The sequence below is a fragment of the Argopecten irradians genome, unplaced genomic scaffold (genome assembly GCF_041381155.1).
Source record: "Argopecten irradians isolate NY unplaced genomic scaffold, Ai_NY scaffold_0364, whole genome shotgun sequence".
Taxonomy (NCBI): Eukaryota; Metazoa; Mollusca; class Bivalvia; order Pectinida; family Pectinidae; genus Argopecten; species Argopecten irradians.
In genome coordinates, this window is record NW_027187831.1 from 1 (window position 1) to 60,975 (window position 60,975).

A 60,975-nucleotide genomic window follows, 5' to 3' on the forward strand; every position below is an offset into this window, starting at 1 on the left:
GATCTAAGATCCTGTTATAAGTCTTGGTCACACCTAAATGCCCTGCCATAGGTACATCATGAGACAAACTCAGAATATCTTGCCTATACCTTGGTGGTGGGACAACTATTTGATTGACGACCTTCCAGTCTTCCTCGGGAGACACATCAGGGGGACGCCACTTGCGCATCAACACACCTGACCGACGGAAGTAACAAACCGGGACTTTCTCAGCCTCTTCTTCACTCAAAGCCTGATTACACAATAAGGAGATTTCAGGATCTTTTTCCTGTTCTACTATAAGCTCCTCTCTAGACAAAGATGATTTACTCATCATGTCAACCAATGAAGTACCTTTGTTAGGAACAACTCCATCACTATCAAAGTCTACAGGATTGCTCAAAAGATCACACTTACCCCCGACATCCTCTATATCATGAGCCAAGAAAGTGTCACCTAACCCTGGACTATTATGATCCTCAACTACTGCAACATCAGAAACCTTCTTACTCATTGAACGAGTTACAGCACAAGAAGGGAAAATACCAGGAAATTCCTGTTGAATAGTCTCAGCAAAATAGCTTTCAAAATAGCTTTCTTGACTACTTGGTAATTTGAAATCTCATCTACAGACAAAGAATAAATGTCTCTAGCTTTACCAATCAAGACACTTTGAAGAAGCATTGTAAGCTTATCTTCAGGCCATTTCATACTATCAGCTATTTTCTCAAAATGCAGAAAATACTTGTCAACTTCTTTCTCTTGAAAAGGAGGAACTAACCTAATGTTTCTACTGACATCAAAACCTCTGTTTCCTTGTGAACCCCTAAAAGTTGGATTACTTTAACTGTCCTGAGAAGCTAGCTCTAATTCTTTAATTCTAAGTTCTGTTTCAGGTTTAATTTTCTGCTTCTCTAGCTCTAACATCTTATCTCTCTCAATCTCTTTTTCTCTTAACTCCTTTTCTATTTCTCTTTCTCTCATTTCTTTCTCTATTTGTTTCATTTTCATTTCATGTTCAAGTTCCATTTGTCTAATTTGGATTTCTGAAGTGACTGTTTCCTCTATGTTATCTAATGCACTAGAGTCAAATTTGCCATTGTCAACAAAATATCTTATAATTACATTCCGAATTTCAGCTTTCCTCAAATTAGTTTTGATAGCTAGGCCTAAATGTTTACTCAATAACAGTAAATCCTTCTTATTAACTTGCAAAAGAACTTCCAGGGATGGTGCTTTAACAAACTGTTCTACCTCCATAGTAGTCATGTTTATCTAGCTGTTGGTTTCAAATGTAAACTCACAGTTTGTACACAAATTTTTAAAATTTCTTAATCAATTTTTCAAAGGTAGATTTCACAAATAAAATATCGATCTCGGACACGAGCCCCCAATTCTGTTATGACCCAGAATAACAGAAATGAGAAACCAGCAGCTAAATTCAAAACACAATTTAATTATATATACAATATTATACAGAGATGGTTTACAATATCTAAAGTAACTGGTGGTGGTACAAGAGTAATACGATGACTTAAAGTGTTACTTATTTGTATGCGAAAGTCCTGGTATAATCCTTGATCCTTCCAGGTTTCAAATTAACAATAATCACAAATCCACAAGGAAATTGAATGTCCACAGATTATTTGTAAAGTTCCAGGCAATATGAATAAATCCACACAAAGTGTTGTAATAATCCACAGATAAAGTCACAATAGCTCTCCAAATAGAATCTAATATGGCACTGTACAATTCTTGATATGTCTCCTTACAGGTCTCATTACAGTTCTCATTAGCTTTGGACAGTTGGAGTATATATATATAGCTAAACCCTAATTCAAGAATATTGGAGAACCTTCTACTTCTAGAAATATCTAACTAAAAACAGTAAACAAATAAACACACAGAACTTTCTGGAAATAGATCATTCTAGATCTCTACTTATAATCAACATGTTTACAAACATATTTGTTTATACATGATAATATTCTAGAAAGTTCTATAACCTAAATCAATAATATGACCTTTATAGGATGTATTGATAATAAAGCTATAGGAGTTATCTCCGTTATCTAATAACAACATGTATTTAGTGTCATACATAACAGTATATAACAGGCAAATTGCATTGTCAGCAAAATTGTATATTTGTCCGTAGTTACGTGTGTATATGTAAAACTATTGCCCAAAACAAGGGATTATTTCCATGTCAATTACTCACCAGTATGTAGTTCGTACCCAAACCTACATACCGGTATATCCCACCATTTAGAAGTCATTTCTTGAACTAACTCCATAAGACGATACCTACAAATCGAAAAATCAACTGTAGTTGAGAACAAAGGCTATCTGCCAACCACAGTCAAAACCATTTATTTGAACAAACTGGACATGCTACAGGAAAAAATTGAATTAAAAACTCATTAAGTTACATAGGGAGCAATACTTAAGTTTGCACTTTTGTTTCGAGCGAGAAGTCGGGGCCAGACTTCATAGTGATTCACAATATGTTGTTTGCAGATTTTCGCCTGTTTGACCAATGTGACCGTGAATGAAGGTCAAGATAATTCATTTGAACAAATTTTGTAGTCCTTTATACCAGCATGCCACATGCCAAATATCAGTACATTGGGCCTTTTTGTTATTGAGAAGAAGTCGTTTGAATGAAAAGTTTACGGATGGTGGACGTGCACGACGGCCAATGATGCATGATGACAAAAGGTCATCCAAAAAATGCAAGTTACCCTTCAGGTCAGAGGGTCAGATGACCTAAAAATGAAATCAGAGAGACATTAAATGAGCAACACCTTTTATTGAATACATGTAGAAATGAAATATACAATTTTATCAATAATTTTGTCATTATAATATTTCTTTCATAATTATAAGAGGCAATGTAATGAATTCTGACAAATTTATAATTCAATGAATTCTGACAAAACATTAATGTAACAAAATCTTGTGCCACAATTATGTTGCAAATTATGACAAAACAGTAATATTTACACAATCTGATTAAAACCATTAGTTCATGGCTTCAAAGCAGTCTCATTCCATTATCTTGTATCTAATGGTTCACCAAAGTCGATTAAAACTGTGCTTTTGATTGGCCTTGGTTCATTAATGCTTTATCAAATTTGCCATTGTCCATTTGGCATTCAACCCTCATAATTATATACTGAATGTTCTCGAATGCTATCTAGTGACATTAATAATTTATGACATCATAACTAGTACTAGAAGTTGGAAATTACAAAATCTTGATTGTCAGCTTATAGTTTGTTTGGATTTACACAGAAATAAAAAAATATAGATAACTTAATACTACATTTGTACATATATAACTTTAAAGTGAATAGTCGGGCAAAGAAAACCAGTCTAAATGCGTTCATTGGCCGTCCAAAAGTTCTCACATATTAATACGACGGTCAAGTTCTGCTTAGTTTCCCAGTTCTGACCATTAAAGTAAAAAAAATTTGAAAGCATTGAAAGCGAGGCTGTGTGGAAATGTAACCACAGACATAGTGAGCCGGGAGGACGTTTTAGAATTTCCATACTTTAAATTAATTTCTTCGTACGCAGACAGTTTTGGACGAGATATTTTATTTTTCCATTTCATAAGAAATTATACTGGATACATTCACACCATTTTTACCGACTTTAGCCATCCTTACCCGACTGTTCACTTTAAAGTCCCAATATCTGTATCTGTCTTATTTTTTCATGATTTAGAAGAATGTTGAAAAAATATTGTTGTAAATCATGCAGAGACATGACTAAATTGAAGTCAAGATGAGCGATAATAATTTCAGTGAGATCGGAGAAAGAAACCTGAAAACATGAAGTGGGCCAGTGGCCTTCTTGGATTACCAAAATCTTTATATAAAATATGATTGTCCTTCCCTAATGATGTTTTACGCCAAATATGGAAAAAAGCCACTCAAGGGTTAAGGAGGAGTAGGATTTTAAAGATAAATTTCATTGAAGTTCCCCCTTCTGAGCCACACCCCTCTGTCCCCAGGGGTCAGACCTAACTTGTTCATATAAAATATGACTGTCCTTCCCAAATGATGTTTCACACAAAATATAGATGAAATCCACTCAAGAGTTAAGGAGGAGAAGGATTTTAAAGCTAAAATTAGAAAATTTTCTACTTTTGGCGCCCAACTCCTCAGTCCCTAGGGGTTGGAGCAAGCTCATTTATGTAAAATATGATTGTCCTTACCCAATGATGTTTCACACCAAATATGGATGAAATCAATCCAAGGATGAAGGAGGAGTAGGATTTTACAGTGAACTGCGTTCAAGCGTCCGGATTAGACTCCTCCCCCAAATGTTTTAGCATTCTGTAACAACAGCCAATGAAAACCCTGGGAAGTTGCCGCGATTGACTAGACTCCGTGTGGTGTTGCGCAAACAATGTTGACTTCAAAAGGACCTACTGGAATGATTTGTTCACACCTTTGTATTTAAGATTTGTTAGCATACCACATGTATATTCACATAACCATCGACAGCCACGTGTACGTTTGAGAGGTGGGGAAGGGAAGCCAATCTGGAGGCGAACATCCCACACCCTGAATAAAGTACAGACCACCAGTATACCGCGTCATGAATATAACATTATATATAGATAGGTATATTGATTCACATGTAATGTATAATGTTGATTTGTCTTTTAGTCAAATTGGACATCCCGACCTCTACCATATGTAAGATGGACAAATTTCAGTAAAATGGTTAGGGGGCCTTAATTTCATAAACTGCTGTACTTTAGGTAAGTTATTTCGTATCAGAAGAGTAAATACGGTAATTTGGTAAGTACGGTAGTGGAGCAAGTTCACGTGATCTGCTGCGCGGGAAATAGAGTGCCCGGATTCAGCCATTAAAGACTGATGTGACTTAATTCTCGTCTCCTCATCTTTTAGGTAAGTAGAGTCAAGCCTTGATAATATTGTTGTAAAGTAGTAAATAAGGATTCCTATTTCCATTTGAGTGCTATTAGGATTGCGTATAGGTGATATTTTCATATATTTTGTCATTTATCGAGGCAATTGCGCCAGCCGGTCAGAAAGCACATGGTTTAGGGAAAGCATGGTCCAACTCGATATTGGATTGTAGTGTTGTAAAACCTGTACATATCTTTTCTGTATGACATGACATTATTTTTATGAATAATAATCAATATTACCATTGTTTTAAAATATATTGTGCAGTCTGATGGCTAATATTCAGAATATCGAGTAAGGGTAACATTTGTACAGTTTGTACCGACTAGTTTTCATTGCGAGTTATTTCCCTTTACATGCTGTGTACATTGTTTACACAAAATCATCTCAGTGTTTGTGTAGTTATTTACGGTTAGATTTATTATGTGATTAGTGTTGATAATTTGTGAGTATTGGATCTTTATTACATACACATGTGTGATAAGTATTGGTTACTATAAATAATAGTCATTATAAGCCAAGACTTGGGCTTTACCAATTTGCTGACTTGCAAGTATATGAGTTATGGTACTAAGTGTATAGTGAAAGGTTGAGTAAGTATAATTGTAATCATGATTTATTACATTGTCTGAATTCTTTGTGTATCATTGTAAGTATAATGGAATTCAGATTAAGCTTGGTGATAATACTGACATTATGCCACATTGTTATCTTGGTGTTGCAGTAGGAATTCCAATTATGAATGCATATGTTATAATTAGGATGTATGGTAATTCTAGAGTTTGTACATTTTCATGTTTTGTATTTTACAATTTGTTCTGCAATTGTTGCGAATGATAATTTACATAATTTGATAAATATTCTGATTGTCAATTAGAATATTTAAGTACTCGGTATGCTGTGATGCGTTGGCTAATTAGGTTGGTCACACATTGGTCACATGCCATGTGACTTGTCACCTTGTCACTTCTAGTCACTTGTATTGATTTGTCACATACTAGTTTGGTATTATACTTGAATGGAGGCAAATATGAGGTAAAGCGAGTGATATATGTTCAGTTGAGTGTTTTACTAGTCTAGTCACAGTTTGTCACATTTGTTATTTCTAGTCACATTTTAGTCACATTGTTGTCACAAATATCGGTTTAGGTTTATATAGAGTGTGAGGCATCAGGGTAAATGTAATACCTATGTGTGTGAATGTAACACCGAGTTGTCACATGTCACACTTAGTCACATTTGACCTATTTGTACTTACTATCTTGATAAGACTGTTGTTATGACTCTGCACGGTAATGTCTAATGGTCTGCTATAGTTATTAGACTGCAATTCATTATTATTATTGTGATTGAATTACAAATATGTTGTAATTTTGGCAAGAGAGTGCCCGGATTCAGCCATTAAAGACTGATGTGACTTAATTCTCGTCTCCTCATCTTTTAGATTCACCGCATGCACAGATCCCATGTAACATTTTGGGGGCTTGTCCGGGATTGCAGAGAGGTGATGGTGAGAGGATAGCATTTAGAACAAGAGGACAGATTGAAACATGGCAGAACCAGTGGTTGCACGGCGTCAAAAACTCCTAACGGCCATCAGAAGGAAGCTCTACCAAGTCGACTTGGCGTCAGTCAAACAGGTCGCAGCAAGTTTGGAACTTGATAAAGAGGAATGCCTAGATTTGGAGGGAGAAACGATGACGACTGATGTTATCATTGCTGCTGTGGAGGCGAAGATGGAGAAAAGCTTAAAGGAAGAAGATAAAGGTATCACACTTCTGACCTTTACTTTTGGATGTCTCCTGGAACAGGAAATAGACTTTGAACAAACTCCAGAAACTCGAGGTGTTGTTTCAGTTTCAACAACCAGATCCTGGCGGAAGGATTTCAAAATTCACGGCCAGATTGGTGATGCTGAAGGGAACATTGGGTATATGAGTTTCCTGCGACAGGTTATGGTGGCGGAGGAGAAGGGTCACACTGAGAGTGAAATTATCAGTGGTGTCATACAAGCCATTAGTCCTTCAGCTAGGGTTCGAGGTTACTTGGAGGGGCGTCGTGATCTAACTTTACCAATTCTCCAAACCATAATAAGAACATTCTATCAAGAGAAGACCGCTACGGAACTTTATCAAGATTTGTGTACTTTAGTACAGGGTCAGAAAGAAACTGTACAGGATTTTGTCTTCCGAGCGTTAGAACTCCAACAGAAAATTCTCTTTTCATCCAGAGAGGACGGTAGTAGCTCGTATAATGACGTGTTGGTTAGTAAACAATTCAGACAGGCTGTGTCTACAGGAATTCGGGAAGAGGCAATCAAGTTAGAAATACACCAGGCCTTAGAGAGTTCAGCCAATGATGAAGCCTTACTGAAAACTGTGAATGATATTACCAAACGCCACATGGAGAGACAAAACAAAATTGGTAAGGTAGATGTGAAGTCCGCCTCAAGTTCTACTACTGGAATCTCCGAAAATGTGTTGAAAGAACTACAAGCATTGCGTGTAGAAGTAAAACAACTTAAGAGCTTGCAGGGAAATCTTAATAAGAGCGGAGATGTTAAGACGACAGACAAACCCAGTCAGAGTTCGCAACGGACACCAGCTGGTCAACGCCCGAAACGCGCACGAGGATGTGACACTTGCCAGAGCTCTGGTCAAGGATCTAGATGCAGTCATTGTTACAAGTGCGGAGGTGACGGTCATTACAGAAGGAATTGCAGGGCTTCGGGAAACGCAGAGGGGTCGCTCCAGTGAACAAGGGGAATGTGGTGACCCATGATCAACAGAATACCCCATCTTTAGTGAACATTGACAGTATAAAAGGACAGGTGTTCATCTCGCCAAAGTCTAAAAATAGACTCATTAAATTGATCGGTGACAAATGTATAGTGAAATTGGGTATGGAAGACCAGATTCATGAAGTATTATGGGATACTGGTGCCCAAGTGAGTTTGGTGGATGAAGAATGGTTGAGAGAACACAGGATTGAGAAGAGAGTGAGAAATATCACAGAGTTGTTTGAGAGAGAGCTGGTAATAAATTCAGCTAGCGGGGAAGAGATACCCTACAAGGGTTGGATTGAAATTGATGTGACTGTGGAAAATGTGAGATTACAGGTACCATTCTTGGTAACTGGGTGTAAGGTTGATAGACCCATTGTAGGGTACAATGTAATTAGCCATTTCAAGTCGTGTGAAGGGTTTCCTACCCTCTTTCCAGATAAAAGCGTTAGTACCATTAGTGCTGTGAAGGCTGTTCTCGAACATGAAACAAACTGGTATCATATGTACTGTCAAATTAGGTCAAACATATACCATTCCTAAGCACTCCACTATTTTAGTTAAATGTGTGACTCGTGCAGGTATTGATCATGGTGGAATGACAGCAATGGTAAGTCCAAACAGTTTAGGTCAGAGCTTAGATGAAAGCCTGGAAATTGAGGACACCCTTGTGGAGGTAAAAGAAGGATCGACCTCAACAGTCAAATTCCCTGTCAAAAACATTTCCGATAGAGACATACGTCTAAATAAAGGTAAGTGTGTGGGTTCATTGATCACGATACAGTCATTGATTACCATGAGGTTACCAGAGGAAGGTGAGATTGTTAAGGAATCAGATCAAGACAGTAGAATTTTGGTGAATGATGCACATGTTTCCTTTAGCAGGGAATTCAATCCATCCAGTGATACAACCCACATTGGTGAAGAATATAAGCAGGTTGATCATAATCGCACGCCAGATACTGAATGTTTGGGAAACTCGGACGGTGATTGTACCTGGGATCCACCCATTGATATTGGTAAGGAATTTACTCCAGAACAGAGAGACCATATACGACAGATGTTACGGGAAGAATGCAATGCATTTTCCAGAGATGACCAAGATGTAGGGGAAGCCACTGATTTGAAGTTGACTATTGAGTTGAAAGATAAGGAACCAGTGCGCAGGACCTATAATTCTGTCCCACCACCTCTGTATCGGGAAGTCAAGGACTTTATCATAGACCTTATCAATAGAGGTTGGATTCAAAAGAGTACGTCTCCATACTCCAGCCCAATGGTATGTGTGAGGAAGAAAGATCAAAGCTTACGTCTTTGTATAGATTACCGTGCTGTGAACCAGAAATCCATTCAAAGTAGAAGACCGATACCCCGTATCCAAGATGCCTTAAACAGCTTGGGAGGTAATAGTTGGTTTTCAACACTTGACCAAGGCAAGGCCTACCACCAGGGATATATGAGCAAGGAGTCCATTCCCTATACAGCGTTTATTACACCATGGGGACTCTATGAGTGGCTGCGTATACCCTTCGGTTTGACAGGGGCCCCAGGAGCATTTCAAGAGTTCATGGAACGAACCCTCAGCGACCTTCGAGATGAAATATGTATCCCGTACCTTGATGATGTTTTGGTATACAGTCGTACTTTTGAACAACATATAGAAGATGTGCGTAAAGTTTTGAGAAGACTTAAGGAGACAGGGATAAAACTTAAACCGGTCAAGTGTAATTTGTTCAAGAGGGAGGTTAGGTTTCTTGGTCAATTGGTCTCAGCAGAAGGATGTAGAGTGGATCCTGAAGACATAAAGGCTGTGAGTATACTGAAGGAAAAACAACCTAGTACGATCGGTGAGGTTCGGCAACTATTAGGACTGCTTGGATATTATCGCAAGTATATTCCTGATTTCAGTAGAAGAGCCAAATTATTGTACGACTTGTTGAAGGATCCAGAAGATGTCAATCAGAAGAAGAATAAAGCTCAGAAAAAGACTTCATCACGTCAAAAGAAGTTTGGACAGAAGACATCAAGGATGGCAATACAATGGACAGAAAAACATCAAGCCGTTTTAAGTGAGCTGATTGATATCTTAACAGATACACAGGTGATGGCATTTCCAGACTTTAGCCACCCATTTTCGCTTCATACAGACGCATCACAAGAGGGCCTTGGTGCAATTCTTTATCAGAGTCAGAGCAATGGTAAGCAAGCTGTAGTGGCGTATGGGTCCAGAACATTGACACCTGCTGAGAAGAACTACCATCTACATAGTGGTAAGTTAGAGTTTCTAGCTCTTAAATGGGCCGTAACAGAACGCTTCCGAGATTTTCTGTATTACGCGCCATCTTTTGATGTGTACACGGACAATAATCCGTTAACCTACATATTGACGACAGCCAAGCTGGATGCTACCAGACAGAGATGGGTATCGGAACTGGCTGATTATAATTTCAAACTTCACTATAAGCCAGGCCGGTTAAATACAGATGCTGATGTGCTCTCCAGAATACCGTTGGATATGGATAAGATGATTTCTGAGTGCACCGAAAGTAGACGGAAAGAAGAAATGGTTGCAGTATTAACATCTGTGAAAGTTGGTGAAGGAACTGGAGGCCTGAGACAGTGCCAGGTGGCAGCAGTGGAAGAAGATGGTTGGAAAGGTCTTGGAGCAGCTATCAAGACGTTAAGCAGAGACGAGATAGCCAAGGCCCAAGAAAATGATCCTGTTCTCAAGAAAGCAATATCTTTTGTAAGGCGTGGGAAGGAACCATCCAAGAAAGATTTACGACACGAGGAACCATTCCTAAAGGCATGGCTGAGAGATTGGAGCCGGTTGAGTCTGAAGGATAATGTATTGTACCGTTCATGTTGTCTAGACACTGGTGAAACTGTCCAACAGCTGTGTATTCCTGCTGAGTACAAGAAGATAGTTTTCCAAGAGTTACACGAGAAAATGGGACATCTTGGAGCTGAACGTGTTTACAGCTTAGCGAGGGAACGTTTCCATTGGCCAAAAATGCGGAAAGATATTATGCATTATGTACGTAAGGTGTGTCATTGCCTTAAGGATAGGAAGCCACCCGTTCATCCCAGAGCAGAACTTAAACCAATCCATACTACTCATCCTTTTGAGTTGGTGGCTATTGATTATGTACATTTGGAACGCGCCAAGGGAGGTTATGAGTACCTATTAGTTGTGGTGGACCACTTTACGCGCTTCGTCCAGGCGTACCCGACAAAGAATAAATCGGCAAAGACAGCAGCGGACAAACTTTTCAATGACTACTTCCCAAGGTTTGGTTTTCCAGAGAGGCTATTACATGATCAAGGAGCTGAGTTTGAGAATAAGTTATTCCGAGAGCTACAGAAGAAGTGTGGAATCATCCATAGCAGAACCACCCCTTATCATCCAGCAGGAAACGGGTTATGTGAAAGGATGAACCGGACAATCCTGGGTATGTTAAGATCTCTAGACAAAGATGAAAAGTTGGACTGGAAGAGCCATGTACATCGAGTAACGCACGCTTACAACTGTACTAGAAATGAGAGTACTGGGTATTCACCTTTCTATCTCCTTTTCGGTAGGACTCCGAAGTTACCGGTAGATGTTCTGTTTGGTATCCATAACGGACACGACCGGAAAGCCATAGGGAAATGGCTGGAGCAGATGAAAGAAGCTCATAGATGTGCTGAAGAGAAAGTCAAAAGAGTAGCCGGTCGAGCTAAGGCGAGATATGACCAGACCTTACGAAGCTCGTTACTACGACCAGGAGACAGAGTGCTGGTAAGGAATCTTGGTGAACGAGGGGGACCAGGTAAACTCAGATCCTATTGGGAAACAAAGATTCATGTAGTGAGAAGAAGGCTATCGGAGGACTCACCAGTTTATGAAGTAGAGCCCGAGGATGGATCAGGTCGGAAGAGAATTTTACATAGAAATCTCTTGTTTCAATGTGAGTATTTACCGAGTGAGCGTGTAGATAGAATTCCTCCAGCTAACAGAGATAGGAATATCCAACCTGGACGGGTGAGTCAGAGGCGAGAACTGGCAAATACGAGACCTCGAGAGATCACTGTATCGGTAAGGCAGGAACAGTCTGATAGTAGTAGTTCAAGTGGACCAGATGGATATGTATTTAATCGTGCAATGCCTGCACGTAATACTAGAGCTGTATCTGAACAAAGCAGGGAAATCGAGGCTGACAATTCACCGCCGATGGGCAGCGATAAAGATACTGACCAAAGAGAGGAAGGGACCGAGACAGAGGAAGGAACAGCTGCGGACGATGAGGACTCCGAAGCAGAAATGTTGAACCATAGCACAAGTAGTAGTGGTAGAAGTTCGAATAGTTCGAGGAGACCTCAAAGGAGAAGGAAACCGACCCAGCTATTGACATATGATCAGTTAGGACAACCTACATACCAATCAATGGTACAGAAGGTATCTGGGTTTCTGGGATCACCTCCATGGGCTTATCCAACCGAACCTTATACAGGAGGAACATCAAAATCTACATCTTTATCAGTACATGGCAGAATTCCTTGTTATTAGAGATGTTCTGATAAGTCCTGTTTGGAACTGCTGATAATGCTTGATTATCTAATTTACTGTTAGACAAGTGGAGTCCGGAGATATATATGCGAGAACCAGATAGATGAATTCTAGGGATTTACAGAAACAAGGCAATAGCCAGGACCAATGGAGAGTGTACAGCTTCATTTAATCCTATTGTTACAAACAGACAATTGTGGCAAGTTAAACAATGTCTGGTGCTGAAGCACAGGAAATTATCCCAAATACTTGTTGGTCCTAGTTTCTTCTCAGAATGTATTATATGCTAGAAGGACTCTTAATTTTGTTGAGATGAATGTCAGCAATGTCGAGGACGACATTTTCTTTGGGGGGGAGAGTGTAAGATGGACAAATTTCAGTAAAATGGTTAGGGGGCCTTAATTTCATAAACTGCTGTACTTTAGGTAAGTTATTTCGTATCAGAAGAGTAAATACGGTAATTTGGTAAGTACGGTAGTGGAGCAAGTTCACGTGATCTGCTGCGCGGGAAATAGAGTGCCCGGATTCAGCCATTAAAGACTGATGTGACTTAATTCTCGTCTCCTCATCTTTTAGGTAAGTAGAGTCAAGCCTTGATAATATTGTTGTAAAGTAGTAAATAAGGATTCCTTTTTCCATTTGAGTGCTATTAGGATTGCGTATAGGTGATATTTTCATATATTTTGTCATTTATCGAGGCAATTGCGCCAGCCGGTCAGAAAGCACATGGTTTAGGGAAAGCATGGTCCAACTCGATATTGGATTGTAGTGTTGTAAAACCTGTACATATCTTTTCTGTATGACATGACATTATTTTTATGAATAATAATCAATATTACCATTGTTTTAAAATATATTGTGCAGTCTGATGGCTAATATTCAGAATATCGAGTAAGGGTAACATTTGTACAGTTTGTACCGACTAGTTTTCATTGCGAGTTATTTCCCTTTACATGCTGTGTACATTGTTTACACAAAATCATCTCAGTGTTTGTGTAGTTATTTACGGTTAGATTTATTATGTGATTAGTGTTGATAATTTGTGAGTATTGGATCTTTATTACATACACATGTGTGATAAGTATTGGTTACTATAAATAATAGTCATTATAAGCCAAGACTTGGGCTTTACCAATTTGCTGACTTGCAAGTATATGAGTTATGGTACTAAGTGTATAGTGAAAGGTTGAGTAAGTATAATTGTAATCATGATTTATTACATTGTCTGAATTCTTTGTGTATCATTGTAAGTATAATGGAATTCAGATTAAGCTTGGTGATAATACTGACATTATGCCACATTGTTATCTTGGTGTTGCAGTAGGAATTCCAATTATGAATGCATATGTTATAATTAGGATGTATGGTAATTCTAGAGTTTGTACATTTTCATGTTTTGTATTTTACAATTTGTTCTGCAATTGTTGCGAATGATAATTTACATAATTTGATAAATATTCTGATTGTCAATTAGAATATTTAAGTACTCGGTATGCTGTGATGCGTTGGCTAATTAGGTTGGTCACACATTGGTCACATGCCATGTGACTTGTCACCTTGTCACTTCTAGTCACTTGTATTGATTTGTCACATACTAGTTTGGTATTATACTTGAATGGAGGCAAATATGAGGTAAAGCGAGTGATATATGTTCAGTTGAGTGTTTTACTAGTCTAGTCACAGTTTGTCACATTTGTTATTTCTAGTCACATTTTAGTCACATTGTTGTCACAAATATCGGTTTAGGTTTATATAGAGTGTGAGGCATCAGGGTAAATGTAATACCTATGTGTGTGAATGTAACACCGAGTTGTCACATGTCACACTTAGTCACATTTGACCTATTTGTACTTACTATCTTGATAAGACTGTTGTTATGACTCTGCACGGTAATGTCTAATGGTCTGCTATAGTTATTAGACTGCAATTCATTATTATTATTGTGATTGAATTACAAATATGTTGTAATTTTGGCAAGAGAGTGCCCGGATTCAGCCATTAAAGACTGATGTGACTTAATTCTCGTCTCCTCATCTTTTAGATTCACCGCATGCACAGATCCCATGTAACACATACATTGTTAATTACAAGATATTATACTATTGAAGATTATACTGACGAATGTACGTCAGTGGCGTGGCGCCCTCAAGCATGCAAAAATATTCTGACTTACATTTTTATACAGTCAGAAAAAAACACAACATTTGAATACACGTAACGCTGCAGAATATAAATTACGTATAAATACATATGATATGTCCAACTATATGCCTAACATAACTTTGTGCACATTAGAAAGATTTGAAGATTGGCCATTCTGGAAATTTATTATGTATAATAGTCTATATATTTCCGGTTACCACGTGCATTTAGTTGTTAAATTTGATTGTTTGAATCTTGTCGAAGACAATATTAGACTTCTTCACAAAAATCCCTCAAGCAAATGTGGCTTTTGAATCGGGAAACACTTACGAATACCAATTCGGTGTCTACTCACGAAATGGTTGACTTTTATTTTTGTCGAATATGAACAGATTGTTGATTTAGAAAATATTTTTTGTTGTTGTAATTGTTAGAATTAGAACAGAATAGGTAGAAAAATAGGTTATAAATACTATGTTTAGTTTTTTTTTAATTGAGGTGGTCGTGGACTGGTCCCTTCTAACGCAATTTACGCAATTTTGACAGTGGTCTTTGACTGGCTGTCATAAACAAACCAACACGTAAACTAAATTTAGTTCTGCATTGTTATCAACTAAATATCGTGACCTCCATTTGACCATTGGAGTAAAATGATTACTACATTGTAACAAGTTCCCGTCAGCTTCTGGGGGGCTTCGCCCCCCATACCCCCTACCGGGGCTTCGCCCCTGGACCCTGCACCCCCAGGCATGCAGGCCTATCCAAACCTAGCTACGCCACTGTACGTTTAGGTCTAAATACATTATGTATAACAAAGTGATTTTCGGGTCTGTCACTTAAAATGAAATATCGTCTTTACATATGTAACTATTTGGCCTGTGATGCATTTTTTAACAATTTTGTTTACCTAACTTACCGTGTGTTAACATTGTAACTTGCACGTGCAGCAAATAATTTCTATTTAATGATCTATGTATTTTAAATTTGAATTAATAAGTAAAACACAAGTCTGTTGCAGAATTGACGTTTATAATTTCAATGTTGAAAACACCCGGTTAAACTGTAAATTAAGAAATTGTTTGCCTCACTTACTAGTAAGGTAAATGCATCAAATAAAGTTAAATAATCAATTAACCACAATTAAACTGATTTCAGGCACTCGATATCGTTCTGATCAACGTTCATCATCACTTTGTAGAAACAATTGTCATGTAGCTATCATGCATACATGTGTACCTTCAAAGTCTCCTTTTTTTCAATGGAACCGGTAACTCAGTTTCATTAGTACACACTGTAGATGAAGGCGCCCGATACCCAGGATTTAGATGTAATGGGAATGGTAGATTTACTATAGGCGTGCAAGTAGATGCTGTAGGGGTTGTCGGGACGGTCGGGAATCATGTATGCCATTGGTGTTGAGTAGAAGTGTTGTGGACTAACAAAATACGGATTCATGGAGACAGTAGTATTCCCGGGGGTTGGGGGTGTAGGTATGGTGGAGTTTGCTGGTGTGGCCACATGTACATCGGCGGAGGATGGAAAGTTCACTCCTCTCTGTTCCAACATATCCTTAATGGGATCACTTGGACGAGTTTTGGTAATCTTCACACTTCGATCAGTTTTCAAGATATGAGAAAACGATTTCGCCGCTCCGTCCAAATCTTTTGGAACTACCCCACGGTAATGCTTTTCCAACACTGCTATATCCGGGTGGATCACACTCATTGCCAGAGCACGTAACCCATATGCACCCACTGGATAATATTTATCAATATTTGTGTTTACAAGATGCGGTAACACTTTCGCAAAAAAAAGTATTACACGTGTCTTCATAGTTGTGTTGTTTCAATGCAAGATTTTGACGCAACTTTTCCATGTCTTTCGTTAGAGTTTTCACTGTAGTAGCAGCGTCGTTAATTTGTTTTTTCTCGATATCGTGTTTATCAATGTCATTACACATGTGCGGCCCCTCACACACTCCCCACTCGCAATTCCTCTTGGTGTGTCCTAAACGCATATGACACTGGCCACATTGAGATTTTGTTTTGTCCTGTTTGATACTGTGGTTTGAATATTTTCGTTCCAATGCATGCAACTGTTCCCTGGCACTGTCAAGTTCAACCATTTTAACACGAACTTCATCATTCAGATCACCATCATCATTTGCAGTGGCGATCTATAAACGATAGTTTTGGAAACGGGTGCGTCAGTCACCTGTACATGTACCGATTCCTGAACTTTGTCCGTTGCACTGTCGGGAAACGTAAGTGACCGAGGTTTAAGCGACTTCAGAGCAGTACATGTATCACGAGGATGAGAAACTTCTGCAGGTGTAGGGGATTTTCCATCGAAAGTTTTTAACTTTAGTCTCCGCATTGCTGTTCCCGATATAGGTCTTGCACAACGAAAAGCTTCTGTAATACACGTGTCGCTTACAGCCATGATCCATACACCTTCGTCATCTAGGTATTGTAAACCAAAGAGTTTGTTTCTCAAACTTTCGATTCGACCTTGCAAATCGCATTTCAGTTCTTCAAATGTACATACCTAGTCCGGAATGTTAAATTTTCTAACTTTGCCGACTCCATACTCGATTTGAATTTGCAGTGTTTCCATGTTGCTAGTATTTTGCGGGTAGATACATGTATGAGACCAATGCAGATGTGGTTGATTTGGCGGGTAGATATAGCTTTGGCGGGGTACATGTAACGGGTGCCTTCTGATTGGTTCGCGGAATAGAAATACTAAAGATGTTCAATGTTGATATGATTTGGGGCCAGGTAAGGGTCAATCATATTTTAAGCTTCGCGTCATAACTGTTATATTAATTATATAATTGGTAGATACATTGCAATTTAAAACATTCAAAATACACACAAGCTCCAAACATATATTGTATTTAATGTATAGTTTCATATCATTTTGGTAATTATATATAAGCTTAAAAACTCCACCCCTTATCAGTCAGGGGCCCTCTATATAATTGTACACATTTGGCGCGTTTTTATCAGTGAGGATTAATTAAGTCTACAATTCATGATGGCAACACGAAAAAACAAATACGGTAGAGAATATCATAATGGAACAGGAATTAGCCAAGATCTCCGCAGCCTTATTATTCAAGAAATAATTGAACTTGGTGGCAATAGTCAGTCTGGAAATGTTCCTCGTGGAATCTACGTGAAAGTGGCGAACACGTTCAGGGTTGACGAAAAAAGCGTTCGGACATTTTGGAAAAAAATATATATCTGAAGGAAGCATGTCTGAGACTGCTCGACATAAAGCTGGGAATCCAAAACTTAATGGAGCGGACGTTCAACTTGTAAGTTTTTTAAAACGCAATACACCTTCAGTTACAGGAAATAAGATTAAAAGGAATTTGTGTAAATATTCTCCTGTGTCGGGAAATGTTCATAACAGCACGATATACAGGGCAATGTCGCGAGAATTGGATTTAACGTACAAACGTATAAACCGCCCATCGTGTGACCGATTTACACAATATAATATGCAGTACACTCAGGCTTTATTGACTTTTGTCAAACTAAACGAGCTGATCAAATAAAATTCATGGACGAGAGTGGATTCAAACTAACAACAACAAATCCAGCGTATGGTCATTCCAAGAAAGGACAGGCGTGTGTAGAAATAGGGAAATATCGTCCGGGTACAAACCTCACTCTTAATTTACTTGTTGGATTAAATGGTGTATTGTATTTTAATTTTGTAAATGGTGCTTCAAATATGAACACATATTTGAATTTCTGGGGTGAAGCAAGCGCGTGCCAAGATAATATGGGATGTCCACTATTTAAACCAGGAGACGTCGTGATAGTTGACAATTGTAGTATACATCATAACCATGCAGAGAGAGTGTTGCGTCAATATTTTATTATGCAGGGAGTCCAATACACATTTCTCCCAGTATACTCGCCAAATTTCAATCCTGTGGAAAACTGCTTTGCTAAAATAAAAAAAAAATTTTACTCAAGAGAGGTTTCAGGACCTAGCTGGAATAAACTTAAAACTTGCTATAGTAAAAGCCATCGAAGAAGTGAGCGAGACGGACATACGGGGGTTTTACCGGCACAAAGGATGCTTTTTGAATGTGTAACCAGGTAAGTCCCGCCCCCAGTTAGATTGTCGCTGCTAATAAACTCCGCCCACAGTTTGACTGACACTATTACCGAGCCGATAAACGTGCTTACGACTGGTTGAAACTATTCACGTGATTTGTGGTTTGAACGATCGGAAAGCCCATTCCGGACGCTTGAACGCATTTCACTGTAAAGCTTAAATTTAAAAAAAAAAACATTTTGGGGCCTGCCCCTAGGGGTCGGACCTATCTCATTTATATAAAATATGATTGTCCTTCCCCAATGATGTTTCACACCAAATATGGATGTAATCCACTCAAGTGTTAAGGAAGAGTAGGCTTTTGTATAAATAGTCTTACGCATGACGCACGACGACGGACAAAACATGATGACAATCAACTTAATATTGAATATTGCTAGGTGGGTCCCATTTAGTAAAACAGACTGAAGTTAGCAGACACTGTAACGTCGTTGCCGAGGACGTCATGTGACTATCGTAACTACGTAACGTCTGTCTAAACTCTTCCGAGAACTCTGATTTCCGTTCGGCAATAATCGTAACTTCTATGGCGACCAGTTTAAAACGAAGGCATGTTTACAAGTATCGACTTTTAACAACTGCCGTACCAAAGCTATTAAGAAATCATTATAAATATTCTTTGATATATTATAATTTCAAATACATCTACAAATACTAACTTGAATTTTTGTTGATAGTTAAGTATAGTGTGGCTTTAATAGAATTTCCCCTATTGGGCACAGCCTCTTCAAGTTTGCAAGATATATACAAACTGTCATGTGCATGACAATGTCAAAATGAACTCAATATCTAGGCTTTTGTAAAGTCGAATACAGTAAAACAAATGCTCCTTGTACCTATGACATACTAATTTGGTGGCAGCAATATATTCCTAACCCTTTTTTTTTAAATGAAATGTACATTTTTTTCGCATATTTTGCCAAAATTCGCGAGCTAAAAAACCAAAATTTACAAGTCAACAGTAATACATATTAAGTGGCAAAGATGCATACACACATTTTATCTTGTTAGTTATGTTCAAGATATATAGTATGAAAGGAATACAAATATCACTAGTTTAAATAGGTGATATGACCTTAATAGAGACATTTCATTTCAGCAATTGTTACATGAAAAGACCTTTAAACTCGAAGCAATGCTAACAATTGCATACTTGCTCCACGGTCCATACCAAATATTGATACCCTACTCAACTTTATCCTTCGATAAAACCACCAGAAAGATACTTTAATCCGTAAGTAAATTAAATTGGAAAAAAGTTTATGCTTTATTGTAATAGGATGGAAAAACATACATACATGTATATGTATATACAAGTTTAGTAAAAAAAAAATCTGGTGTTGTTACCTTTTACAGTTTTTGCACTGGTTAAAACCCTGAAATATTTTTAACTATCGTTTTTAAAGGGACAATTCGCTCTAAGAGTACATTAAAACTTGCACATATTTCGGAAACAAACCAGTTCTAATGGAAATTAGATTAGTTGGTTTTACTGTGATATGTCAGAAAAGCTCACTGCAGTCAAGTGTATGTGAAATGTTCAATCGCCATTACACATAGCCTTGTATGCCGAACCCTGACCCTTGCCTGTGTAGTTAAGCATTTTTTGTCTAGAACTACTCAAATCGCTCTTACAGTTGTGTTAACATTATTAGATGCATGTTCTTGTCTAAAAATAATTTCATCAACTCCTCAGTTGTTATATATTGCATTTGTTTAACGTGCGTGACTTTGACTCGGTAAGGGAACAGCGTACATGTTGTATCTGCTTATTCGTATTGATCAACGATCTGGAATTTAAATGGTATGAATCAAAATACTCAACAATGTAGTGGAATGTGTCACTATTTCTTGTCGTATGTTTCATAAGGAATGTAGATCAATACATTAATGTCATATTTATAATATGTCAGTAACAACTATGTTGATCAAAACTCTATCAATATACATGATTATGTCTCTGTTTATCCATTTTATAATTAATACATGATGTAATCTATGATGAAGCTTAGTGCAAATTCTCTTTGTCTTTAAACAAACCATATTTAACCTCCCTTGGGACAACGAATTTGAACAATCCATACATATATATATTCAATTTTATCGATTAACTTTACTAGTATTTTACTCTGGTGCTTTGTCTATTGTTGGTTTGCTTTAAGTTAATATTTGTTATACGGAAGTACTGCCTTTCAATGAATGTAGAAAACTATGAACTCTGTTAACTCATGAAATTCTGCATTTTTTGTTATTATATCTGTAAACACAATCTGGGTCTCACGATGTACGATACTCTACTTCTTTTTCATGTAATTCAAGTGTTGTTGCATATAGCATCTCAGCAGTAGATATGTAATAATATATAATACCATATCCAGATGTCAAGAAACTTGAAACACTATCCTTAGTTCTGAAACTGTGTATATGTAAATTTGGTACATTTAAGTGTTTGTAACTGACGTACTTATAGTCGCTTTGTCCCTGTAATTTCTGCCACAATCCCAATTACCCTATCTGTACATTCTCATCTCTATCTTATCCTGCCTCGACCCATTTACCTTATAATTACTATTCCCTCCTATCCCTTTCTCTAACTCTCTTCTCTCTGCCTTTTATATACTACTATATATGATTAGTCTTGAACAATATAGATGCACGATTGGTATTTGGAGCCTCAGACTTTGCCACATATCTCTTAAAATTTCAAAATATACCACACGACAATATACAATTAAACTTAAACATGCACATGTTGTTAGCCATAATTTCATCTTCCTAATTTCCTTGTGTTACTTGCCCTTCCTTATACTTCTATGTGGTGATGTTCACGCAAATCCTGGCCCCGGTAAGTTTGATGATCTGTCTATCTGTCATATCAATGCCCGTAGTCTCCTTGCTACCACAAACGACAGTAACTATCGTCACTATAAATTAGACGAAATTGAAAGCGTATTTTGTAACCATTCAATGTTTGACGTTATTGCTATTAGTGAAACCTGGTTATGTCCGGAGATAGATAATTCTATCCTTATTCTACCTGGCTACTGTACATGTCTTTATAGAAATGATAGAAATAGGCATGGTGGAGGTGTTGCAATTTACATTCGTGAAACTATTACCTGTAAACGTCGTTTAGATCTCGAGTCCAATCATATCGAATGTATTATCCTAGAAATATCCCACCAGTCGGGTAATATCTTCCTTGGCACATTATATAGACCACCTAACCAAGATGCCCAAACTAAAAATGCTTTCCTTACCTATTTTACTGACAACCTTCAAACTATGCAGTCTGAAAATCCGTTAAATATTGTCCTTGTCGGTGACTTTAATGACAGATGTTTATCTTGGAACAGTCAACACACCAATAGTGAAATAGGACAACGTCTGTTAAACATATCTAAACAAAATAACATGCACCAAATAATAGACCAACCAACTCACATTACAAACACCTCTGCCTACATACTCGATCTAATTTTTGTTGATAAACCACATTTTGTTGTAAATCATGGAGTTAATTCCCCACTCTGCGATCTCGATCATTGTACCATATACTGTAAATTAAAATACAAAGTACCTAGACAACAGTCCTACGAAAGAACTACATGGGATTATAAAACAGCGGATATTGCAGGTCTTAATGATGCTTTTATCTCTGCACACATCGACATATTTTTTGGTTTATTTGATCAACTAGATGACATCATAACAAACGTAAACAAATTTATTATTGACACCTGTAAATCATTCATTATATGTAAAAAAGTTACGATCCGTCCTCGTGATAAACCTTGGCTTACAAACGAAGTCAGGAAAGCATTTCGATGTAGAGACAGGTTTTTAAAGCTATTTCAGCGTACCAAAAATGATTACGACAAGTTAAGATATCAAGTGGCCCGAAGAGAAGCAAATCGTCTTAAACGAGAAGCATTAAAACGATACAATGAAACAACATTAACTAAACTCACTAACAGCAACACAAACAAAAGATTCTGGTCGATCACCAAATCACTTCTCGGGAAAAACTCTGATCACTTAATTCCTCCTTTAAACGAAAACAACACTATGATTAATGACGATAGCGAAAAAGCAGAATTATTTAATAAATACTTCTCTGACCAGTGTACAATTCATGACAACGTTGAAAAACCAGTACTTCCTTCTAATGATGAAAATGTTGAAATTCCTTGTATCACCGATATCGAAACTAATCCAGAAGAAGTGTGTAATATTTTTAAATCCTTGAACACAAATAAAGCAACTGGTCCTGACGGCATAGGCAATTTTATATTGAAACATTGTTCAGAATCACTGTGTCAAATCTGGTCTCATATTTTTAATATCTCCCTTAGATCGGGTTGCTTTCCAACCATATGGAAAACAGCCCAGGTTTGTCCTATTGACAAGAAAGGCACCAAACAAGACGTGACAAATTATCGTCCTATATCACTCTTATCAAATATCTCAAAATGTCTCGAAAAAATAGTCTATAAACGCATTTATAACTTTCTCGTGGTAAACAATCTACTCATTAAGGAAAATTCTGGTTTAAAAAAAAACGATTCTACAATTAACCAATTATTAAAGATTACTCACAAAATTTACAAAAGCATTGATGACGGAAAAGATGTATGTTCCGTGTTTTTGGACGTTTCCAAGGCATTTGATAAGGTATGGCATGAAGCTCTTATATATAAACTAGAGAATATTGGTATCAAAGGAAATTTACTTAATTGGCTCAAAAGCTATCTTAAAAATAGAAATCAATTTGTTGTTTTAAACGGTCAATCATCAGAACGTAGGTATACCAACTCTGGTGTCCCACAGGGCTCTATACTTGGCCCTTTACTATTTTTGATATATGTTAATGACATTAATGTAGGGATTCTTTCGGACATCAATTTATTTGCAGACGACACTTCTCTCTCTTCAGAAATTAATAACCCACACTGTATTAATAAGTTAAATAATGATCTTTCTACTCTCTCAAATTGGGCAAAGCGTTGGTTAGTAACTTTTAATGCAACGAAAACAGAACTTGTCATATTCACCAAAAAGCGCACTCTAAATAACCCTGATCTTCAGCTCAATAATATTACTATCAATCACGTCAACACACACAAACATCTTGGCATATCATTATCTGGAAACCTAAGCTGGCATGTGCATATATCTGATATTGTAGCAAAGGCTAATAAAATATTAAACATATTACAGTCATTATCGTACATAATACCACGTGTCGGTCTTGAAAAGCTATATAAATCTATGGTAAGATCTATCCTGGAATATGGTTGTATTCTATTTGATAACTGCTATCAGCATGAATCCGACCTTATTGAAAATGTCCAGCGACGGGCTGCTCTAATCTGTACAGGGGGGTATAAGCTAACAAAATATACAAAACTTTTAACTGAGCTTGGCTGGGAGCTACTAAGTGATAGAAGGAAGTATTCTAGACTTAAAATGTCATTTAAAATTAAACATGATCTCGCTCCTCCATATTTGAATTCGCTCTGTCCACTCCTTTCACATCGCACTCCAAACTACAATTTCAGAAATTCTAATACACTACTTCCAGTTCCTTCCAAAAAAACATTCTATCACCAATCTTTCTTTCCAAAAACTATTAGAGACTGGAACAATCTTCCCGAACACATAAGGAATAAACCCACTCTTAACTCTTTTTCACAAGCACTATCAAAACTTTCGACTACAAAATCAAATCCACTAAATACGTATGGGCATGGAAAAGGTAAAATCAATCAATGTAGATTAAGAATGGGCCTTAGTGCCCTAAACAAACATAGATTTTCTTACAAATTGACACCAAATAAATATTGTGATTCATGTGTAGACTCTCATGAGGATGAAAAACACTTCTTTTTATTATGTCCTAGATTTATAATCCCACGTACAAAACTAATTCAAAATACTTGTAAAGAGCTGGCTCCAAATGTCAATCCTGACCTTATCATCAATCTCATACCTGATATCTTTGTCAAAATTTTATTACATGGCTCTGAAGATAATACCGATTCATCAAACAAAATTATTTTTGATTCCGTTTTCGAATACATCATCGACTCCAAAAGATTCTAAATAATTATTTCTTTACACTCCATTTCCCCTCCCATCTGCATCTGCATCGCTCTCTCCCCCTCCTTCGCCTGTCTCTCTCTAAGTCTCACTCTCTTCTCTCTCGATTTCTTTCTCCCTCTTCCCTTTCTCATTTTTTTTTTGTCATGGAATGTTTGTGTGAGTGAGAGTGTGTGCGTTATTCTAATGTATTGTCATGTATATATTGTATTGTCATATGTGTCGAGGAGAGCATCTAGTAGCCCTAGGGCTGTGTGCAATCCTCGTTAAAGAAATAAAGAATTAGAACAATGTCATATTTTGCTTCGTGGTTATGTAACGAATTAGCCTTACTGAATTGTCCCTTTAAGGCTTAATCAATTAATTCTATAAAATCTCATAATCATGTAATGAAAACACCATTTGTACAAAAAATGTGTACATGTTAAAAACGTTCTGTTTGCAAATCTACTGAATCCTTACACCAATTAACATTCCTTTGTTCTGTGATTTTTCATTACAGCATATTATGTCTAAATATATCGACCAATCATAATACAGAGAAGGAATCCCCGACAAAAGAAAACAGTTGTGTAGTGGATATTTAAAGGCAATTGGTCTATATTACCAACGTTGGGGGTTTGATGTGCGCCAATGATATCATTTCCAATTATTTTTTGTCATTTGAAGACTGAAATGTACAATATGTACGCTGTACTCACACCCGAGCCAAAGTCACAAATGTTAAAACAAATGCAATACATAACCACAGAAGTGTTGATGAAATTGGTTTTTGGACAGGAGCATACACCTAGTAAAGTAAACATACTACTGTAAGTAACGTGTCACTTCACACACATTTCACTACCATGGTCTTTTTTGGCATATCACAGAAAAACCATATATTTCCTATATATATGTGCAAATTTTAATGTTCTCTTAAACTGATTTGTCCCTTTAATACTAAAACGTTGGAACCTTGTACATGAATCCAGTATATCATTTTAACTATATAGCTTCATTTGACTTGGTAATGATTAATTACAGAAGGAAGGAATTTTAATTGGTTTCTGGATTCTGTAGATTTTCACTAACAACACTCTTTGACATATACAAATGTTATGTACAAATAACTCTACTACTAATATAACAATAGGATTTTGACACATAATTTCACGGTACTTATTTTGTTGTCGAAAAACGTGCTACAACTAACATAACATAATTGTATCAGTCTATTTTCTGATAATGTTATTTCCTGCATGGCACAGTTTGGTTATATGCAATAGTGACAAGTAAAAACATCACATCGGTTAAGTTACTGGATGTCAGGCCAATAATGCCAGTTTTCAAATGCTTTTTTACAGGAGCTGTGTATGTTTTCAGTATTTCCTGCAAAGTCTTGTGTCACACATGGTTCATTGCATTCTTCTGTCACACATGGTTCATTTTATGTCAAAGCGTCCTGGAAAATAAATTAATTTATATAATAAGATGAGACTCTAACAGAACTAACTTCTTTTAAAAAAATATCTGGTCTAAAAATGAATGTAGACAAAACTGAAATAATTTGGATTGGTAGTATGAAATACAGTAACGAAAGGATGCTTCCGGAATTCAATTTTAATTGGGGAAAAACTAAATTTACGCTACTTGGTATTGACTTTGATATAAATCTGGATAATATACCAAAACTAAATTTTGACAAAAAAAATTGTTAAACTGAAAAGTCTGATCAGCACCTGGAAAAAAGGAAACTGACTCCTATTGGTAAAGTCCATATCATAAAATCACTAATGGTTTCTCAATTTAACCACTTATTCATATCTCTTCCCAACCCAAGTGAAAAGGTTATAAAAGAAATAAATACAATTTTATTTGAATTTTTATGGGATAGTAAAACAGACAAAGTTAAAAGAGCCAATATCGTTCAAGAATATTTTAATGGTGGCTTGAAAATGGTAAATTTAAATGCTTTTATTAATTCCCTTAAATTAGGTTGGATCAGGAGATTATTCACCTGGGAAGGGAAATGGAAATCTATTTTAAAGGAACACATTGATTTTGATTTACTATTAAATGTTGGTGGTGAATATATTTTAAAATGTGTTAACCTTTGTACAAATGATTTTTGGAAAGATACTTTTAAAGCCTGGTATAAATTGAACAGTTCCAAAGAAGTTAAAGATTTACAAAATAAATCCTTCTGAACAGAAAGTATCTGGGATAACAAAAATATAATTGTTGATGGTAAACCTGTTTTCTACAGGGCTTGGTATAGATTAGGAGTTCACACAATTGCTGATCTTCTGAAATATCAAATAAACATAAATTTTTACTCTTTTGAAGAATTTTTACAAAAATATGATAATTTACACACCAACTTCCTTCAATTTCAAGGACTAATATCTGCTGTTCGTAAACGTCTGCCTAACCCTCAGCCGCAAAACCTATTACCACTTATACGTTCATATGTTCCCCTAAATATACGGATTTTCTTTTCAAATATGAAAAATTCAAAATTTCTATATGCTATTCTTAATTAGTCAGAAACTGAACCTACAGGTAAGCTGAAATGGCAAGAAGAATTTTTATTAGATGAAGAAGAGTGGAAGCATATTTATAACATTCCTTTTAAAGTAACAAAAACACTAAACATCAATGGCTTCAGTTTCGTATTTCTCATTATATTCTGACAACCAATTCAAATTATTTACATTGTAAGTATAGCATAGTAGCTAGCCCTATGTGTACTTTCTGTAATTCAGAGAGAGAAACAATGATTAATTTAATGTGGGAATATCGAGAAGTACAAAATCCATTGCAAAACTTTGAAACTCTTTTAGATGCTCTTTATATTCCTTTTTAAATTAACAAACAATTTTTTCTTCTTGGTCTTAAAACTAACAACATTAATGCATCAGTCGATAATTTTATACTTTTAATCATTAAGCAATACATTTACAGAACAAGGTGTTTTCATAAAACCTTAAATATATAAACACATTGGCAAAAAATATAAAAACAAATGTCTATTCATAGACATATTTTTTGTACCATAAAGATTCACACATAATTGATTCCCATTTACAAATATGTTAATTAGTCCTAATTTGATTGGCCATAGGTCACTGACCGCTGTAAGCCCCATAGTAGATTTATACGTCTTCTGATTGGTCAAGCCCCTGATTTAGCCCTTGTAAGACAAAGGGAGTCCCCACTATAGAGCCCCATCCATACAGCTTCAGACGCCATCTTTCAAAATTGGGAATATTTCTAAAAATGTCAGCATTTACATACTGTTTTAAAAGGTAGAAGAAATTTAAAACATCCCTCCAACCAACCCCGTCCTTCCAACCTTTATGTGTGAATTTATGGTTGTTTTTATTCTTATTAATATATCTTTGTATTATGCATATTGTAATCCTCATCCTTTGTTTTCGTTTAGGTTACATGTTTGTTGCGTTATTTTCGCTCACCTTCGCTAAAAATTTTCAAGAAATTTAAAATCATATTTCCTTATAATATAAATCTAATAAAATAAACGGCTTCCCCTCTTTATCAAGGGTATGCCAAGATTTAAGAGCCATCCTATGTTCAGTCTTTATTTCATGAAAATTTTGAGCAAACAAAGCTCGAGGTATGGACCAAGAAGCCTTGCTGATTTGAATGTAAACATGTATATAACTTTAATCTTTAGCAGGACAAAAAGAATATTATAATATTCACAGACACATATCAAATGGTCAAAATGATTTTTTGAAAGCAAAATTTATAAAAAGTTGGAGTAAGTGGACACCATTTATACAATTTGATATATGAACTATCTTTTACGAAAAAAAATAAGAACCAAGGATAAATTCTCTACCATTAGATAAAAAATACATCTATTCCACATCTCGACTCTATCCTCCTATACAACTTTTTCCTCTCTAACCTATCTTTCTTAACCTCTTATAAATGTCATGTATGTCTGAACGAATGTGGGTGTATGGAAACCTTTGAATGTATATAATAATTTCAGTAAACTCTTTGGTATATGTGTAAGGGTGTGTGATTGTGTGTGTAAAAGTATAAATGTGAATGTCATGTAAAATTGATACAAATGAAATACTTTTGTTTTTGTATTTATGATGTTAAATTAATTGTCTTTGTCTGTATTGTCTGTAAAAAATGAAAATGATTTCAAAAATTAAAAAATCATAAAAAAAATAATAATAAAGTATTGATTAATAACGAGAACCATTACATACAATACACCCCCCCACCCCCCCCCCCCAGAAAGGCATGTTGTTCAGCATTCCCTTAGTCCCTATGTATCAATTTTTCAACAAAATAGGAAATATCAACAATGTGAGGTCCTAAAAATTTGTGATTCTATGGTGGCCTACATCTTCCCATGACTGCCTTACAGTAACTGCAGTAATGGAAAATTATTGGTCCAAAGGAACATTATTCAATGAATAGGGAAGTTATCATTATACATTGTATGGTGGCAAGTTCCCTGAATGAAGACGAGAAAATGGTCAACACGGTATAAAATGGAGTTAAAGTTATGGGATAAATATGTTCCCCAACAGGTGACTGTTGTTTATCATGTTTATCACTCTAAACTCTCGTTAGTCAATTTTCAAATTTGTAAAAAGACACACGCTAAAGCTTCTGTCTTTTCAAAATTTTAAAATTAACTTACTCGAGTTTGATAAACAACAGTCACGTGTTGGGGAACCTCTATATTGCAATTTTTTTTTATTCTGAAATAATATAAAGCTCAAACATTTCAATGATGGTAAAAGTGTAAAGTAAGTAACTTGTGTTACTGAAAGATAATATATACTAATGAATCTGATCCTGTTTTTGGAAAATTAAAATTACCATGCGTTGGAGGGTGAAGAATCTTTAATTCTCCTTTTGTATATATTAGTAATGTTTGCTTGTTGTTTTTGTATCTTTAACAGCTTCCAGGTACTTAAGGATTATTCTCAGTTATACGTATCTTTTGGGCTTATGAAGTCATAGACAAACAAGAGGCCCAAAGTGTCTGTATCACTCACCTGGTTTAATATTCTAAGGCCAAGTAATGTTCTGAATACAGGATCATTGTTTCTTTTCTGAAGGAATTCAAAGATTTACCTCTAATTTCCCAAAGGGCCCCACTCTTTCTCCTCACATTGGTAAAGTACAATTTACCGTCGATTAATCCCAACATCAGGTGATTATTACGATATCATTTGATGTGAGTTTTTCGTGACGTCATAATCACCAGAAGATAGGACTAATCGATGGTAAATTGTACTTTACCCACCTCATTTTGGGATCTTGAAACCCCTGTATTGGAAGAACTCTAGGGACCAAGAGAATCAATATATGAAATTTCAGAGAGAAACTTTCAGTAATTTTTCCAGAAAATATTAACAACAAACTTCAAGTTTTTCAAAATCCATGATAGCTACCAGTGATTGTTGGACTCATCTTGTATAGAAAGATCAGTCCAAAACGCAATATGCACATCTAGGATACTACACATGAAATTTTGAAACTTTAGTACTTTCAGACAAATAGCGGAAACCTTCTTAAAATATTGTAATCCAAAATGACTCCTTATCAGCCATCTTGTTGACTAATCTGTGCCAAAATCTGCAATATCCCCCCCCCCCCAGAAAGGCATGTACATATGAAATTTCAGCATTCCCTTAGTCCCTATGTATCAATTTTCAAAACAAAATAGGAAATATCAACAATGTGAGGTCCTAAACATTTGTGATTCTATGGTGGCCTACATCTTCCCATGACTGCCTTACAGTAACTGCAGTAATGGAATGGGCCGTCTTCTGATTGGTCCAAAGGAACATTATTCAATGAATAGGGAAGTTTATCATTATACATTGTATGGTGGCAAGTTCCCTGAATGAAAGACGAGAAAATGGTCAACACGGTATATAAATATGGAGTTAAAGTTATGGGATAAATATGTTCCCCAACAGGTGACTGTTGTTTATCATGTTTATCTAAACTCTCGTTAGTCAATTTTCAAATTTGTAAAAGACACTCGCTAAAGCTTCTGTCTTTTCAAAATTTTAAAATTAACTTACTCGAGTTTGATAAACAACAGTCACGTGTTTGGGAACCTCTATATTGCAATTTTTTTTTTATTCTGAAATAATATAAAGCTCAAACATTTCAATGATGGTAAAAGTGTAAAGTAAGTAACTTGTGTTACTGAAAGATAATATATACTAATGAATCTGATCCTGTTTTTGAGAAATTAAAATTACCATGCGTTGGAGGTGAAGAATCTTTAATTCTCCTTTTGTATATATTTAGTATGTTTGCTTGTTGTTTTTGTATCTTTAACAGCTTCCAGGTACTTAAGGATTATTCTCAGTATACGTATCTTTTGGGCTTATGAAGTCATAGACAAACAAGAGGCCCAAAGTGTCTGTATCACTCACCTGGTTTAATTTCTAAGGTCAAGTAATGTTCTGAATACAGGATCATTGTTTCTTTTCTGAAGGAAATTCAAAGATTTACCTCTAATTTCCCAAAGGGCCCCCACTCTTTCTCCTCACATTGGTAAAGTACAATTTACCGTCGATTAATCCCAACATCAGGTGATTATTACGATATCATTTGATGTGAGTTTCGTGACGTCATAATCACCAGAAGATAGGACTAATCGATGGTAAATTGTACTTTACCCACCTCATTTTGGGATCTTGAAACCCCTGTATTGGAAGAACTCTAGGGACCAAGAGAATCAATATATGAAATTTCAGAGAGAAACTTTCAGTAATTTTTCCAGAAATATTAACAACAAACTTCAATTTTCAAAATCCATGATAGCTACTGTTGGACATCTTGTAGAAAGATCAGTCCAAAACGCAATATGCACATCTAGGATACTACACATGAAATTTGAAACTTTAGTACTTTCAGACAAATAGCGGAAACCTTCTTAAAATATTGTAATCCAAAATGACTCCTTATCAGCCATCTTGTTGACTAATCTGTGCCAAAATGCAATATACACAAGTAGGGCCCCAAAGGAAGCCTACATATGAAATTTGAGACAGATCCTTTCAATACTTTCTGAGAAGTAGCAATAACAAATTTCTAAGTTGGCTGCCTCTTGTTGACTTTCTAGTTCCAAAATGCAATATGCAGAATATGGGTGATGTGGGAAGTTACTTATCCCAAATGTGTGAGAATAATGATTAGACTTTATTACCTGATCACATAATTTCTTAAAAGCTGTTCTTCAGATCCCTCAAAGAGTCTGGTTTGTCATTTCTGGAGATCCAAGCAAAAAGTTTAGAAATATCAGCAGTGTTGACATGTGATATAATATGGGTATCTGGGAGACTTCCTCGTTGTCTTCAAAGAGGCTGACTGAAATAACAAGGAAAAAATACACATTGTGCAATAAGGTTTTTGAATTGCATTGTCAAACTCAAAATTATAAATAACCCTTTTCATATTAGTCACAAAATAAAAAGAGAACCATGGGCCTTAACATTCAAATCAGGTTTGATACAGAAAGTCACATAGATATGCTTAGACTATTTGGCTCCATGCACCAATCAGCCTCATTTGATGTCATTGAAGACTAATATGAGCGCAATAACGTTTTGTAAAATAATAAAGAGAAAAATGAAAAATTTTATTATCTAGAGAACCACTATAACTGGTTGCATTAACTTGACTTCTCACACTATGAAGAGTACTTTCCATCACATCTGTGAGTTGAGGTGATTCTTGTTATTTAAGTCATTTTGTCATTTTTAGCTCACTTGGCCCGAAGGCTGGTGAGCTTATGTCATGGCGGCGCGGCGTCCGTCGTCTGTTGGCTTCCGTCTGTCCGTCAACATTTCCTTTAAATCGCTACTTGTCCTAGAGTTCTGCATGGATTGCAACAGAACTTGTATAAATTTTGGCTCTGACCCCCGGGGGCAGGAGGGGCGGGGCCCAATAGGGGAAATAGAGGTAAATCCTATAAATCGCTACTTGTCCTAGAGTTCTGCATTGATTGTAACCAAATTTGGCCACAAACATCCATGGGGGAAGGGGAACAGAACTTGTATAAATTTTGGCTCTGGTCCCCCGGGGGCAGGAGGGGCGGGGCCCAATAGGGGAAATAGAGGTAAAATCCTTTAAATCGCTACTTGTCGCTACTTGTCCTAGAGTTTTGCATGGAATGTAACCAAATTTGGCCACAAACATCCTTGGGGGAAGGGGAACAGAACTTGTATAAATTTTGGCTCTGGTCCCCGGGGGCAGGAGGGGCGGGGCCCAATAGGGGAAATAGAGGTAAATCCTTTAAATCGCTACTTGTCCTAGAGTTCTGCATGGAATGTAACCAAATTTGGCCACAAACATCCTTGGGGGAAGGGAACAGAACTTGTATAAATTTTGGCTCTGCCCCCGGGGGCAGGAGGGGCGGGGCCCAATAGGGGGAAATAGAGGTAAATCCTTTAAATAGCTACTTGTCATAGAGTTCTGCATGGAAGATTATAACCAAATTTGGCCACAAACATCCAGGGGGTATTCATATTTGGCCTATAACATGCTGGGATGAAGGGCTACCAAAGTTGTGAAAATGAATGACCTTGACCTACTTTGAAGGTCACCCTGGGGGGGTCAAATAGGCTAAAATCTTTTGAACGACTTCTTCTAACCAACCAAAAGGTCCAGGGTACTCATATTTGGACTGTAGCATGCTGGGATGAAGGGCTACAAAAGTTGTGAAACTTAATGACCTTGAAATATTGTCAAGGTTACCGAGGGTCAAATAGGCTAAAATCTTTGAACGACTTCTTTTAACTAACCGAAAGATCCAGGGTATTCATATTTGGCCTATAACATGCTGGGATGAAGGGCTACCAAAGTTGTGAAAATGAATGACCTTGACCTACTTTGAAGGTCACAGGGGTCAAATAGGCTAAAATCTTTGAACGACTTCTTCTAACTAACCAAAAGGTCCAGGGTACTCATATTTAGCCAGTAGCATGCTGGGATGAAGGGCTACAAAATTTGTGAAAATTAATGACCTTGACGTATTGTCAAGGTCAAGGGGGGTCAAATAGGCTAAAATCTTTGAACGACTTCTTTTAACTAACCAAAAGGTCCAGGGTACTCATATTTGGACTGTAGCATGCTGGGATGAAGGGCTACAAAAGTTGTGAAACTTAATGACCTTGAAATATTGTCAAGGTTACCGAGGGTCAAATAGGCTAAAATCTTTGAACGACTTCTTTTAACTAACCGAAAGATCCAGGGTACTCATATTTGGCCTATAACATGCTGGGATGAAGGGCTACCAAAGTTGTGAAAATGAATGACCTTGACCTACTTTGAAGGTCACAGGGGTCAAATAGGCTAAAATCTTTGAACGATTTTTGTTAACTAACCCAAAAGTCCAGGGTACTCATATTTTGCTGGTGGCATGCTGGGATGAAGGGTTACCATAGTTATAAAAATGAATGACCCTGACCTTCTTTCAAGGTCACAGGGGTCAATTAAGCTAAAATCTTTTAACTACACCTTTTAATTAGCCAAAAGGTCCAGGGTATTCATATTTAGTCAATGCTGAGATAAAGGGCTATCAAAGTTGTGGAAATGAATAACCTTGACCTACTTTCAAGGTTACGAGAGTCAAATATTCCAAAATCTTGAATTTTGAACTTCTTTTCAAGTTCTAGCAGTGTGATTAAGCTGAAACCTGCATGAAATGATCCTGACATGGTCCCGACCAAGTGTTGTTATATTTTATGTTGATCCAAAATCCAAGATGGCTGCCACAGATGATCCAAGATGGCTGCCACAGATGCCATCTTGAAAACACATTTGAACTTCTTCTCAAGTTCTACCAGTGCAATTTAACTGAAACTTGAAACATGAAATGCGACTGATATGATCTTGTCAAAGTGTTGTTATATCTCTGGTTGATCCCAGATTGGAGATGGCTACCATGACACCATATCTAATTATTTTCCTATACAGCTATTGCCAAGATAGTCAGATGACCGTTAAGGCCCTTGGGCCTCTTGTTTGTAAAGGACCTTAGCTTAATTAGACCAGTCAATTTTTAAACAGTATTGAATTTCATCATATCTGTGAGTTCATAAGAAGAGTTTTGAAAATTTATTCAATTTTATCCCCTTTGGCCCATCTCACAGCTCCATGGGGGTTTGAACCAACTACAGTAATTCAAAATATTGATTGGCTTTTTCTTTATAGAAGGTTTTAGTGAAGTTTAGTGATTTTGCCTCAGTACCTTTGGAGGAGAAGTCGAAACTGTAAATTGTTTACAGACACACAACGGACAACGGATGACCACAAACAAAAGTGATTGTCGACTCAGGCCTACCAATTGCAAGGGTTGCAATATCTTTGACCACTTGACAGATCCATGTTTGATTCTTTTTCTCCCATACTAAGTAGATAAAATATGAAATTTTCATGGCTTTCTAGCTTTTTCATTACGCCATTTTAACAAGAATGTCGTTTAGGTATCAAAATATATGACATCGACAATGCACATCGCATGCTTTGATGACGTCACGTAATTGTCTAGTTATCTTCTTCCAATCAACCATGGGATATCCTTGTGATTTATGCATGGGAGAAATATTTATTCATTATAGATGCAAAATCTCTTGACATTCATACTCCCATAATAGCCAACTGAATACAGTCCGATACTCATTCAATCCTGAAAGTTCACGAACTGTTTCAGATTTTGAATTCAAAGCATTCAAATGTGTCTTCAGTGGTGAATGAGCTAAAAGTCACTTAAGCATTGAACATCTAGTGCTTCATGTTGAATTTGCCTTTGGCCAGTTTCCATTCATATTGGCTATGAACGCAAACTGAAAGACGTTAAATGCTTATATTACATTTGGTTACAATTTATGATGAAATCCCAAGGAATTTTGCATCTTTAATGAAATAATCATTGGTTATTGTCATGGATGGGAACAGCCATTTGAACTGCCGTCTTCCATGATCGCTGGCACGGCAATTGTAATGTCACAATGATAATGACGTCATGATTAGCGCTTGAAGTTCATTGTCTATATGACTGCCAACTGCGTTTGGTAAGGTTACATAGTGGGACTGCAGTGAAAATGTAAATATATGGTAATGAACTTCACTTATCTGACTAAACACTGTACTGTATATTTGTAAATGCTATACACAGTGATATGGACATATCCTAACTTTAATTTGCATTAAGAAGATCCTCCCCTTAGAGTCAGTAGCTTCAGACCAGTAACTAGCTTAGGCCTATAGAGCATAGTGTGCCTCAGCAGGAATCAAACCTGTGACCTCCGGCATGCGTACTGGTTGTTTCTCTACTGACTGAGCTAAAGGAAATTTCCTCCTAGTGAAAAGCTAAAAAGCAACTCTAACCTGTATCTCTACATGCCTATTTACAATTAAAACGTGTTACACTACTTAACAATTTCCCCTTTGAAATGTGTTCACCCTAAAACACACACCAATCCAGGTTATCTCTCTCTTCTTACATCCAATTTGAGTGTTCTACAGCACCCCATGTAACAATGCCAGTTGGGATCAAACCCTGAGCTTAACGGTGGTCTGCTACACTACTAGAACGAAATAGTACCCGGCCTAATATACGTTTTGGTCAGATACTAAATGGTGCCTATGTGCCCTAGTGGAGCACTGTCTGACAATCAATTGGGCAATTTCCTATACATTTTGTATAGATTTTCCAATTATTTTATGTGTATATATATATATATATGCACATGTATTAGTTATGTACAAAACAAGCATATTGATCATGATTTAATGATATCTACATAACTGATTACAAGATGTCATGTTCACAATTTGTAGACTTGCTGTATGATTTTCCTTTATAACATGTGAACCAAATGATGTCTGGCTGTGAACTTGATATATGTACACTATAACTAAATCTACTACTAGCCTTGGGTACTTAAGAAAGAACCTGTATTGGTATGTGTACATAGATGAACAATGAAATAACTGATGTGCCCTTCAGTCATGTTAAAATAGATTAATATAATAAAATAACATACCCTGCCTTCAGTTTAATTTGTTCATGTGACGAAGATAGGCCAGAAACTATCCATCCATCGTCCAGAACTCCATGTGCATACATTGTTGTCTAAAATATATTATTGCAGACAGTGGGTAAGTCCTGTAAGTAAAGAATTAAAAACAAATGCTCATGTTCAATCCATATATAAAGGAGAATTCGAAGAAATAGAACTGCCTCCAACACATAGATTTTAAGTTTGATTAAATAAAAATAAATGGACAATTTAGTAAGGCTAACTCTGTTATAATAATTACAAGGTTCTACAAAGCAAAATTCAGTAAATCACGGATATAAGGAACTTCTATGGACCAATTAAATATTTCTGTTGTAATTATAAGCATAGTTCGCTATTCTATTACAGACAACAATGAATTTGCTATAAGTGTGTTCATTACATGTTTTACTGTGTGACCAAACCTAATGTTGTACATTTTTTATTGACCTAATTTTAATTAATACTGTGAATATTCCAAAATGTATATCTATAGGTTTATTAATTAACCACTTTCATATTGGTAACAATACAAATATGCACAGCGAGGGCCCTAGGGGAACCTGCATGTGAAATTTGAGACAGATCCCTTCAGTGCTTTTAAGAAATAGCGGTCACATACTTCAATTATCAAAATTCAAGATGACGGCCTATCGGCCATCTTGTTCATTGATCAGTCCCAAAATGCAATATGCACAACTAGGGCCTTAGGGGAACCTGCACATGAAATTTTAGACAGTTAGATCCCTTCAGTGCTTTCTGAGAAATAGTGGTAGCAAACTTCAACTACCGAAATTCAAGATGGCGGTCTGTCGGACATCTTGTTCACATATAGGTCCAAAAATGCAATATTCACAATGCAACTATGGCCCTTGGAGAACCAACATATGAAATTTGAGACAGATTCCTTCAGTACTTTCTGAGAAATAGCAGTAACAAAACTTTAACTACCAAAATCCAAGATGGCGGCCAGTTGGCCATCTTGGTAACTGATCGTTCCCAAAATGTAATATGCACATCTAGGGTCATAGGGGAACCTACATGTAAATTTAGAGACATATCCCTTCAGTACTTTCTGAGAAATAGCGGTAACAAACTTTCACAATCAAAATCCAAGATGGTTGCCTGGCAGCCATCATGTTGACCGATCATTTCCAAAATGCATTATGCACAACGAGGGCCCTAGAGAAACATACATATGAAATTTGAGACAGATCCCTTCAGTCCTTTCTGAGAAATAGCAGTAACAAGAATTGTTAACGGACGGACGAAAGGACGACGGACCACGGATCCCCGGACGAAAGGCAATTTGAATGATGATGGTGGGCTAAAAATGTAACAAATGGGACGCTAGGTTTAAAAGGAAACCAAAATGTAAGTTGTGGACGAAATTAATCTCGCAAAAGGTCATCCATACATTTATTCTTTCTGTACTCATGGCACATGAATCTGTCACTGTAAACTTGCAAATGCTTTTCATTCTTTGAGATGCATTGGTGAATATGACAAATACCCTGATACAGATGCAGTGATCTTTTAGCATTTATTCTTTCAGCAAGTGTTTATTTATATACTGTGTGTGTATGTGTATATATCCAGAGGCTTACACAATTAATAGTTGGGTGGCCATCGCATTACTTGTCGCAGAGGAATTGCCAGGAAAAGTACTAAGCATCCTGTGACAGAGTTACTTTGCCTGTGCACTGTAATAATGCTCCAGCGTACTCCACACTGTGCCAGCTTCTTCCTCGTTCCTTCACGCTTAGTTTCTATGACGGCGGCAATTCTGTCACCACAAGTGAAATGTGGACCTTTGACACTGAAAATATAAATATGAAACAGTTACCTATGTAATATAAGCTTTTGTTCTTGCTCTTCGATCAATTCCATTGGCTTTAACTGGAAATAAGAGAAAACTAGCAACTACAGGCCTAAGCCTTTATGTAATAAACATAACCCTAAATAATCCAGTCTTATATATATGGATGATACAGACTTGATGTGAAATGTATAAGATACGCATAATTTGATATGCATAATTACATGATAAGAATTATTGGTGTAATCTAATCGATCATATTAAAGCCTTGAAATGACTGAGATTTATGCACATGTAAACTATACACACATAATATAGATTACAATATGATATATATGAAATGAAGAGATAGAACGAAAACTCTGTTATAACAGAGTTTTCGTTCTAGAACGAAATGTTAACACGGCTAAATAAACCTATCAACCCGCTTATTTTCGCGATTTGGGTAATAAGGAAACTAACCGATATATTTTGCTGAAATTTTGAATGTAATTTAATCTCAGCGTGATATATCTATTGAATTAATCGTGTCAGCTACGAAAATTCATTAAAGGTGATATTTTTAGGTCAAACAGGCAAAAATCGGCATTTTGACCACTGGTTTCTGTTTAATTCGTCCTAGTGAAATAATTAATAAACTTAACAATCTGAGACTCTACATAGAAATAGTCCTTGTAATTCTGAACAAAACGGTATTCCTGATTTTTGGAAATGTTACATACAACGACCACAATACAGCCTTGAATAATGGTGGTATTTCGCAGCTTCTCGGTAAATTTCCACAACAGACGCAATATTTCGGGGTCCCATTCGCCTTCCTTCGGAGCTATTCTGAACGATTGGACCGGCAAATGTACCATTTAAAAATGAGTGATATTTATGAAATGTTCTGTAGAACTAACTAAAAATCATAAAATGCGTAAATAATTTATGCACTGATCATCACATTTTTTTTACAAAATGCGTCCAAAATGTGCAACAGTGAAATGGATCTGGCTGCAGTGTCTCGATCACACAAAATCATACCGCACCCTTTATAGTGCGCCCCCTATGAGGAATGTGTAATGTTTGTATCCGGTTGAGTAAAAACGTTGAAGCCGCCTTGGTGTTCAAGTTATAACCGGCAATATCAGGTAAGTAGATGCGTATTACTTGTTATAGACACCAATATCATTATCGGTGGATATTCATATTATCCGATATTTTTTTTATTGTTTTCGTAGGCCTAAATCTACTTAGTCTGGCTTTTCATTATCATCATCGCGAGTGCCTGACAACAGAACCATGCATGCGTTCTAAATCATGGATTAACAACACATAAACTGACAATTATGCTGCCTTTGAGTCAGATGCCGTTTGAATATATGTATCTCGTAATATATCTGTATTGTTTGATAAATATGATTAAATTGCTAGTAGTTAAACCATAAATTAATCGTTTCGGTACTTTGTACAATGTAACGTACCGTAACGTTGTTTACATGTCGTTTCGCTACAAAGTCGTTTCGGTACTTGCTGAAGTCGTTTCGGTACCCTAAAGTGCAAATGCCGAAACGACTTTCAGAAGGTACCGACTTTATTTTGAAGTAGCGAAACTACTCGGTGCCGAAACCTCTGCACATGGATGCTATATATATCATGATACGATGACACCTGTTTGGTCATTACCAGTTTACGTCTGCTGTCTGAAAATAGCACCAAGCATGGTGTTTAGGCCTAAACCATGATTAGATCAGAAGGAAAGTGACACAATGTGACAGTGGCAAGGGATAGCACTAAACAGTAAACCGAATATTTTACAACTAAAGAAAACAAGCCAGACAAATCTTGAAAAAATGTACCAGTTAGTTTGACAATGGATATATGATCAACATCAACATTATCAGAAGCATTTGTATGCACCGCAGTTTTACATGACACATAATAATTGCTTAAGTTATTGTACAGACTGGTGGGGGGAGGGGGGTCAATAATGTTAACAATGAAGATTAATTTTACAATTTTGCTGTGTTGTGTATAGTCAACAACTGCGCAGTAATTATATATATATAATTAGGATGCCGGCAGGAATCATCAGCTTGACCAGCGTTATGAAAATTTGCATTCATGTAAATATCACACTGATCGTCAACCTCTTCAGCCATGTTATATGTTTTGTACATCGCAGATAATAATGACGTCTGTGTGAGGTTGTATGATTATCTCGGTTGACACGTTGAATCCATGCCTGATTTCGCCATTCTTACATATAAACAAAATTAAGAGTAATCCAAATTTTTACCCAGGGCTTAGGCCCTGACTATTCTCTTAAGGATTTGAGTTGGGTTAGTGCTGAGATTTATAATTTGAAGACTGCATTCATAAATCTAATAGAATTGAATTAAAATGAATTAATGTTATTGACAGTGTTAGGACATTTGATTTCCTTGACAACATTTTTGTAAATATTGACATAAAACAATTATGTAACTGATGTGGAAAACAGCAGACATGGCTTTGACAATTAGGCCGTAACGTATGTATGTGTGTTAATAGAGCATAGAAACATAGAACAGGTCTGCCAACCCCCTTCCTTGCCCCGTTCCCCAGGTGGGGGGGCAAACCTGTCTTTTTGCCCGCCCATTTTCGCCGACTGAAATGTTCTAAAAATGCACATTTGAAAGAAAAAAGGGGTCGTCCTGCAAATTTTTTGTTCTTCATTTTACATTTTAGAAAATTTTCTGCTGTGCTTTGCATTTCCTAAAACGTTAAAGCATGTAATCTTCAAACCTTTAATAATAAAAATTCAATACACATGAACTAGACTCAAAATGTCCATCAATGAATTCTTCTATTTAAAAAAATGTCTTTTAAAAGATTAATTTGTTTATACGTCTTAGCAGAGATAAATTATCTATGTAAGACAAGACAATTAATTCATTATTATTTTGAGTTACACAACAATGAACCGATGGTGTGAAGCCAGTATGTTCAGATCGAGCAGGGTTGCATGATGATATGACAACATTCACAATTATCATTTCTAGATGCAGGTAACTTTAAATAGAAAAATGACCATGTAAGAACGCTTTAAAATCATCAAAATATATCGTAAAACTCATCTCAGCCATTCTAAATCGTATTTTTTTTTTCCAGGAAGACCCCCAAACACCAAAATATTGTGCCTTCAGCGCTCACAAAATCATTAAAATACATTGTAAAACTCATCTCGGCCATTCTATATATTTTTCCCTGGGGAAACCCCCGAACCTTCAAAATATTCAGAAATACTCGCCTTCGGCGCGTACTCCTTAATTTCCTGTTTGCGACGCCACTGTCTACAGATGTGTACAAGGATTATATGTAATGATGTATTAAAAAAAGTAAATGTGAAAAAAGTATATATCTCTGGGTCGGATAGTGAGTTTGAATCCCATGTGGGGGCAGTTACTAGGTACTAATTTTTTTATTTTTTTTTGTGGTTTTTCTCCTGGTACTCCGGGTTTTCTCCGCGATCTGAACCTGGCACATACAAAATGTACCGGTATGCGTCGTATTTTTTAAAATGGAAAACATACATGTACAGTACTGGGGAGAAAAAAGTTGGTTTACAGTACTTGACATTTTGTAAACTTAGAATAAAACCTCAACAAAGATAAGATATTATTGTAGATCTACATTTACATCTACATATATATATATACACATGTATTTCGGTACATGTACAATGTACACATGTTATATGTTTGAATTTTAATACATGGCAAACAGTTATAATACTAAGTTAAACAAAAATTTTCAAGCTATAAGTGATGTATACAGACACAGTACCCCCCCCCCCCCCCCCAAACACATGGAAAAAACCCAACACTAAAAACACAAATTCAATTTATTTATGATCAAATGATCAATAAACACAATTAACTATACCGAAGGAAATTTAATTTTCTTTGAGTTTGTTAATTACATAGATATGTTTTTTTTTACACCTTTTTCATTTAGGCTTCCTCCATCATTATGTCTGACAAATCCCTAAATGACACTGCATGGTTCAAATATAAGTCAAAACCTTATTTTCAAAAATTGATCATGATTTGCCATTTAAAATGTTGAAAACTGGCTTTGAAAGGGCATGCACAAATTCACCGCTTTGTTATTCTTTATTTAGCTGTACTATAGCTTCATACCATTAATTATTGAACTACATGTCATTGAAAAGTTTTCACTTGGATTTGGTAAAGGGAGGTAATTTGCTGTTTTGTTAATTTTCAAAATTACTTAGCACCATAATGCTAAATAATTAAGAGATATTATCTAAGGAAACAGTTTATTTTTGATAAAATGGGATTAGGGAATGAGCAAGTCCATGTGTACACATGCATCATGTACATATGTATACTGGCACATATGTATATGTACATACAATATACATAAATGTGCACCCTATCATAAATAGTGTGTGTAAGGCAGGGGGGGGGCTGTATTTTTCATAATTAAAATCAACATGTCTCTTCTCTTGTTATACCATTTTTATAGCGCCTCACTAAATGGTATGATAACATAATTAACTTACATTATATATAATAATAATAATAAAAATACTGTAAGAGGTTTCTTCATAATTCCAATTGTTCTGAAATCAGAACGATTTTTTAAGTGTTCCAGCAAAATTAATGTAGTGTAAATTACTTACTTTTGGAGAAAATTGACTTTTTGTGTCCCTATTTCCCTGATGAAAATATTTACTGTTGCCATACTTGGAAGGTCTTTATCACTACGGTGTTTATTCCCGTTGAAAACAAGCGCTCTGACGCCCTTCCCGGGTTAAGTTCATTTTACGAATTTGAAGTCAACAAAGGAAGCGGAACAATATCAAGAAACAATGCATTTTCAACACTAATATCGACATCAGTCGGGCACAGAACTCGATATCGGCCAATAAGAATTTCCTGTAATAGTTGCAATAGGAAAATATTACAATGTCAGTAAATAATTGTTTAATTTCTTTCGTCTGATTCAATTTCTAAATTTGATGACTTGATCCCGAACATTCCACCGACGTCACTTTTAGTAGGAGTGAATGAAACGGCAGTCAGTTCCGCCAAACATTGACGTCACAATCACCGGAATAACGTCGCTTACATATTTCCACGGTAGTAAAAAGGTGTACACTCATTCGGTTTAGTGAATGCATTCTTTTCTTGATCATCAAAGAAGCGTCTCGCTTTAAGCGAAATCGTGTAAATAACAGGCAATTTGCTTTCGTTTTGAATACCATCTTCTGTATGTATAATGACAAAGTTGCAGGAAAAACAGAATACACGGTCACTTGTGGTGTCGACAGGGAAAACCGAAATGACTCAGCAAAACCTCATCATCTCATCTCATCTCATCGCACAAACGATAGCAGCATCGATATTAATTATAGCAATATAAAAATATCCAAAATTGGAAATATTGCAAGTACATTCATTATTTACATAAACCAGTAATTAGAATAATCGTTTATTTCATCTAGACTTAATAATTTGCAAATCCCTTACACCGCCTGCAAGGAGGTGTCCTTGGCCTATCGCTACCCACGATACTCTCGATCGTGGTCTTATACGTATTATGTAACTTTTCATGGATATTAAATCTAGATATATCTGTTTTCGACAGTTAAATTTCTATGAACATGTGTAAAACAAGCACTCTCAACTGCTATTCCGAGACCGTAAAATGCAATCTTGGTCACCTCAGCCAAAACACAGGTGCACGCAAATTATGACTGAAACGATTAAATTGATGCGTATGTCATTTAAAAGTATTGGAGACCTTTTGATATGCACGTGTATATCATGACGTATCAAGTGGCTGTCCGTATAATTTTTTGTGAAAAATGAATGAATTATACATATATGTTATAAAATTCGGTTAGCTTTTTTATTATCTTTATTGTTATATACACTGTATGTGATATTTAAACGAAAACACAGATTTTACCTAAGAAGCCAATGATATATATAATGTTAAGTATCGGTTAGCTTGTAAATAAATAATGTTATTAATATTCATGTAATACTGATCTTAGATGTATGACTTTTAAATTATAATAAAACCGCATTCATATTTTTTATCCGAGGGTGGTGGTGGTGGTGGGGGGGGGGGAGGGGGGGGGGCGGGTTGCTTCATTAAAAGACCAATGGTGTGGACATACCCATTACCCGATGCTCTATACATCCATCCTTTTCTGTTCATTGTGTTTTTTATCTAATTTAAAGAAACAGTATGTATTTAATGCACAACAACTTACATACAAAACACATAACACCAGGTACACCAGGTTTGTAAGTTTATGGGATGGCTGGTGCTCAAAATTTCCTGCAATATGGAGTTATCTCCCCATGCTGACAAATTCCATAGAAAATACAAACAGATACATATTCCTTCACAGACTGAATATTTTTGAAGGATTCTTTGAAATGTATTATGTACAATTTTCTGCAATTTTGGGTCAAAAGTCATGATATTTGGCAGAGCACAGGAAATGGAGGGATACTATCTGAATATCATAATGCAATTGCATATGTTGTGCAGATAAATTATATATACTTTTGTACAGCTATGTTTAACAGTTGAATGAATATGTTTAGATTTCTAAGTCTGACATGTGCCTTTGATATTCTATAAATTGACCAAATCTTGTCCGAACCCAACAGGAGCAACCGATGGGAGATAAATCACATGTATTACATTGTATGTGTAATGCCCGATGTCGTTCAGGTTTTATGTGTAATGCCCGATGTTGTTCAGGTTGGTCAAAACCAAGATTTTAACCAGGGATGGGTAAGGGGAGGTAATTGGCTTATTTTCACATTTTCATGCCATGGTATGTAATCAAGGTTAATGTTAAATGATTCAGCTAAAATTATTGTTTTTTGTTTGAATACTATAGTGTTATTTTGATATTCTTGTAAAAACATTATTTAACTTTTCTTGTTTACTAAAATGTATGTATTTGTAAGAGATTGAGTGTTGGGCCAGGATGATATTGTCGACTGTTACCAATTTCTTTTTTTTTTTTTTTTTTTTGAAGAAAAACTCTATTTGATAAAATGGGGTTAGCGGCAACTTTTACATAATTATTCATAAAAATACATATTTCCAGTAATTATACAAAATTTGTGATGTCATATACATGACATTTCCAAATCTTTCATATCATGTGATTATTATTAGATTGAGAATCATTTTATCTATTGCAGAACAACAGTGTCAGTAGGATTTGTGCTGATATTGGTGATGTCATTGAGTATTTATGGTTTTAGTTTTATGAGTTTAATGTCATATTAACAGCCATGCAGGGCCATGTAAGGAAATGTCAGGTTTGTTGGTGGAGGAAAGCCGGAGTACTCTGAGAAAAGCCACCAACCAGTGGTCAGTACCTTGCAACTGCCCCACATGGGATTTAAACTCGCATCCCAGAGGTGGAGGGCTTGTGGTAATATGTCGGCCACTTTGGCCTTATACTTACAGTGCTGTAACACTGCAAAAAAAACATTCTTCATGGATCAGTATTGTAAAAGCAATCTAAAGTTGGCCCTAATAGGAAAAGATGGTATAAGTAGATTGTGCCTTCAATTATGAAATTAAAAACAATGAATTTCTCTATTACTACTGAAAACTGACTTTGAAAGGGTGTGCTTTCAATTACCAAATTCTGAAATGAACAATTCAGTGAGGCTAATTTTGTTACATAACCACTATGACATAAATGTGTTGTTCTACATTCCTTATTAAACATATAACAAGAATATCGACAAATTCCACGACATTGTTAAGTATTTTGATTGCAATTCCAAATTGTTGATCAATACGATTAAGCAGGTACAACATGTACGCTGTACCCATACCCATGCCAAAGTCATGCACGTTATGTGTTGATGAAAATATTTTTAAACAAGAACATGCATCTAATAAAGTAAATACACTACTGAAAATCGAGCGATTTGGGTAGTTCTGGACCAAAAATATTTTACTGCACTGGCAAGGCCGGGCCAGTGCTCGGCATACAAGACATCGGACCACTATATGTGTAATGGCGGACAGTAAGCAAGTTTGAACATTTCACATACATTTCACTACATTGGGCTTTTCTGGCATATCACAGTAAAACCAACAAATCTAATATCTTTATATTAGAACTGGTTTGCTTCTGATATATGTGCAAATTTTAATGTACTCTAAGGCTGAATTTGTACCTTTATTAAAGTATTACCTGGTAAGCTGTTCCATATTTATTATTACAGAAACTTCAGTGGGACTGAATACAGGGAGGTAATTTTCTATTTTAGTCATTTTTGAGCTATAGAAGAGTGTCTCCAAGTATAATGCTAAATATCAGTGTCTGTGATTAGTTGAAATATATCACATGGCTAAGAAATAAGACATGAGGTGCATGTCCCAATAGTTACCGTTCATCTTTCACACAGAGTTATCTCCCCTTCCAATTGCACAACGATGACAGACAAAGCTTATATACTTAACACGGAAATATTTACTCGATCACCACAGATTTAAGTAATATTATTAATTAAATAGATTAGCGGATTTTCGGTATAATAAAAAATGCATGTCGGATTGTCCCCAGGGGCCAAAATGAATAGAAATAATGAAAAAATAATTTTGCATACCAAGGCAGATTTTTCACAAGGGATACATAAAATCATTTGATAGCCATTTTGGTGCTACTTTTATTTGGGAAAGCTACTTTTAAGACAAAATAATGCATCTTAAAAGGTAAAAGTGATTTGAGTAGTTCTGAACATTTCTCCACTGATGTGGTTGGGTTCAAGTTCGGCTGGCGAGCTTGTTTGTTTGATTAATTAATGTCCAGCCTATATTCTTTATTTCTTTACACTACAAACACGGAACACTCCACAGTACATGCCTGTAGGCAGATCACAGTGATACCAATTACAACTTCACCTTTCAGAAGAACTGGTTTATTCCAATATAAATTAACATTTAATGCATATTCAGAATTGTCACTTTCAAGTGTCTGTGATTATGAATTAAAATCATATGTCAGGGTTAAATACTATGTAATCATTGTTATTTTGCTTTATTTCATTGGAGAAGCTTAATTACTCTACATTTTTATTAGGTCATCTGTAGGTTATGGTGACCTATTGCCATAGTCTTTTGTCCGTCGTCGTGCGTCCTCCGTCGTGCGACTGTTATTTACTGAGTAATTGCCCTCCGCACTAATAATTATTATTGGACCTTGTGAACACAGTAACTTGAGTAAATATAAACCGATCTTAATGAAACATTGTATGTAGTCTAACATTGGAAAGATCTCAGACAAGTTCGACAGCAGCGTGATTCGATTGTAATTTACGGAGTTATTGCCCTTTGCTCTAATAATTATTATTGGACATTGTGAACGCGGTAACTTGAGTAAATATGAACGGAGCTTAATGAAACTTTGTATGTAGACTAACATTAGAAAGATCTCAGACGAGTTCGAAAATCAGCATGATTTGACTGTAATTTACGGAGTTATCGCCCTTTGCACTAATAATTATTATTGGACTTTGTGAATGCGATAACTTCAGTAAATATTAACCGATCTTAATGAAACTTTGTATGTAGACTAACATTGGAAAGATCTGTAGTTATGGTATTACGTTTGTAGTCTGAGATGACGGACTACCAAGTTTGATCAAATGAAGGACCTTGACTTTCATTCAAGGTCACAGTCACAAGGGTCAAATAGACTTAAATCGTAAAATGACTTTAAACTGTGGGATATTATTTCCTGAGCTACTTGAAATCGCTCTCTAAGCTAGAGTTAAATCCCGTTCGCAATTCTCTTCATTTCATCTGCGACATTCCTTCAGGTGTCGCCCACTAGTAAAATATGATTGTCCTCACCTAAAGTTCCCCCTTCTGAATCAATTAAAACCCCTATAGACCAATTTTCCTTGAGATCAGAGACTGAAACCTGAAAACAGGAAGTAGGCTAGCGGCCATCTTGGAATACCAAAATCTTTATGAAAATGTTTGCATGTTGTTCGGAATCAATTTAAACCCCTATAGACCAATTTTCATTGAGATAGGAGACCGAAATCTGAAAACAGGAAGTGGGCCAACTAAAATTAAGAAAATTTGCCCTTTTGGGGTCAGACCAGACTCATTTATATAAAATACGATTGTCCTTCCCCAATGATATTTCACACCAAATATGGATGAAATTCATCTAAGGATGAAGGAGGAGTAGGATTTAAAAGCTTAAATTAAGAAAATTTCCCCTTTTTGGGCCCCGTCCCTCTGCCCCTAGGGGTCAGACCTATCTCATTTATATAAAATATGATTGTCCTTCCCAATGATATTTTACACTAAATATAGATGAAATCTATTCAAGGATGAAGGAGAAGTAGTATTTTAAAGCTAAAATTAGGAAAATTTGCCCATTTGGGGCCCCACCCCTCAGCCCCTAGGGGTCGGACCAGGCTCATTTATATAAAATATGATTGTCCTTCCCCAATGATATTTTACACTAAATATAGATGAAATCCATTTAAGGATGAAGGAGGTGTAGGATTTTAAAGCTAAAATTAAGAAAAATTTGCCCTTTTTTGGGCCCCATCCCTCAGCCCCTAGGGGTCGGACCAGACTCATTTACCAGGTATATAAAATATGATTATCCTTCCCCAATAATGTTTCACCCCATAAATGGATGAATGGGGAGACCCCCGTACCCCCCAAAAAAAAATCTCGCACCTATGGCGCTCGCAAATTCAACAAAATGCAATGTAAAACTCATCTCAGCCATTCTAAATTGTAAAAAATTTTCCCAGGGGAGACCCCCGGACCCGCGATACACCAAAATCTAGCGCCTTCGGCGCTCAAAAAAACATCAAAATTCATTGTAAAACTCATCTCAGTCATTCTAAATCGTAATGTTTTTCCAGGGGATACCCCAGACCCCCCCCCCCCCAAACTCGCACGCTAATTTGCGTATTCATTAATTTCCAGTTAGCGAAGCCACTGTCTATAGATGTGTACATGGATTATATGTAATGATATAAGAAAAAGTATATCTCCTGTGGGTGTGGGGCGCGCGAGAGAGGGGGGGGTTGTTACGAAATATTGAGGACCTTTGCCCCCCCCCACCCCATTACGTTTCATCTTCCTAGCCACTGTAGTCCAATAATCACTATTTGTCAAACATATAGGTAAGCCACAGTATCCAGCTATATTCAGGGACCTCAAGGTGACCATCGATAAATGGCCAGAGGGCAGAATCGTTGCCTTCTGTGTTTGTACGGCTTTATCTGAATGGGGCCAGTATCTTTGTACATGTTTTCAATGGAAGTTTGTTAAGACAAACAAAGATACTTTACCGTTTAAAAATCATATACAAGGCCAAAAAAATGTTTGTTTAGGGTTACCTGACCGAACCTAATTTTTTACCCTCGACCCTAATTTTTTTTCCACTTTTCTACAAAAAAAAGTCAGGATTTCGATCTCAGACTCCGGTTCCATCCATCATTTTAGAGTGAAAGACACTAAAACAAATAGAAGAAAAAAATCCTCCCGACCGACCGACCCTACTTTTTTTGCCAATGTAACCCTAAACAGACATTTTTTTCGTTATGAATTTGAAATACATAAATACCATTTTTATTAGATACCACGTACATTTACATGCATGTTGGAGAGCCTCGGTAGACATGTACATCGTATCCTGGGGATAGATTAGGGTGAGGTAAAAACTAGCTGGTAAAACATAGTAAGTGATGCTCCTACATGTAAATTATTGTAATGACAGACAGCCGTGAAGTGGAGCTGACGGGAGCTGTACTATGCGTAAATCAAGCATGTTTGGCACAACCATGCATTACCAATAATACATGTGTATGTATATATTATGATCAAAATTAATTTAGATAAGGTACTTATTAAACATTTACCAATAATACATGTGTATGTATATATTATGATCAAAATTAATTTAGATAAGGTACTTATTAAACATTATAATACTTTTTTTATATTTTTTTTATTTTTCAAAAGTTTTTAACATATATATTAAGATTGTACATATATAAAATTACATACAAAAATAAAAATAACATGCAAAGTGAACACACATACACACACTCAGCCTGCACATTCATACATCTTATTATAACAGATTAATTGTTGGTAACAATACAAATAAAAACAAAAAGCAAAATTTGAAGACCAGAGAGTCAGAGACAGATAAACAAAACAAAAGTATACAACATGTATTGACACCATCACAATGAGATAAACAGGAAGAGTAAACAAAACAGAAAACATGGACGAACGAACAGGCAGACATTAAAACAGGATTGACAGACTTATATTGTACATGTAGTATCAGATGACAACTAGTAACATGGATGGACATAATGACAAAACATGGACTGACAAAAGAAAGGGGGGAGACTACATACTGTGATATATATAAACACTTCATTTCACAACGATTAGCCAAAGCGAAGCTATCCAATTTTAAGAAAAGAGAGATCTCACACGTGATGGGAAAACATACATTAATAAATAGCATGTGATCAGGGACCTCCCAAAATATTTTGGTGCTTTGCCAGGGTATGTATAAAAAAAAAAAAAAAAAAAAAAAGATGCAATAAACAAAAAAAACAAGAGGCCCAAAGGGCCTTAACGGTCATCTGACTACCTTGGCAATAGTAAAATTAATTATATATGGTGTCACTTTGTCAGGACCATGTCAGGATCATTTTCAATTTCTTTCAACAAATTTTTATTTCAAACAAGAGGCCCAAGGGCCTTAACATATAGGAAATTAATTAGATATAGTGTCATGGTAGCCATCTTCGATTTGTGATCAACCAGAGATGTAACAATACTTTGTCGGGACCATGTCAGGATCATTTCATACAAGTTTCAGCCAAATCGCACCGGTAGAACTTGGTAAGAAGTTCAAAATGTGTTTTCAAGATGGCCGCTGTGGCAGCCATCTTGGATATCAGATCAACCCGAAAAATAACAACACTTTATCAGGACCAAGTGAGGATCATTTCATGCAAGTTTCAACCAAATCACACCGGTAAAACTTGATAAGAAGTTCGAAATATGTTTTCAAGATGGCGGCTGTGGCGGCCATCTTGGATTTCGGATCAACCCGAAAAATAACAACACTTTGTTAGGACCATATCAGGATCATTTCATGCAAGCTTCTGCCAAATCGCACCGGTAGAACCTGAGAAGAAGTCCAAAATGTGTTTTCAAGATGGCGGCTGTGGCGGCCATCTTTGGTTTCGGATCAACCTAAAAAATATTAACACTTTGTCAGGACCATGTCAGGATCATTTTATGCAAGTTTCAGTGAAATCGCACCGGTAGAACTTGAGAAGAAGTTCAAAATGTGTTTTCAAGATGGCGGCTGTGGCGGCCATCTTGGGTTTCGGATCAACCAAAAAATAACAACACTTTGTCAGGACCATGTTAGGATCATTTCATGCAAGTTTCAGTCAAATCGCACCGGTAGAACTTGAGAAGAAGTTCAAAATGTGTTTTCAAGATGGCGGCTCTGGCGGCCATCTTGGATTTCGGATCGACCCGAAAAATAACAACACTTTGTCGGGACCATGTCAGGATCATTTCATGCAAGTTTCAGCCAAATCGCACCGGTAGAACTTGAGAAGAAGTTCAAAATGTGTTTTCAAGATGGCGGCTGTGGCGGCCATCTTGGATTTCGGATCACCCGAAAAATAACAACACTTTGTCAGGACCATGTTAGGATCATTTCATGCAAGTTTCAGTCAAATCGCACCAGTAGAACTTGAGAAGAAGTTCAAAATGTGTTTTCAAGATGGCGGCTCTAGCGGCCATCTTGGATTTCGGATCGACCCGAAAAATAACAACACTTTGTCGGGATCATGTCAGGATCATTTCATGAAAGTTTCAGCCAAATCGCACCGGTAGAACTTGAGAAGTTCAAAATGTGTTTTCAAGATGGCCGCTGTGGTGGCCATCTTGGATTTCGGATCGACCCGAAAAAATAACAACACTTTGTCGGGACCATGTCAGGATAATTTCATGCCAGTTTCAGGGAAATCGCACCGGTAGAACTTGAGAAGAAGTTCAAAATGTGTTTTCAAGATAGGGGCTGTCGCGGCCATCTTGGATTTTGGATCGACCCGAAAAATAACAACACTTTGTCGGGACCATGTCAGGATCATTTCATGCAAGTTTCAGCCAAATCGCACCGGTAGAACTTGAGAAGAAGTTCAAAATGTGTTTTCAAGATGGCGGCTGTGGCGGCCACCTTGGATTTCGGATCGACCCGAAAAATAACAACACTTTGTCGGGACCATGTCAGGATCATTTCATGCAAGTTTCAGCCCAATTGCACCGGTAGAACTTCAGAAGAAGTTCAAAATGTATTTTCAAGATGGCAGCTGTGGCGGCCATCTTGGATTTCGGATCGACCCGAAAAATAACAACACTTTGTCGGGTCCATGTCAGGATCATTTCATGCCAGTTTCAGCCAAATCGCACTAGTAGAACTTGAGAAGAAGTTCAAAATGTGCTTTCAAGATGGCGGCTTTGACGGCCATCTTGGATTTCGGATCAACCCGAAAAATAACAACACTTTGTCGGGACCATGTCAGGATAATTTCATGAAAGTTTCAGCCAAATCGCACCGGTAGAACTTGAGAAGAAGTTCAAAATGTGTTTTCAAGATGGCGGCTGTGGCGGCCATCTTGGATTTCGGATCGACCCGAAAAATAACAACACTTTGTCGGGACCATGTCAGGATCATTTCATGCAAGTTTCAGCCAAATCGCATCGGTAGAACTTGAGAAGAAGTTCAAAATGTGAAAAGTTAACGCACGGCGCACGGCGCACGGCGGACGACGACGGACGAAACATGACGATTATAGGTCATCCTGACCCTTCAGGTCAGATGACCTAACAACACCTTGTCGTGACCATGTCAGGATCATTTCATGCAAGTTTCAGCCAAATCACACCGGTAGAACTTGAGAAGAAGTTCAAAATGTGTTTTCAAGCTGTCAGGATTCTTAATAAGGTCATTGATGGTAATTACACCAGCATTGAACCAGTTTTGATAAAATATGCATTTATTTCCAACTTTAATATCTGCATTATACCATAATTTTGTTTTCAATATGGTTTCTTGTTTATATCTAGATCTAGATTGGATTGATATTGGGGAATTATTCAACTTAAATACACATTGGAGAACATCTTTCCAAAACATGTTTTGGCAGTTGCCACATTTCTACATTTTATCAATATTTATACAATAATGTAATAGTGATTTCCACTTTCCTGTATTCTTTCCTGTGGAATACAAAGTTCTCCTTATCCAGCCTAATTTTAAAGAGTCTATAAAAGTTTGCACATCTATCATTTTCAGCCCCCCATCCTTATAGTTCTGAATAATGACATCTTTTTTAATTTTATGAGATTTACTACCCCATAGAAATTCAAATAAGAGAGATTCCAAAACATGTTTTGGCAGTTGCCACATTTCTACATTTTATCAAATATTTATACAATAATGTAATAGTGATTTCCACTTTCCTGTATTCTTTCCTGTGGAATACAAAGTTCTCCTTATCCAGCCTAATTTTAAAGAGTCTATAAAGGTTTGCACATCTATCATTTTCAGCCCCCCATCCTTATAGTTCTGAATAATGACATCTTTTTTAATTTTATGAGATTTACTACCCCATAGAAATTCAAATAAGAGAGAATTTAAATTTGAAAGAAGCTTGTCTGATGAGTTTGGTAAGGTGATAAATAATTAATTAAGCTGAGAAATAAGTAAAGATTTAATTATGTTGATTCTTCCTATTGTAAGTTCAAGATGTCTACATTATCAATTTGGATACCTTTTATTTACCTAATTCTAGCAGCTAGTATTTCTACGCAAAGAACAAAAATGTATGGGGCGATCGGATCTCCCTGACGGCAACCACGTTTGATAGAGACGGGCAAGGAAAGATTTCCACCTTGATTTACAAAAGACGATACATTATTATGTAATGTTTGGACCCATTTTCTAATACCAACCCCAAAATTGAAATAATTTAACACATTATTAATAAATTCCCAAGAAACAGAATCAAAAGCTTTTTCGAAGTCTATCAAGAGTATCATACCTGGAATGTTTAGATCTTCTACATAACACACAACTTCGCTAGCCAAGGGTATTAGTCCGATTCTCTTTCTATTACCCTTGGCATATCTCACTTCAGAACAGGTGTTTTTGCTTTCAAATTCTGATTGGATGCGGCTAGGTTCAGGCGACCAATAAAAACGCAGCTTTGATTTGTCAACAAAACTGAACTGAAGCGGTAGTATAGTGACCTACATTTGTATAATGAGGGATCAGGCACGTCTGTCAACATCAACTCCTAGCGAAGTTATATTACTATCTATTTAATCAATTAGATGTTTTATACCAGCTAAATGAACGTCTTGGAGTCGTTGCTCTCCAAACAGATTGGAAAGTATGTGCGTGGTTCATGTTTCACAAATTAAACAATTAAAAGATATACATATGTACTACGATCTCGTTACAAAATTGGACACTGCAGAACTTCTGCATGAAACGCAAAAACTGGTGTCCGAACTCACTAATAAACAAATGACTCACACACATGTTCATCTTTGGTATTTTGAATCTGTCGCAAACAATATATAACACGCGTGTTTCATAGGGCGCTGCCATTTTTTCAACCATACAACAATGATACGAGCTTTTTAATTGGTTGCTTATTACGTAAATGGAAGGGGCGCAACTGCGGTGATCCAGCAGGTGGCGCAGTGCGGGACCACCCATTCTGAAGTCAGATATGCCAAGGGTAATAGAAAGAGAATCGGACTAATACCCTTGGCTAGCGAACTTGCATAACACATAGCATCATAAAGTGTTTGAATATTTTCTCCAATATAGCGTCCTGATAAGAATCCTGTCTGATCTTCATTTATTAATTTATCTAGCAATGACCGAATTCTTTGAGAGATAACACCAGATGCAATTTTATAAACAGTATTTAAAAGAGTAATTGGTCTCCATTTTTTTTAAAAGGTGGCGTGGTTTATCCCCCTTTGGTAGACATGTAATAATGCCTTGTCTTTGTGTTATAGAAAATTGACCTGTTGAGAAACTACAATTAATTGATCTTACAATGAACTCTCCTAAATATTTCCAAAACATTTTAAAAAATTCTACTGTGAAGCCATCAGAGCCTGGGCTTTTATTATTTTTCATACTTTTCAGAGTGTTACTTGCTTCATCCATAGTTATGTAACCTTCTAACCTTTCTGACTCAAAATTACTTAATTTGGGAACCTCACAACCATTGAGATAATGATCTAAAATTAATATTGTTCACTTCTCTAAAGCTATATAAATCAGTGTAAAAAGATTGAACTTCAAATAAAATATCATTTTGGTTTGTGATTATGTCACCATTCTCCTTCTGTATTTTTGGGATTATTTTTGGGGTAAAATTTCTATTTTCAATATGAAAAAAGTATGATGTAGGCTTTTCTCCCTCTTCGATCTATTTATAAACAGTATAATATGGTATTTTATATACATAGTCAGAATAGTCAGTGTCAAAAAAAAAATTAATAAAAAGCAATTTGATGGAATTGGATATTCCAATAATCTTGAAATAAATGTTTTTCTTAATTATACACCAGGTATTTTGATTATATTCTTTTATTTTAATATATAATAAACAAGGATTTATAAGTAAGATATAAGGCTTCATTATCAAATTTATTAAAATGCAACAACCAGTTAAAATACATATCCCTATTGACTAGCATTAGCTTAACGTATTTGTGTGATGAGTACAATGTATATATAGGTAGAGAGGCTGCCACCTAAGAACAGCATGCTATAAATTGACCTCCTGGGGTTGGGATAAGGTGCGTATAATACAGGTGTTGTTAGCTGTGATACACCTGACTGAACATATTGAAGGGGCCCAATGAAGGTCCCAGGTCCCTGGCTGACCAATGTTAGGTAATTAAATTATCATACCGTGTGGTTGATGAAACAGTATGAAGTCCAAGTGACCATGGCAACGGCAGTCCTAGATTACCTTTCGAGCAGGCATGTACAATATATTGTACATGTACATGACGTATATGAGATACTTATAAATCCTTGATGGATCACACATTTTGTTACCACGTAACTCACGCGGTTTGTAAAAGGTCAGAATCGGATATTATCAAATTATCAGAGTTTCTAAAATCAAAATAATTGTGACAAATACAGAATCTAATCAACAACTATGTATCTATAGTTTGAATTGGCAGAAGTTGGATTTATTTTGACTCTGTTTGATTTATTATCAGGCATGTGACCTACATTTTAGCAGAAACATATATATATATTTTTCCACTTCTTCAAATAGTAGGCACTAACATCCCTATAGCTAGTTTGTGCTTCCTACCACAAACTAACTGGCAGCAAGCTCTGTTCACTCAAGGAATTAACGTTTTAATTAATGAGCATGTTGGGTCGAAATAACCCGCCGTATACATCAAACGGGCCGAGACATTTGTACCTGCACACAATAGATGTAAACAAACATGTAGACGAACACGTTGTGTTAGTGTTATTTCGGACTGAAGAAGGCCCTATAGTGGCTGAATATATATTCCATAGAAATGATTTTGATTTTACTTTGAATTTATTTTGGCCTTTTTATTTCGGATTATACTAGCTTTATACCGTTTTTCCTCATTATGAAGGAATTAACGCAACAAGGATATGGCGAATACTTGGCACATCTTAATGAAAAAAGATGGCCGATAAGTTTTTATTATATGATCTTTCAATTAAAGTTTTCAATAAAATAAGATTTTACAAAAAACTATGAGTGAAGGTGCGGCTTTAAAATCGCCACAAAGCTTCATATATAAACACAATATGTGAAGCTGCCGCCACCCTTGTTTTATTTCTGATTTTAGCAATCGGTACCTTTGATCTATGTTGATGCTCGCCAGCAGCCACATGCCCGATACTGAATTATTGCTTTTCTCAATCGGTTGACACAATAAAATGTAATTTCTAATGTCGACTTTTAACGTCTATGGATGATTTTTTATATTTCCAATGCTTTGCAACGCGCCAGGTTCCATGAAGCAAATGCATTACGTATATACATTTGACAGGGCATAAAACTAAATATTCGTGCACCTTACCGTTTTGAAAACTATATTCCATACATTCATAGTTAAACATTTTATGAAGGAACTTAATCTGTTTATGTTTATATGTCCTTAATATTAATCAAAATATTTTGCTGATCAAAATATCTCTTAGGCGTCAACAATGAAAATCTTACTTCACGTTAGGTTCATCACTTTATATGTTATAACAAGAATTTCATCTACGTCTTTGGTTCGAACTACCCTAAGTAAGATTGATAAAAAGTCAATGTTTAAACTATATATCACTAGCTAAGAAAAACTGGTTTTTACTGGGAAAATGCGGACATGAACTATCCATTGATGAGACATAACCAGTGTGTGGTTTAACTTAAACCTGTACGTAGTTCATTTGCTTTTATAACTTCTACTAAACATCCTTATATAAATCATAAATCAAATAGTATGATAATATGTATTGATACATTATACTTTTTATGTATCAATTCAAATAAACATTACAGTACGAATGATTTCCAGTAATTAATGGCGATTTTATGTTGCAATAAATATTATGTTTCTGATCGCAATAAATATTTCCATCTAGTCCATATAGACTATCTCTGTTACACATCATCTAGTCTGTCTGTGGTCTGAATGTAGTGGACATATCATCTGGACACGATGTCCACCTGTAGTGGACACCGTGTTTACACGTTGTGCACTCCGTGTCTACATATAGTCTAAATCTTGTGCACTCCGTGTCTACCTGTAGTCTAAATCTTGTGCACTCCGTGTCTACCTGTAGTCTAAATCTTGTGCACTCCGTGTCTACCTGTAGTCTAAACCTCGTGCACTCCGTGTCTACATGTAGTCTAAACCTCATGCACTCCGTGTCTACCTGTAGTCTAAACCTCGTGCACTCCGTGTCCACTCGAAATTCACACCGTGTGCACAACGTGTAACCTTTAGTCTACTACCAACTGTACCTAGCGATAACTGGGGAGCCAGTAGCTACTGTTGTATAGCGGAAAAGATATCACCTTCGGTCAGAAGATGATATCTTTTCCGCTACAACAGTAGCTAGGGAGCCAGGCACCTTTGACTGGAGTACTAAGGACCTGAATGGACCTGAACGGGACCTGAAGGAGGACCTGTTTGTGCCGGAGGCTCTTTACATTATCCGTATCCCTCGTCCTTATTTCAGTCGCTATTTATAATTTTAGCAAATAATACAGATAAAATAGTTTAATTCTCTGTTAAAGCTTACCTTCCACAGTCCATTTGTTTTGTTTTCAGCATGCCGCCTCATCCATCAGCATCACGCGGATGTTCTACGGGATCGCGGGAAATCTACCGTCACAAAAAACTATAAATATAAAGCCTCGCCTGATTGGCTAAACGGACTATGACGTTATTTATCCATATGCGGAGCTTGCACCAGAACTCCAACCCGTCTACTGGGGGTGCTAGTGAGTTAGGGGTAATATGACTGAAGGCAAGGCATTAAAATCATGCACGACACAGTATTTATGAGCTAGCGGAGAGAATTGGTACTAAGGCAGGTAATCCAGTCTACCACCCCATCTGAATGAAAAAAATCGCGGCCGCAAACTGAAGCTGTCAGTGTGTAGGATTGAATTTTGAAGATTGTGGTTTTTCCTTGTATTTTCGTGTATGTGTTACCTTAGAAGTGCTTCGGGCACGAAGGGCTGCGCCCTTATTAAAATCGTCTATACAGATCTAATACTCGACCTTTCTCTTTAATTCATAGAATATTGTCGGATAGCATGTTTACACTATTTGATTCTCTATATCATCATCCTTAACAGTGGGGAAGGAGAAATAGGTTCGCATATACCCCCTATTCCATTGTATTGGAACTATGCCAATTATTCATTAAATGCTTGTTGCAGCAATTGCCAATAAGTAAAGGCGCCGAATGGGTATGCTCTATGTCACAACAAACCCATCCCATCACAGAATCTTTACCCGGCCGCGCTCTCTGATACAAGTTACACAACATGGAATACAATATAGCAGTATTATTTTAACCGTTTATAATATATCTAGTACACCTTATAAAACGACATAAAAATAGGTGATCATAGGTGGGCGAATCCTCCGAGCGGTCGAGGGTCAAAGATTATATAAAGACTGATAACTAATATCCTACTATATTCCACTGTTTGGATCCCTGAGGTGATTTCACTTTTACTTTTTTCTTGCATTCTTTCAATGTAATTTGCCAATTACGTTATTCGAATTTTAATCAACCCTGAGGAACCATCTGAGAAATATTTACCGTTTTTATATCATATTCATGGACCCACCAGATGCCCATGAAGACTTAGTTTTAGAGTTCTAAGATAAAAAATAATCGGTAAAAATCAAAACATTGACAATTACTATACAGCATAAAGGCAGAAAGCTTCCCCAACATACACAACTTCTAACCTAACCTAGGCTTTATCGGCTAAAAATCCCATGTTCAATCACGTCCTTATCAGAACACAAAAACGCTACTAACAACCTTGGAAGATGAGCTTGCAATATTGTAAGCGTCAAAAGACTTCTTAGTGACCGAAAAAGGATTAGTCGTCCTTTAGGATCTACAAGTGGTGCCTGATAAACTGCTAATGGAGCAAAGTAAATGATTAACATTACAAACCAGTAAAAAAAGTTTTCTTTGCATTTATCGTACTTTTTGATACCGCTTACCTACAAGCTAGTAGGGAATAAGAATCTGAGCTATATAAATATCAATTCTCATCGATCATTATTTTTTTTTACATAATACATATGAATGTCATTCTGAAGGGAATTTATACGGCAATTCCACAAGTTGTGAATTTGACGTCTTGTGAGCGATACGGTATATATTAAGAATGGTAGTTATGTTTGTTTTAGACAAAAATAATATGTAAATGCATGTATACGCTTAAAATAATTGGAAACCTACAAAAAAGTATAGAAAACTGTGCCCGAGTGATTTTCGGAGGCAGTGCTCCACTACGAGACATAGGAACCTATTCGTACCCGGCCGAAAGGTATAGTAGGCCGGGTACGTATATTCGTTCTACCGTTGGAAAAAGCGATAGTTTCCCTCTCAAAATCATCCTCACACACCTTCGATCATCGTTACACCGGATATAGCTACACTCGAAGCGACAGCACAAAACACCGATAATCAAATCAATGTTTTCAGCTATATAAAATTAATATTGCTCGTCCTGGTTTAGATGTTTCATTAACTATTCTAG

The 60,975-nt window shown here is 36.4% G+C and overlaps 1 long non-coding RNA gene and 1 pseudogene across 2 annotated transcripts; one reads left to right on the top strand and one right to left on the bottom strand.

The window, feature by feature from the left end:
* The first annotated feature begins 17,372 nt into the window (after positions 1-17,372).
* On the top strand, positions 17,373-18,515 carry LOC138312545 (uncharacterized; annotated as a pseudogene).
* Positions 18,516-31,850: 13,335 nt separating this feature from the next.
* On the bottom strand, positions 31,851-59,069 carry LOC138312544 (uncharacterized). 2 transcript variants are annotated; one of them, XR_011206978.1, is made up of 3 exons: positions 58,983-59,069; positions 38,313-38,524; positions 31,851-32,008 (listed from the first exon to the last, which is right to left on the bottom strand). It is a non-coding gene; the product is annotated as an uncharacterized lncRNA (long non-coding RNA). The 2 variants fall into 2 exon arrangements; XR_011206979.1 differs by lacking the exon at positions 31,851-32,008 and adding an exon at positions 36,694-36,812.
* Between the last annotated feature and the right edge of the window lie 1,906 nt (positions 59,070-60,975).